We start from the raw sequence: 72,089 nt of genomic DNA on the forward strand, positions 1-72,089 counted from the left end.
AGTGAATGCTGAATTTTTTATGACAAATATGATCAAAATTTTGTCATCATTGGCAAGGTCACCAAAAAAGAGCAATGTCAAGGTCTTGAATCTCATTATAAATGACACTGGTTAAGTAACTTAATTTAGATTTCTATGTATTAATGCTATTAGTACAGTGTGAGTTTAATAGTGCACAAAATGTCAAATTTGACAATAAATATAGCTGCCATTCAACCATTATTGCCAATGTCAAAGTACCCTGCATATGTGGATGACTGTTTCTGACATTTGTGGCAGGCTTGGTTGAAATTGGTCTATCATCTCTGCTGTGTGCTATGCACTATAATTTTTGGCTCTTTGACCTTGAAGACAGAGGTCGAGGTCAAAGGTCAAGGTCTCAGAAAGACCATTATTGATAATATGGATAATGTAATACTCAAATTGGGTCACTATTAAACTTCAATAGTTTAAATAGCAGGCAAATTGTGAAGTTTTACAACACTTTAACTTATGCTATTTGACCTTGAGGATGCATTATAAAGCTTGTCATTGACTAAGAGGGGAAGGGACTCCCATAGAAATGTGTGTGGTTATGTGCCATCCAAATGGGTCACTTTTTCATGAAAAAAATTCCTAAACATGGGTCAACTTTTTGTCTTAAAGTTCCCTAAAGCGTAAAAAGAATGTGCATGGTTGCGATTACATTCAATTTTGAAATAGGTGAGGTAGGTATAGTGTCTAGTTCAGGTTTTCCATTGTTTTCCAAATGGTCTCTGTGTTGTTTATTTCTTCCCATCAGATGTACAGCCATCACAGATTGAAAGAATAGTTTTACATTGTCTTTTTAAGTTGATATCAATTTCGGCACCCACTATTTCTTGCGAGACTTCACGATTTTCGTGATTTCTTGAATACTTAAAAAAGTTTAGGGTTGGCGTGAAAAACTAGGTGGGGTCAGTAACTGGAACCTTTTTTAATTTGGCCTAATCACAACATAGGAAACATCCCATGGCATTACTTTGGACAAATCTTCACATCAACATAATAAAGGTAAATAATTGGAAGATTTCCCAAAGATGGGTCTGTTTGTGACTGGAAACCCCTAACAATTGATTGAGTAGATTGGTAGATGTTTTCAACTTGGGCTGCACACCTTTGTATGAAATACAGGGGAGTATACAATGATGGAGGGATGCATGCATGCACACACAAACAGACACATGGACATGTGCATTTGACCAAATACAGTAGGCCCCCCACCCCCTACTTCATCCCCGGGCTTCGTCCATTGGGGATAAATATTTGGGTTAAAATACCCATTGTCTTGAAGATGTCAACAAAGTTGGTCCTAACAAAATAATGATTATTACTTAAAATATGGCTCTACAGCTATTGACTAGCCCCTTGTAATAGCACTCCTACAAGAAATGTGGGAATTGAATACTAGCACTCGGTAATAAGCACTATTGCAAGAAATGTTGGAATTGAATCCAACTTTTATCAATTTTCAGAATGTTGAATTCTCCAACAGATTTCCTCCACAAATTCCTATATTGTTGAAAAAAGTTTTGCCCTTATAGCCAGATCTATATATATATGCCATGTGATGGAGTCAGTATTATCTCCTTTTCACTACTTGGCTGACTAATAATCTTTAAAATATAAAACAATAATAAATAGCAAGCATTTCACCGAAACTGCGGTGCACCTTTCACATGTACAGCATCATGTTTGTTCCAAAAGGTATCTTAATTATAATTATTCTCAATATGATGTGCACACTACATAACTATATGTCCTGTTTGTAAATGTACTGCTCCATAGTGAGATTGGGGATTACAATGCGAGATTTCCATCCAAGGGTATTGCCCAAGGCATTAAAAGGGGATAACTTAAGTCACTACTAATGGAAATAATGGCATTTTTGTATATAAACACTGCAATCTGAAGTCACTTCATGATATTTTACATCACTTATGTTATGCACAGTTGCCTAGAAATACATATTTGAAACTTTCTCCTTATTCACTGTTCATGTTAGCTCCTTGTTATGGGCAAGCATTGCCTTATGGGAGTCCGAGTAGACAGTACATGAAAATAATCAAAATGAGTCTATGTCTCTATAACATTTTGTAGGTACATGTGCAGTTGGGGTAATTTTTGGTGCATGCATGCTAATGCAGGGAGGTGTCCAGAGCACTCCATATGTGACTACTATACAAGTAATTGATAATTGGAGAACCCAAACTTGGTGTTCAGTCATACATGCATGTATATATACATGAAGTGATAGCTGAAAATAGTATGGATTTACCAGCATATTGCACATATAATTGTTCCATGTATATTATTTAATAAAAGGGTGATCACAGTTATAATTCAAACATATTTTACACAATTTCAAATAATCAAAATGCTATTTAAATGTTTTGTTAATTTAAACTAAAATTTACAAATTTAAAACTTGCACAAAATGTCATTCTTGGTGTATGTTTTTCTTTAAGATTAGATAAATATCTTATATCAATTCATGTAAATTACAGAGCTGATTCAAGTTTGTGTATTACAGATAACAAGATGTAAATATTTTAAATGGGAAAATTAGATATTTATTTCCCAAATATTTCATCTTTCAGCCAAGGAAAATATGAGTGACCTAAGGGGCCTTGCCATGAGTCTCAAGATGATCGGTGACAAAACTCTTGGTTCATGAGTATTTTCCTTTTGATTGAAGTAAAATATGGAAGAATGACATATTTATATCTCCTACAGTATAATTCATGAAAAATTGGCAAAATTAATGGTGATTTGAATTGTTTTGACTTGTATTTTTAGCACTTCATCCAGTGACATAGACACAGTTTGTCTAGAGAGAACGACCGGGTAGATCTACATTTTCTGTTTGAACACAATAACTTGGTTTGTGCATTGTCTATAAATACATGTAAATAAGATGCAATTGTACAAATAGCCATTGTTAATTATATGGATAGCCAAATGCATCCCTTGAAATAGGAATAATTAATTATTAAGTTGACTGACTCAAAGATCATTTTGCATCTTAAAATGTACAAAACATAAAGTGTATTTAGTACAAAACATAGACAAACACTAAAATGAAATTAGATACTCTCATTCTTCCTACCCACAAAAAAAAGATTAAGGTGATATTTTGTGGCGTTATTACTATGGTATAATAATTATTTTTAATTCAAGGGTATATCCTGATTGATCATAGCTTGTTAGTGGTACATAAAACAATTTATTCTCTTCCCTTTAGTGGTAATTACCACACTTCATTGTGAATGGTGGAATGTTAAAATACCAATTTTTCTGTCATTTGATCCCGAACAATAAAAAGTAGCTCTCTGTCATTAATTTATCTCCTGATTCAACAAGCATCAGAAATGGTACTTTGTATAGTGATGAATCTATCTGAAATATTCCCTCCACAAAGGCACCAGTTGCTGTGATTCAAACAAAGATTTGTAATTTGAGCTGAGGTAAATATTGTTTATTTCTTCCTATCAGATGTACAGCCGTTACACATTGGAAGCACAGTTTCATTATGTTTTTTTATATTTGATACAGTTTCTGCATCCACTATTTTTCATGAGACTTCACAGTTTTTGCGATTTTATTATTTTTTTCTGGAATACATAAAAAATATTTTGGGTCGACAGTGAAAAGCTAGGTGGAGGGTAGGTAAGTGGAACCAAACAATTATTTTTTTCATCTACAGTTGGTAGTTTAGATTGGATGTATTTACTTATTTGTTGTTGTTGTTGTTGTTGTTGTTGTTGTTGTGTGTGTATTGTATGTATTTGTAAATTTTGAGGATTCCAGATTTATTTTATCATATTGGATATACCCAGATAATATTTATTGTCAATAGTCAAATGTATTTATAGGGGTTGGACTAGATTAGTTGCTTGACAACTTTTTCCATTCCCCCTTTCCCACTACCTATAGACATTATATTTCTCTCTTAAATATATTTGTAATTTGTAATTACTATATATTGTTGGGAATAAATTATTATTATTATCATTATTAATGTGTGAATATAAATTTGTGAAAACACAAAATGTGAGAAAGCCCAAAGGGATCATGCAGGGTGGTATAGGTTTATCATTCATAGTTGAGTTCTGTTTGCATTCTCAAGATTGGTCTATCTTTAGGTAATTCCATACCAGGTAACATCAGTTTACCTACAGATATCCATCTTACTCTACCCATTTCCATTTTTTTTGAGGAATTGCACACAGTTATGTAGTTTTGGGTTGATAGTGCTTTTATCGTAACTCTGTGAACAAACATAAAAAAGAAGTGATTGTGGTATATACAAACGTGCATTCCACACATGTCAATAAATAATACAACCATTAACTCACCTTGCTAGAAGGTTGTATTGTACTTAGACTATCATCAATCCATTGGAAGAATTTTTTTGTCTCAGAATCCTCAAATGTTTGGAATTTGTTCTTCACTTCAAATTTGATAAGGAAAATGTGCTCAACTGTGTGGTTTTTAAAAAAATATTTCCCTGTTACTAGTAGTCTCTCAAGGGACTGATGTCAGTCAGTCATCAGCATTCAGATATTGACCTGATATGTGGTCAATAAGCAGAGAGAATGATACACAGGTCCACAAATTACTCTAGCCAATCAGATGAGAGTGTACCAAGACTAATTTGCATATATAGTAACCTTGGTTTATCTGGAGTATCATTTTTTTATCAGACAATCACAACACATTCACTGAAAACTGTTAAAACACCAACAATTATAGTGGTCATCATTATCCATAAGCAGTACAGAAACAGGTTGAAATCATGATTACCACGGGTGAGTTTTGGGTGTGGACCATAAAATCAATTTTATTTTATTTATTGTTTATATAGCTACAAAATACATTGATCCACAAGTGATGTGATATTGTTCACAGCGTACAATATTATGTTAGTATAAATAAATGTAAGTTAGATTTTCAACAACTGGACTGTAATTTAAATAAAATTAGGACAAAGTTTTGTTGAAAGATGAAAGTGCAGCCAAATTATGACAAAGACTTATCTTCTTTGTTTATGCTTTTATATAAAACACACACACACACACACACACACACACACACACACACACACACACACCCACACACACACACACACACACACACACACACACACACACACACACACAGCCAGACAGACACATATACATACATATACTATATTAAGAAAGAAAATTGAAAATTGTTAACATGGAAGCCCCAGAATCCTGAATGCTGAATCATGACTCATTAAAGGGGCACAAGCTGAATTTATGTTTTTGGGATGTATATTATATGTAATCAACAGTTCTAAGAATGTCATGTGGGGACCACACTGGGGAAGCATAGAAGCATGTATGGATGTATGTATGTATGTATGTATGTATGTATGTATGTATGTATGTATGTATGTATGTATGTGTGTGTGTATGTAAGTCCATATATCTTGATTTTGTTCATTCAGTATTTTCATTTTGTGACTGTTCCCATTTATAGTTGGTGAGAATTATAAATTGTCTACTATATTAAAGAAAGTTAAAGATTCTTTGAAATCAAAATTTATTGACATGTGGAAGAAAATCTGTGGCAAGTAACAACAAACTTCATGTTTATTCAAAAATTAAGTTAACTTTTCAACGTGAAAAACATTTATCTGTTGTTAGAAACACTTTTGATAGAATAGCTGTTACAAAATTAAGGATTTCAAACCATATATTGCCACTTGAAACTGGCCGTTACAAGAACATTGAAAGGAAACAGAGATTATGAACCTTGTGTAGTTCGAGTATTGGAGATGAATTTCACTGTGTATTACTGTGTAAAAATGAAAAAATTCAGAAGATAAGAGATTAATACTTGGACATTTTATTTAGTTTACAGTTGCAGTTACTTAAATTTGATAATCATTCTCTATTTAAGTACATTTTTTCATTTGTAGATGATACTATAGCAAGTGTCACAGCTAGATATCTCAGTGATATACTTAATATTTTCAAGACATTGTAAACATCAGTGTGTTTTTTTTGGTATATTTCCTTGCCAATGTCACTTCTTGTGTACACGGCTTAATAAATAGATAAAATAATAAAATAAATATGTGTGTGTGTACTTTTGATTTACTTTTCTTCTGAAAGTTTGTTGCATCCCATTATCAATTTGAAATGTAGAAAAATGTATGGGCCATTGACAAGACGTTCCACTGAACTATTTCCATGGTCCACATCAGATAACAATTGTATATTTCTTTTGTATCCGCATTTGGTATATTTGTATCATCATATGATCATATGTGAGTTCTTTGAAAGTGTAGCTTATTTTTATCATAAGTAAATTTAATTCATTCTGTTTGTTGATGTTCTTTTGCCCTACATTTATAGAAGGTAAACTTATTATCTCTACTATACACGATGAATACAATTGAAATGTGTATTTTCTACTTTGAAGAATAAGAAATAACCTACACTTGGTGGCGCCAAACACAGTGTACTGGTCAGAACAGAACGCCCGGTACCTGGGTGCAGCCGGCCTGTCTAAAATGAACTTTCTAAAGGGTCTCACATAAATTTTGGTGTCTTGGGGTGTCTGGTGAAATCTGCGCATGCGTAGCTTCACTCCCACAGTGCATCGAGCGAAATTTTGGACTAGGAAAGTGTCCTTCAATTTTATCGTTTTACCCGTATTACATTCCATATTTATGCCTAAATAGGTTTAGAGACAAAGAAGAGAGGTCTTTACTGTGAAATGTCTGATCAGAAAGACCGACCAGAGGATTCCGTTGGCGAATTATGGGCGTCGAATTGGGAACAACAATGCATAGAACAACTTGAAAGCGAAGCAAATTTTGATGAACGTTTGTCTGTCGATAGGGAAGAGTCCGCCCAAAAATTATGGCTTTCGTTTCAAAATTCAGCCACTGCTGTCGCTCAACTATATAAAGGTAACGTACTTTATTTCTTTTATTCAAAAATAGCTAAACCAAATAGTATTCTTCGTCTTTGCCTGTGATTTAATGTTCACTTCGACATGTTCATTCTCGGTACGTATAATTACACTTACGTCACGTTCGTCATCATATTTACAGATCGTGTATGTCAGCACTCCACTCCGGCAGTCTGGATATCTTTTCAAACTGCAGCCACGGCAGTGACTCAGCTTTACAAAGGTGAGTGTAGTTTACTTGACCTATTGCGACACTGTTGCATCTTTGCGTTGTACTGGGTATCCATCTGTTTTTTTATCGATCGATCGATCATCTGTTGACTTGGGAGGAACTCAAATAACAGCTGCTATTAGCGCTCTGCTCTGTTCGTTACTATAATGCCGGCTTCCGTAATATGTCGGTACCTCAATATTTTGATCATACTGACTCTTGAATCGAGTGTTTGGATAATTAAAATTGTTGGAAAATAATGATGGGCCGTGATAGAGAATGTCTTTTTAGCGAGATAAAATACGACGACACAACATTCAATGTCGCATTTCAGATCACAGACCCCAGACAAGAAGACAATACACCAGAAGGCCTATGTACTAAATAACTCGTCATGTTGATGCATTGTTAATGTTATGTCATCGTCAATGTACATAGTCTATTCAAATCTTATTTGATGAGAATCACAATTCCAAAAGCTTGACACCGCCGGGACAAAAGATTTTCAGGTCAATATCAATATTGTATTTCACAGAAATCCCTAACCCTGTTCTTGAATTTCATGATGTAGAACAAAGAGCAGGCTGCTGCCCAGGGCTTTTGTAGACTTGTGGATTCCACAAATGTTACCTTGGGTGAACAGTTACAACAAATGGATTTTATTGTACTATTCTTTTATAATTTCAGATTTAGTGGATTGGGAAATTATTATTGGTCAACTAATTGACAAAAAATGGAGTACATGTCATATTCACTCTAATAAGAGTTAGGAATTTTAGTCAATGAAACTGGAGACAGGTTAATAGATTTAAGACTGTTCCTAATTGAGATTTCCGTTTTGCAACAGATCAGGAACTGATTAAAATCATTTTCAATTAGAAATATTTTCAGATGTATTCTTTGGGCTTCCTTCAGGAAAGAAACCCAACCAGTACCAATACTAACATGAAGTCTATTTATTTTTTTAGACAAGTCACATATGATAAAATGCCGTCAATAGTTGACAATAATTCTATGAGTATCTTGATCATTTTTTTTTTGATAGATTGTATTGAATTACAAAGAAGAGGTATAGAGTTAGCTATTCAAACAGGGCATCAAAGAAGAACAAGAGACCTGGTAACATGGGCAAAGAAAAAAAGACGTCATATTCGTAGAGAAGATATGTTAGGATTCCTATGTGGAAAAAGTGTACCTCCAAGGTTAAGACCTACAGCTTTACAACGTAGTAGCTTGGACCGTTCTTCTCCTAGACACCCTAGCAGTGGTTTTGATCGTAGTTCTCCACGTCATGCCAGTCTATTCACCGATGGGCTGCTATCACCAGATAATGAAATGCAGCCATTTAGAGAGGCATTAGCTTTACAAGGTAAGATTTCCCTAGTCTTAATCAACAAAGTCACTTCACAAACATTTGTATAAAGAAATAAAATTGAAGGTTAGCGATAGCCATGTGTATTTTTACTATGTTTTAAAAAAAAAACCAAGTAAATGGTGTTTGCAGTGTTCCCTCTAATGAATGCCAACAATGATAAAAAGTGGGTTGTCTTGTGGGTCACCCCATAGTGAAGGATAAAAGATCAAATGCTAGTGGGTCACAGGACAACACAGTGTGAGTGACATGTCAGAGTGACTCGGAGGACCTGCAGGTTTTTAGATATCTTTTGAAAAATGAAAAGGTGGATGTCACATGCACAGATGGATTTTGAATACCCTGCATTATGTTATTGTTGTTTCATGTTCATAACTTATTGATTTGTTACTCTCATGGCCTACTGGAAATAGCATCTCTTAGGTGCTGAATAATACTTTGTAGTGTTTTTTTTCACACTTTTGAACATGTGTGTACATGATGCATCTATGAGGTGACAATTGTATATAATGACAGTACTTGTAGAATTCTACCCTGTTATCACCTGTATAGATTCTATACAGATATTGTATAGATTCTATACAGGTGATAACATTTTAGAATTTTACAAGTACATATATGGTAGAAGGTTTCTGTTTGTTAAAATAAAAAGAGACATGAAAAGTGGGTTAAATTGAATCATGTTGTTAAACCTGGTGACAAAGAATTTTAGGTCCAGAATTTTGGCTTAGGTCTGTTTAATTGTCTTATATACAAGACTGATCCTATTCAGAGTGCAGACATACTTACTAAAATGTTATGTGCTTGTACTGTTGTGCATGTAGTGTGTAAACAGCTTCACCTTTGTGTACAATTATCAATGGCTGACTTGTGCATGGATTTTTCTCCTAGCTGATTTAGTAGCCCCCCCTCTCCCCCCCCCCCCCCCAGTTAACCAGCTAAACCAGCTCAATGTGTAACACTTTTGTCAGAGCTCACTGTATGTGTGTTGTTCAGTTCAACCTAGCTCTGGATGTATATGCTATGAGGTTTGACACGATGGGTCCTCCCTATCTCTACCAATGAGACTGCGAACAGATTTCATTCACATGGACTTTGGGAATAGGAATAAAAACCACCCATACCCTTGCTACTGACTATATAAAATACAGAAATGAACTTTAAATCACTAAATTCAACCTACGTCTTGTCTATTCTGTCAATTCTTGTCTTACAGTCACTCTCGTCGCAAAACTTGCCGATGTGACAGCTGCTTAAACTGTACAAGGTTGTGTGCATGTGCAATATTGAGCTAATCTGTTTGCATGACTTACTGTTGTCCCTTTTGTGGTTTGAGTGAACGTTAGCAAAAAAATGGCAGAATATAAAAGATGTTGGTTGAATTTAGTGATTTAAAGTTGAATTTCTGTACTTTATGTAGTCATTACATTGGCAAGGATGTAAGTGGTTTTTATTCCCAAAATCTGTGTGAATGAAATCTGTTTGCAGTCTCATTGTTAGAGATAGGGAGGAACCACAGTAGAGAGGGAAGATGTGTTGAACCTTGTAGCATATACATCCAGAGTTCAACCCTACTGGACAACACATTTTTAGGGCCCCATGGGATGGGGGAGGTGGGGGGCACTGTTGGTGTTTCATTGTTGGGCTGTATAAACACAGTTCAATTCAATTGCACTGGACAAAACATTGGTGGTGATTATGTATAACTGTTGGGCTGTATGCATGCTGTTATGTTTGATTCACCCTATTGAACAAAACAAATTTTGGTGGCTGGAGGTGACTGGTTTCATCCTGCATTGATAGTGAATTACCTGGTTTGTCAGTTGGTCTGAACTTTGTTTATATGTACATATTGTATTAATTTTATTCAGTGGATTTCACAGATATGCAAACAATACCTTATAATTATTAATGGTAACACTGGTATAAGACTGTGAGCCCTGTATTGATGCCATTTGCCTTTATTTGGAGCATTTACAGTATAAAACTGTGTAAATGCTATGTGTTATGTGCTATATCATATGTAGATATCCTGAATGTCCTGCACATTTTCAGGAACTGAAATTCAGAATAGTTTTGTTTTTTAGCTGCCAACGAAACGGGCACTGCTCAGAAGGGGCTATTACATTGGGTTCCATTCATCTGTGCGTTCCCCCTCACATCTCTGGCATGCACCATCAGATTTCTTCCAAACCTAGTACAAGTGTTAACATGCTATTGTAGACATATCCACATGATCATCACTTTTTTTTAGTGATTGAATCGTTGTAAACACATACACACTAGTCTTTTTCAAGATCCATGAAATAGGGATTGTGCATCTGAGTCCCAACTGAATTTTTGTTACAGTTCATTGCTATATTTCTTAGGGTGACTCTATTTTTTTCTGTTTCTCATTGCCTGACTGACCCATATTTTCAGCTCTGACATCAAAATAAAAAAGATTATTTTCGCCTGCCTTTAATATTTTGCAGAACAGTATCCTTTCTGACAAGAATGAGCAAGTTTCTGGTGGCAATGATGATACTTTTTCACAAACAGAGCATTTCTTTCATGATGGAAGTGATTTGGGAGAGGGGGGGGGGGGACATGCCAGTTGTGTAGAGAAGCTGGGAAAGGGCTTGTTACCAGGAATCCAATAAAAAGAAGATAGAGAGGGGGAAAAGGAGAGGCAGAGAAACATAAACAAGATGATTTTTTATTTTTTACTTTTTTTAATCGACCAACTGACCCATAGTTGCTCAGAAAAAGTAATGAGAAACATTAAAAAAAAATAGGGTGACCCTAAGAAACATTTTTACATTAGAATAACTCAAGTGAATTTGCAAAGTCATCAGATGTATTCTATTTTTTCATATAAAGATGAAGAGTTATGCTTTCCCCATTATGTCTTTCAGCCATCACTGCTGACAGATGTCAAAGATTAAATGAAATAATATAGGTTGATTTAGAATGTGTTTTATGTGCTTATATTTGCAGGTTTAAATGGTGCAATGGCCAATATTAGTGTAGATAATAACTCTTCAGCATCCAGTGCTCAGGGCAATGTACACTTTGGAAGAAGACGCCATGGTGCTTTTAGTGACAGTCACATTAACCCAGTGATGAATCCAGAAGAACTGTTTAATATATCTGAATCTAGAAAAAGAAACTCTAACGTTGTATCAACAGATGTTCTGATGGAATCCCCACCTCATAAACGTAATCGAATTTTATAGTACCGATGATATCCAGTGTGTGATACTTGAATCATCTCAGTCTAGTGAGTAATAGTCAGGTATTACTCCTGTGGGATATTGTAATATATAGAGTAAACCAAGACTGCAAAGTAGGGGAATGGCCAGTTTGGATTAATATTACAGTAATGTGTTTGGTGTAACATTTCTTTCTTTCTTTTCTGATGCCAAATGGCAGATTTGGCATCAGTCACTGTGCTGCATCAATGTTCACTTGCACCAACTATCATAAGCTTCACAATAAAATATTTTGTTTCAGTTTATACTATGCTTGTTTCTTCTCTGCTATTGGAATGATGTGTTGTATGCCATGTCTTGATATACATACTGTCACTACTACTGATGAGTGGCATATGGTAATCATTGTGATACAGAGACTCTGAAAGCTGTGTGTGTGTGTGTGTGAGTGTAAACAACTTCAAAGTAAAAAGAACTGCCAGACTGGTTGCAATGATATTTGGTGGGTATAATTACCTTGGGTGTCTAGTTGGGAAATTGTTCAAATCAAAATGATCTTGCCATGGGTGTGTGATTTGGTCAAAAAATGTGATTTTTTGTCAAAAAACTAAAAAACTACTGGGCAGGTCAGTCTGAAATTTAATGGGAACATTCTAGGGTGTTTAGATTATGAATTGTTCATGACATGATGATCCCATCAGTGATAGGCAAATTAGGTTGAAAATGTGTCATTTTGGTCAGAAATCTATAATTCCAATATAATTCAGCAGATTGGGTTGAAATTTGGTTGGGAACATTCTTAGTGGTGTTTAGATTAATATTTGTTCATGACATGATGATTCCATCAGTAATGTGCAACTTAGGGCTAAAAATGTGTCTTTTTGGTAAAATATCTATAATTCCAAAACAACTGAGCAGTTTGGGCTGAAATTTAATGGGATGCATCTTGGCATGTGTAGATGGAGTCATGTTCACAAGGTGATGATCTCATCATTGATATGCAAATTAGGTCTAAAAATGTCAATTTTGGTCAAAAACTTGTATATTGAAACTGCATGGTGAAAGGGGTTGAAACTTGGTAGGGATGTTTCTGAAGGTGTTATTCTGCAGTTATTGTTGAAAACATTTTGACACAATTGGCCCTAGCAACCATGTACATGCCCTTAGCAACTGAAATGATGCATATTACAAAGATAAAGGATGGGTAGGTAAGTGAATACAGATTCAAAAAATGTATGCAAATATGCCAAGCAACAAGACCACGTCCATAGCAACAGCCAAATACAGTTGTGCTACACTGCCATTGAAACTATTTTCTAAGAAATTTGACTGACCAATAGTCGAATGCACATGCCATGTTTTACCCGGTCTATACTCCATGCCATAATGAAAGTTTGAGATACTTCTTGCTACCACTAGCCTAAACATGTAAACACAGCATGGAAAGTAAGCCATACCAGTCAGTGAAAACAAGGCTGTTTTTATTTCTAAGGATTAGCACACTGCAGATACTATAGAAAAAGCAACTCCAATATAAGTCTTGAACATGACATGCTGCTCTCATATATCTAACATCAAACAATTCGTGGGAGTATGACAAAAGTCAGACTCAATAGTGTATTGTTTTATCTGGGAGTTTGGTTTTAGTGATGGTAAAATTAACTTGGTAAGTTGCAAAATCTAGCCCTGTTTGGTATCGGATCATGAAATGTAACAGAAAGAGTAACTATGGTATACAGTATCTCATAAAATAGCTGCTACATGTATATGCTTACGAACAAGACAACCATGGTGCAAAATATATGTAAGCATTTCCTTTTAAGTTGTCTTTCAATCCATCCTCACCCCCGTTTATGTATAAACACATCCAACATATTCAATATAAACTTGTCGAAAAAGTCCACGTAGGTGTGAAACTAGTCAAAGATATGTCGTTTAATTGTATGCCCTTCCTAAAATTATTTAAAATCACTTTCTACAGCTAAGAAATTTTTCTTAAATACTAACAAAATAATGACCCAGGTGATATGACTCAATGTTGTGTTCCAGTCTGTTGAGGCTACTCTCCCTAAGGAAGATATATATCCTGTCAATTCCTCCATGGGTAGAAATCAAAATATGTTTCCATTATCGAGCAATGTTTTCACTATTTTGATATTAAGGTTTTTCATAAATTGAAAGATTTGTGTTGTGTGTATGCTCCTTGGGCAAAATTAAAATTAATTGTGAGTTTCCAATAACCCAACTAATTCTAGTCTAAGCTGCCAAAAAAGATGACCAATTCTTTGTCTTCTAAATCCTGACTTTCATGTGTGTCCCTATTCTTTCCCAAGATGTCTGCCCTGTACATATTTCATCAAACTATCACAGAGGGGTATTCATTCTGACTGATTTTTTGTTTGTTTTGGGTTGAAGCAATATTTTTCAAAAATAAAAACATAAACTCCCCACCTACCTAGCCTATTTTTGGAAGCCGCAATTATTTTTTTCATGGGCATAAAATTAATCTCAGATTCATAATCAGATTCACATTGGAGGACAATATGAGGCTAGTCAAATAGTCTCAAATCATGATAACTACAGAAAAAAGAAGTCAAACAAGAAATAATGTCCAGGCTACAGGACATGTTCCCCCTTCAAGCTCGCATGATTGGAAAGGGGATGTCTCAGCTTGCATGGGAAAAATTACCTGAAAATCAGAGATATAAGTTTGTTGCCAAGACATTTGTGAGAGGTCAAAGTTCAGCTGTTGTGTTTGTTGGTAGGCACACACTGTTCCAATGATGGAATCTGCATTGTACCTGTTTAAAAAGATTTCAGTTTTAAAAGTCTGTAGAAATAATATTTTATGATGGGTGAGAAGTGGGACATTTCCTGTAGTACCTATGGTATAATTTCTTGTTGAATGGCTTTCATTGGGTGCCATCATGATTTTCTGTATAAGAGGCAGAATCTGAGGCTCAATATGAGACTGGCCTCATTATCCTCCAATGTGAATCTGATTCTGACACTGCCTTACAAGAAAGCTTGCATGTGATTATATAGGGTTACACACTTGAGTGGAGTCTCTATGTATTGAAGTTTTTGAGTTATATATTACTATATATTTTATCTATTACTCCAAATATGGCTGCCATTCAGTAAAAAGTGATACAAGCATTAAGAGTACACCTTGGGTATATTTCTCTTATATTACCTGTGGACATGATTTGAAAAGAAATTGGCAACAAACTGTCGAAGGCCAATGAAAGCTTGTACCTGTGATACCAGGGTGGTAGACACTTGAATGGAGTCTATGTATTACAGTTTTTGAGTTATATTGTAAATATTGATTCTAAATTACATATCTGGCTGCCATTTGGTCAAATTTGCACATATAAAAAAAACACAAAGTGACGTGCATGTCCCATGACGTCACCTTTTGCCAGGTTAGAAATTGGATATTGCATGTCAGAGAAATGATGTTATAGACGGACAGACAGAGCACATTGTAATAGTCCTCTGAAGGGGGATATTGTGTCCCATGAGTGAAATGCCACACCTACATGGTTTCCGCTGTAACTTCAGGAGATTTACTCATTACAGTGATGTCATTGACTTGGTCATTAGTTCATTAGTATTGAGAAGCAATCAGATTGAAACAAGCCAGATCTAGTTGTTATTATATATATGTGTGTGTGTGTGTGTGTGTGCAGAATAAATTAATCCAAATATGAATCATGCAATACTGTTCTTTTTCAAAACACCAATACCAAAGAAATCAGGCTTACTTCACAGCCAATGTACATTTCTTCAACAGAAAATTATGTTTTCACCATAAATGTACGCATGTAGTCTGTCATGCATATTCTGTTTCTACTTTTCATACAATATGCTGCATTATTGTTACTACAGCAACAGAATATCAATAGGCAACATGAAAATGGGAGAATCATTATTACATGTAGCAGTATGTGTAATTATAACATACTTCCTCCATTTCAATGTGTGATATACATTGTCCATTTCTCATGGGTTGAAAATTTCCCTGTTGAACACTACGTGACAATGTCTATCATGCATTGAAACCAATCCTAATGACTGGTGACATCAAACATGCATGTTTTGATGGAGGTATGAAATGTTTTTCATAACGGACAAATCTACATGTAACGTCACTGGCTATAGATGGTGTAGACACAGTAGTCTTGCACTTTTTGAAAGACAACTTGCAACCCTAGCATCAGAAAAGGACTTGGACAAGAACAAATGTGGTAAATAAAAGGAGCAAGGTTTGCAGATTCTAGTATTACTTTTGGTAAAACTGTTGTTGTGCATTACTATCTCAGGAAATGTACTCATTACTGTACAATTTTTAGATATACAGTCCAGGATATGAATGTTACAAACACAGGTTGTGTTACTCCTGCAACAACATATCCAAGTTTCCCTTAAGCCTGTGTCACCCTAACATATTTTGAAACAAACTGTGGTGGGTTGACCATCAGAGCCCCCCCCCCCCCCCCCCCCCCCCAGTGAGTGGATGCATGTCGCCATAGTAACCAGTCAGCATGTGTATAGTGCAGTCATAGAGTTGGGATAAGGTTCAATTTTGCTATTAGGATGTCTGATAGTCAGTCCAAAGGGGGGATAAATGACCACAGCTCATGTTTCATCACAGACTGATTTCATATTAAAGGGACTTCACATTTTTAATTTCAATGAATTAAGTACATGTATCATCAACACCATGTATTTCATACAGCAATAGGGAGAGGGTCTGGACCAAATAATAATGATCTGTAAAAGTGAGGGCAAAGGGGGAAAAGTGAAAGCAATACATTGCCAGCCATCCAAGGTCATGCACTATACAATCATAGCCATCGTAAGCAACCTGTTGGCCTTATATAACGTGCACTCATCGCAAGAAATCTGTTGCCCTCAGATCGGTTTTTGAGAGTGCAGTCATATACAAAACCTAGATGAGGTGGGAGGTGGGGGGAGGATTTGACAAATTGAACACACAACCTTTGGAGTTTTTCTACTCTTTATTTCAAAGACTATGGAAAAGGAAGTCTGGAACATAAAAAAAGTCAACAAAAACTTTGCATTATGACAAGTAGACATCTTGGACTTCAGTATAAAGTCATCACATTATGACCACTTTATTTGTATCTTGGTCTTATGAAACAACACAACAGGAACATACTGAAGGCATCATTTTTTTCCTCTGAATACAACAAAAAGTTTTCACTGACATGATTATTAAACCTTATTTTCATTTATTTTTTTATCAAGAGACAAATATTTCATACATAAAGCATACACTGATACAACACTAAAGACTTCCTTCAAATGTAATAAACTATACAGAGACATTGGGAAAAAATTAAGTCAAGCTTTTAAAAATTGTGCACTTTAAAGTCAAAGCCACAAGAAGAACAACAGTGAAACTAAAACTCTCTTCTATGGTATTTATCTGGATCTATAAATGATGTCACGACGATACGATTATTAAACTTTCGTCCTGCCAAAGCATTCTGGGCCTTCTGACTTTCAAGAATGTTACTGAACTCAACAAAGATCTGAAATGAAAATAAAAACATTGTATTTAGTAAGTTATATAGTCACCAACAATTTAATCCAGTGTTTAAATATTTCATTGAAATAAGGCCTTTTAGGAAACTGAATAAATTTTACCATTCATTCATTCATTCATTCATTCATTCATTCATTCAAAAAATAAGGGCACCGTCACTCTTTCATTGAGAAGTGTATCAGACATGATACCCCCACATGGCAAGGGTATTAAAAGATTTGTTGTTGGTACTCATGTTAGTCCTTTGGCTCAATGAGTTATGAATGATGAAAGGAGTTTTGAAACAACAAATCTTATTCGCAAGAAAATGCACTTTGATGTTGTCAGTCGGTTTGTTAGTAACTAATGTAGTTTTAATTGCTCAATTGGTAGAGAAGTGACTGATGATATTTATTACGGAGTGTACACGTACACAGTGGTGTATCTTTCAGTGTTGGCAAATATTCATTTTATTTGAAATACACGTTAAATTCTATATGATATAAGATGTATTAAGATACTATCTGTATAATTTCTACTTCACAAAACTATGCATGAATCAATAGATAAGGGAACTAACCTTGCCACATCCTGGTACATCAACTCCATCAATAGGCCGAGGTATTTCAATACTGCGTACCATACCATACTTGCTACATTCCTGTCGTACATCTTCCACAATTTCTTCATACTCCTCCTCGTCCTGCAATTCATCTGGAGTCACCATGTTCATCAAACACAATACATCAGTTGCAGGACCTTCTGGTTGTGAGGAAAGGTTCAACCCTGGTACCTGGATATTGACAGCTGCTTGCATGGCCTGAACAAGATTGACAAAATGAGACCCTGGATTGCACACTATTGTCTGAATTAGTCATCTCTACCACCTTCTTATCTTTTACGCATTGCAGGTTGTCTTGAAAACTACACTTAAATAAAACATTGCAAAAATGTGAAAATCCACAATATGCTATTTTCAGTTGTTTCCAATGAACTGAGAAAGTGCATTTCCAACTATGTGAACACTACTATGTACATTGTATAAGTGAATCCTTACCAGACATTGTATTGATTCAATATAAGTATCAATAACCAAGAATGTGTGGCTCCATTACATGTAATATTTAATATGCATAAAATTGACAGTTTGCAGTCAAAAGTTCTCAGCTTATCAAATTATGTTGCATGTATAGATTAAATTTCAAATTCTCTTCAATATGTATACCTTGACTACCACCACTTCAGTAATCGACAACTGGCTGATTCAGTAAGAAACTATTTGTAATACTTACGGCAGCTTGTGTGGCATTCTTGGCACCAACACTAGCCCTTTGTACAATCAGCTTCTTGTCTCCTAGCTGCATACCATTCAGTCCAGCAATAGCCTGTACACATAAAGCATGGCAAATTTATTAACTTTGCAGATACTTGATACATGACTTTACACCATAAATATCAGTTGAAGGAAAGATGTACTTGATACACATACTCTTTAAATCACTGACAATTGAAGTAGGCTTTACATGATTTTGATTTTAAAGTATGCTCCCCAAATGCTTCAGGCATCTTCATCAGTATTCATGAACAGTGTTTACAATGTGACAAGGAAGACATCTTTATCAATGTTCCGGCCATGCACAGAAACTGGCTAATATCAGCAAGATGGTAGTATTTGTAATACATTTGACTTTTTGATAATGAACAGATGACATCTAGAAAAGTAACATTTATGATTACAACAGACTACTTATGCTAGGTCAAAATAGAACACAATTATGGACTTCTTCTGCAGTGTCTATGTACAGCACTCAGAGTAGGAGAGTCATGGGACAAGTTCATGATAAATGTCATAAGTAATCCCTTAGCTAGCCTGTCCACAGTGCTGGAGCTGTGGCTGCACTAACTGTCATCTACTGTGAGAGATAGCATAGTCACAGATCTCCATGAACTGGCTAGTTAACAAATCACTAACAGCTTTTATCCTGAACTTGCCTATGGTGTCGACCAAGAAGTGAAATCATTGTCATTTCTATGATACGTCTAAAGTGGTAAAATTCCACTTGCCTGATCCGTCATATTGTAGTCAATATATTCACAGAATGCATAGCCTTTAGATAACGATGTAGCACTGTCTTTTACCAAGTTGAATGCTTTTAACTCTCCAAAAGACGTCAACAGCTCTTTCACCTGCAATCAATGAAGAACAAATTTGAATCAGACATGGTGAACACACAAGAGTTGGAACTACCCCCTCAATATGGGCACTTGCTAATCCTACCAAGCATTAGTACATGTTTGAATAATTCATATCAGGTTCAAAAATTTAGTTTGGATTGATATGATGTTAAGTAGTCTGATTAAAATGTAGATTGTAATCAAAATTTTGAACTCGTCTTTTCAAGTTTTCATTTTTTTATATAGCTTATGAAGTGGATATTGTTACTTACTGCTACCATATTCAACACTTCTGTACAAGAGCTGTCGTAGTCAACAGCAGTGAAGCAGGATTTAACCTCCAGTACTAGAATGAAGATTTCTGCATACATGCATGGATACCACAATCACAGCATACCTGACACACCAAGGCACACATCCCATCACACCACACCACACCATACCATACTACTCAAAACATTTATTATAAGTTCTAACACCATGGTATAATACATGTAGCTGACAATACATTTATATCAGTTGTTGCCTTGAAGTACTGGTAATCACAATCAGAGTGGCCATGTAAGCAGAACCCGGTTTTGGACTTCCCACTAAAAATATGGAATGGAATTTGGAAAACTCTGAGAGCTACAAGATGTCCTTCCTTTCTGTTACAAGGGTTCTAACACCCTTGTCAAAAATATCGATAACATTTTATTTCAATATTTGCAGTTCGTGTTCTAACACTGTAGAAGTATTACTGTCAACTACCTTCCATCATGGTGTTTGAACTTATTATACCACTCTTACATTTAATGGTACATAACTGCCTCGTGTCAGACTTGGCCGTATCCTTAATTGTCTTTTGCTTTGTGATTTATTTTTTTTGATAGTGTGAAAGATTGTTCACTTTTAAAAGGTCATGAAGTGATGTAATTTCCATTTTGGACAACTACAACAATCAAGTCAATTTCTTGAGTGATGTGTAGTGTTTGTTAATCTATCTCTTTGAATACATCTTCCCAATAAAATGTAGCCTTCTAAGTACAGTGTACAGTGACATACTGCAAACCAAAACAACAAATAGGCAGTCTTACTTTCACATTCTTCCTATAAAGTCAGTTTTATGCTATCACATGGATATTTAACTCCAATATCCTGTGGTTCATCAACCTCCCTGTTTCATGGTATAATTGTAACAACTTTCATGAAATCTTGGGCTTTAAAATCTAACAGTACCATCTGGTACAGAACTCATTTAATCAAATGTTGGGATTCAGTCACCGTTTATAAATCTCAGCAAAATATATGAACTGCATCCATTGTTTTACTTGCCAGTTTTACAGTAAGAAGGGTGAAAGGAGAGTGTATAGCTGAATTGAAATCAGTCTATGCAATAGCCATGTATTGAATGCTTAAAATGATCAAAGGCATGTTTCTTGGGTTTAACCATGAAATTTAAAAGAAACTCAAATTCTTCACCTTTGACCCATCATTGTCATTATGATACTGTCACCAGAGGGCATACTTTATGGGGAAACGTATACCATAGATAAATTAAACAGCAGGCTCTAATCTGACAAGAGACTGGCCTAGTTAAGCTGTGCAGGTAAACAGTGGTGCCCCATAAAGCACATATGACTTCCAACAATCCATCACACGCTAACCACTAAGACTACCAACAAACCCGATCTAGAGTTTTCTGGGACAAGTCCTTGGCTGAATTGGCAGGGCTTCTAATAGCATCTGAATTGTGACCACCATTCATCATTCACTTAATCAGTGCATATTGTAACTTGCCTGATATCACCTTCATATGGTTGTAGAAGTGTGGTAGCACATTCACAACTTTTTTTAGGAACACTAGGTGGGATACTTATTATCCCGGACCCCTTAGCTAGGGAATAAAATGTGTGGAGAGAAGCAAAAGGAAAGGGAAAAAACAGAATGTCAGTATGGTTGGTTCATAAATTTTCCTACTTTTTTATTATTTTTAGTTTCCATGGAAGACAATTTTAGTGATTGAATTAAGACTTCCATACCGACTTTTGAGTTTATGATAAGATTTCTGACCCTGAAAGAAATCATTTTATGGCGAACAAACTTGCAGATGTCATGAAACATGCTCTGTTCTAATATTGATTTTGCTTTTGTGAAATTATCTGGAGTTTTCAAGATGCTAAACAAAATAAGGCAATTTGATGTAATTTTTTATGACGAGTGCCTTGAAGCTGAAATAAAGGTCCTAAAAAACAAACTATTCAGACCTAGAAATAAAAACACCTGAAAACAAGGGGGCAGAAAAATTGTGTGCTGAAACAAAAAATTTTGCTGTAGGAAAAGACCTCTTGCCATTGCACCTCATCTTTAAATACCTGAAATGGGGGGGGGATTGCTGAAAAGCAAGGCCATTTTTTTTTTATCCTATGACGCGATTACCAAGCCCTACCCATACACAACCTTCAACCGAGTTAAACTGAAAGACAACCAACACATCCACACATTCCTGTGAAGTAATACTACTTGTACTGATAGAAAAGCAAACGGCAACACTCTCCCTACCTGCAACATAAACACAGCTGATAGGTGTTATTCCAGGGGTTCTTCATGTTACCCTGCTGAATTCTGACTTACCTGATCTTCATTCAAGTAATTTGGCAGACCACCAATAAAAATTTTGTGAGCAGAGTCCGGTACAACTGTTGATACCACTCCTGTGAAGAAAAAAGGGTACCATTTTAGAACCTCAAAGTCATAAATCAATCAATTGTGTACTTGATTCACATGAAAATATAGACAAACTGAATATGCCGTTGTAGAAATCTGTTCCATTTCTGATAGTGTAAGGAGAACCTTGTACTCCTGTTTAAGAACTTGTATGGAGAAATTCAAGGTATACTTGTTATTACAGCCGGAGTCCATATCTTCAGTTTTAACCAGAGATGGCAAAAGGACTTGTGTTGTTACAACACTGCAACAAACCATAACTTATTTCAAACTCTGACAACATTTCAATCACAAGATATTTATGCAAGTAAAGCGTACCTGGTACATGGACACTTGGAGTTTCTGCCATTCCCGGTACAGGTTGATAGTCTTTTGGACGACGGATCTTGAGGGATTGTCCTTGAAATAGTATTCCATCAAATGCCATGGCTTGAGTGGTCTCGTCCACTGAACGGAACTAACAAAAATATCAAAGATATCACAATTTTGCACACTGAATATTTCAAATGAGTAGATTTGGCAATGTTTGACAACGAACCTGACAGGATGCTTTGCAAAATCTGATGATCTATTCATCATAAATAGTAATGGAAATAATTCAACAAATGACAATCGCTAGAATTATAAAGTTTTCATAGCAACAGGCAGTTCAACTTTCAAGAGAATATTAAACCTTTGATTGCTACTTGTACCATGTTGGCAAAAAGTGAATTCATCTCGGAGGTGGAGATATACTTACTTCAAGGAATGCAAAGTTTTTATTCAGATCTATCTGTACTGCCAAAACTGGGTTGCCTGGGGCCTGTGCTATGGCAAATTGTCGCATCTGAGTATTGAAGAAGTCCATCATGGCCTCCTGTATGATGACAGAAGAAAAGACTGCATGATTAGGGATTACATACTGCCATGTTTGTTAAGCTTTGCGTTTGAAAAAAGCCACTGGTTCTTGAGATATTGATGATAGGACAGAGTGAGACAGATGTGTAGCATCTCCCAGCTCCAACTTTCAGATCTAGAAGTGTTGTACATCAGCTAACATTAACAAGGATTTCAATTAAATAGACTTATGTATAGATAAAAACACAAGTGGAGTTATGCCGATTAGACACTTTATCCTAGAAAAGATGGTCTAGTTGGTATAAAAATAGACAACTACATAATGTTTACCTCTGTGACTCCAAACGGGATGTTTCCAACATACAACCGTCTTGCCTGTCTAGTCATTTGACTTCCAACAATAGGCATGTTTGAACTGGCAGCAGCTTGAGCCATTTGTGTCACTACAGCAGTAGCTGGTATTTGACCTGCAGCTGAAAAACATACCATCACGACTTTGTTAGGTAATGTCCCATGTATACCTGGATGAAAAGCACTATTTAATTGTTCATTTTCTACTAATGCTATGCGTGCATGTCTTTGAAGATAACAACAATAAGAAGGTTGTTCATGGAAATTTCCACTTTTCACAAAACTCATCTTAGAGAGGAATTCACATGTGGTGAATGGTTGATGAAAATCATGGTTTTCATGCGAAGACAAACTGATGCACTATTGTGAAGTCTCTGAACAAGAACTTAAAGTAACTTGTCACTCTCCTAATTCATTTGGAATGTTAAGTCACCAGTGAAAATCTGTCCAAATCAGATATGCTACCATGAAATTTATGTAACTGACATTTAAGAGATACTTCAAAATCTAAAAGTTTTCACCCCACCCCACCCCATTTTAGCTGTCAGTTTCATTTCTTGTATCTTCACTAAAGGCAAAATATGGACAAACAGTTATCATCAGAATTTTAGCATATCTTGGGGAACTGTGTGAGTGATAGTAAACAAGGAAACAAAAGTACACTTCACGGATGCAATCAAAACTTACAATGGAATCAATGTGTAGAAATATTTGTTTTCCAGGGCATCTAATGGATTTTATTAGTTGTATTGTCCAACCCTGGCATCTTATGTTCATATGATCACTTATTTTATTAGGCTGTGCGATCAATGTCCAGATATTTTAATTCTCAGTATAGTGGGAAGCTATATACACAGTAACATACTTATGAAATGGGAGAGCAGGAAGGAACAAATAATCCACAAATATATCATATATGGTGTAATATAACCCGATGATTCCAACTTTGTCAAAATATGAACCCTATGAATTTTCTGTACTAGCACATGGTAATCAAACAAGTCTGCTTTATAACATGAAAATAGACCGTTTTAAAGCGCATCTTGTATGAGCACTGTATATCTCATTGGCTTTAGGTGAATCAATGAATGATTGTATCAGAAAACTATACATTATCATAAAAAAGTATACAAAATAAATGATTGCTTCAAATATAAATGTGTGGATAAAAATGAAGACCCTGAATTATCTTTGGCAAAAAACAACAAAAAAACAATAACATAAAACCACAAACAGTATATAGGTTTAAAGCAGAAACTCTTCCAAATGCCTTTTGAAACACTTTACACTTTTGTTTTTAACCCCTCCCCCTCCACCCCCTGCCAAAAAAAAAAAAAAAAAATTGAAAACAAAACAAAAACAGCTTGTTAATAACACTTGAAGTAAATGAATGGATGACATAGGTTTAAATGTTTATGGCTCCAGTCATACTTACTTAGACTGTCGACAGTCGTCGTGCCTTTTTGATCTTAAATGAAAAATATAAAACCATGTTAATTTATGGGCACAGGGGTAATTGATTTGTGCCTTCTAATATTAGAATGCCATTGCAGATCACAGAGGCACGAACGACTGTTTGGAGCAGCTTACGTGGCAATACTATACATATCATTCCTTAAACATTGTCACAACTTTTGATTGCAAAATATACATACGTGCATGAGGACGAGACTTAGTCTACTAAGAATGAAATCTAGCAGTGTTTTTGTTCTGGTCAGAAACAACCTGACATGGCAAGGGCAAGATAGAATTCACATCCTATGCATTTCAAGTGTATACTCAAGAGCTAATTGTTTTGTTGACTTGGTAACACTGGTAAGTTTTCACAGACAGACTACTTTGCTAAAATGTCAAGAAAATTGCAAATATCCTGTTTTCATCAGGACATTGTTAAACTGCAATTGGTCATGGAATCCTTTTCATAGGTTAGGTACACTTAATTTCACAACCATACCATCAAGAGCAAGAACACTGCCAGGGGGTGAACTACTTCTAAACTTTATCTTATGTGCTTCAGGATAGCCATGCTTCTTGAACAAAAAGAGAACTTACTTTGCATTGCTTTGTAATTAATTGGCAACACGTGTTCAAATCCAGGGGGGGCAACATCCCAATACAGAAAGGGCTTCTTTCTTTTCCTACGAGGAGAGCGACTGTGTTGGGAAGGGAAAATATAATGTACATGAACATTATTTTGAGAAATGAATAGCCATATCATGTAAATCCACTATTAATAAGATTTTGAAGATGAGCAAAGATTTGTGGACAGGTATGTACATTATTAAAAATATCAAGCTATACGATATTTTGAAGTATGGAAGTATCAATATTTCTGGCAATAAAGATATCTTTCTGTGACTATCTCCTTTTTTTGATTTCTCTTATGAATATAGATATATGTATGTACTTAAGTGTTAACAATCAAGTGTTTGCAGCAATTATCAAACACAGGCAACATCATAATTCAAAAAGAAAAAGATATTCTGGATTTAAGTGCGTATTCTTCAAATTGACCAACAAGTTTGAGACACAAACCTTCTCCTTCGCCTATCTTTATCTCTGCTGCGACTACGACTACGTCGTCTTCTTTCTCTTTCTCTACTTCGGCTTCTACTTCTCCTTGCATTTCTCTCTCGACTACGACTTCTGCTCCTACTCCTGTGTCGTTCTCTACTCCGACTTCGCCTCCTCCTAGAGGGACGCTCTTTGTCTGAAAACAACCATTTCAAAATCAAATTGTCACATTTTGAGTCAATCTGTTTCCAGGTCATATGCAGCCCCAATGTACTGCTTTATTGACTGTTACAAGAAGTCACTTGAAGAAAATACACTATACTCAGTAACTACACATGACAACTGATAAAAATATACTTTGCACATTTTGTTGAGAATGGGGGTTACTAACAACGGACCATGTTGCAAAAACTGATCAATATATGGACACGGTATGGAAAACATACATAAATGTTCACCGGATATACGTTGACTCAATGTTGAGAAGCCATACAATTTACTAGTTTATCCCATGGTAAAGTTGTCTTGTTATTACGACACGTTATCAGTGTATCACTTTATTTATCACATTCTGAGCAAATCTCCAATAACTCTTTCGATTAACATGACAGGAAAGAAAGTAGCCTACGTAAGACAGGTAATCATAGCAATTTTTGGGTGTGTGTTGTAATGTCAGAAATGAGTACAAAAGAACTGCCGAACTAATCGAGTATGCATGTCTGCAAAATTTGTCAACTTCATCGAATAGGGGGCATTTAAAACTAAATAAAGCAACAGAAAAATACAATTCACACGTTTGTGAGATAAAAAGGCAAAACTATATTTTCAAATGAACATCTGAGGTCGGAAAACCAAATGCTGTAAAATGGTAAAGTTTGACTCCATGAAGCTTGTAGCACGCGGGAGAAGCTAAGTTATGACTTATGTTGTGTGGCTTGCACGACGCCATCGCTTTTTGTGTTCTAAAGAAACCCTAAAGGCATTCTTACATTTCTATTTTCAAAACAATTCCTGTTACCTAAGAATGACTGGAGAAATTAATGGCTATGTAGCAGACACTGAAAATAATACATTAATTTCTACATTCAACATAATGAGCATTTGCCTCGGAGAGCATCATTCTAGCTTCATTTGCATAGCCATTGCAATGCAACACATTTTTTACAGGCCAATTTTAGTTTTTCTGACTGAACTGACGGTAAAATTTCGTCCATAGAATATAATAACACCTAACAAGGTACCTCTCTCACCGTTTCTTTCCATCTCCTTTTAGCTTACACCATCTGGAGTCTTTCTGTAAATGCAAAGAATAAATGTGAAGAAACGACAAAAAAAGGCAGCGTGCAATATGGCTTCTCAGTTGAATTACCCACAATGATTTGCGACAGCAAGTATCCCATCATACCTTGCGAGTTAGCTGGCGAGCCGCTTCCGGTATGAAAGTAGGGCGAGCGGAAACAGCACATGTCAATGTCCAATTATTACACTACAGTATGGATCCTGGACAAAAAGAGCATTATATTGTGTCAGTGAATCTTGCAAGTTAAAATTGCCATAACTTATAAAATACTATTCATGTACAGCATTATGGTAAGTATATACTTCAGACATTTTAACCGAGAAGATCATTTGAAAAGCTCATTTGACAATGTCTGGCTTAAAGTTAAGTTACAAGTTACATGACAAGAATGTCTAGTCTGTCCCGTGTGTCCGGTATATAAGTTAGAGATGCACGTGCACGCTTTCGATATAACAAGATATGCGAGACAGTACACTATTGGGAAACTATTATAAATTGCAATATTTTGACACCTCCTAAATTACATAGTTTGACGATGTTTTAATTTTAAATGTTCTCTCATGTTCCGTGTATCTAGACAGCTCGTTTTTACCAATCCAAAATGATGTCATGCAGGTGCATGAGGTGCTTGTAAAGTTGTACGGTGTAAACAGGCATTCACTAAAATTAAGACCTTCTTTTGGAAAGGGTAGGAGAGTAGCATGGTGAAAAACACTGACCTAGTAGGGTCATGGAGAAACAGTAGTATGAATTGTGTAGCAAATGTCACACTTCAGAAAGAAATATATGTCCTTGACCCTGCGACATTCACAATCTGTAGACACAAGAAACAGAGAAAAACTGTCATTTCAGTTTCATATCTTTGGTACTGAACAGTATCATTGAATAAAAATATATCAGGTTAACCGTGCTGTTGTTGCCTGGGATATTGTCAAACTTCAAAATATGTGTCAGTAATTACACTTGTCAAATTTAAAAGTGTACACATTGTGTATCCTAGCCTGGGTGGATTCTCTGTTGAACATAATACTAAGTATATGTGCACAGTCTCTTCCCAAAAGAAGGTGTCACCTGACATATAAACAAAGGGGAATGCAAAAGATGAGCACAGTAGGCATGAAATACAGCAAATAAATAACTGGAGTCTTTTTATCATTTTGCAGGCTTCTGAAGATGAGTCTAATCTGAAAGCCTTAGAGGCTTTGATGACAGAGTTCTTTGCACCATCGACTACAAATGAAAGGAAACGAGAGATTGGTAAGTATAGGTAGTCAACCAAAGATTGTATTGTCTTGTCTTGTCTAACAAACTGTATTTAGTTGTTACATCTGACATTGTTTAAAAAGATGAAAATGTTGAATTATTGCAAACATACTCATAAATATGAAGCTCATTGAGTACGATATGAATAAGACAAGGTGTTTTTAATACAAATTCACACCACCCACTGCTTTCAGTTCATATTGTTACCCAGACTGTCAAATACAGTTAGTACATAGTACATACTTACTACTCTGAGGGGCACAGATTGTAATAATATACCTCATGGCTGTATCTTACAGTAAACTTGTAAGTATTAACAAATTATTACAAAATATTAATCACATTATATCAATGTTTTTGTTAGCAGGTGAAATCTACCCGAGTTCCCCTGTCATTTTAAAGGGATTTCCATCCAAAAGTATGGTACAATGTATTGGAAACTATGCCTGTTTTACAACATTCCCCCTTTCTGTTACTGGGGTTCCCCAACCTTTGTAAAAACTCTGAGTGTACCTTAGTAGTAAGTGACTGGTATCTTATATCTCATACTCTTGTATACAATTCATTCTTTTTACAGAGGAGCTACTGAATAATTTTAGTGCTCAGAGTGGAGCATGGCAGCACTGTTTTTATTTCCTGGCTCATACTGGCAATGAGTATGTTATGATGTATTGTTTGACAGTGTTTGAGGTAGGGAAAAGACAAAGTTAGAACGGAAGAGCTATCGTTGATTCGCCCATGTAATCATTCTATACACTACAGGTTTAAAACTTATGAATGGTTACATAATCAGAAACAACAATGGATCTTCCAGTCTAAGACAAAGTCTGGTAATCTGCTAAAAGTAAAAATAAATGATGTTTTCTTCTTATTGGCACATAGTTTGTAAGCAAGTGTCAGAAAACAAGGGAGTTGAGGGGAGGAGGTGTCATGAAAAGATGCTGAGGTGGAATAATTGAGTCACACCAGTGACATGATTAAAGGGGAACACCACCCTGGGAAATAAAGGCATATCATAAACTATGGATTCTTGAGAGTCATTGCATGATTTTACATCACCTACACACAAATACTTGCAATTTCAGAGAAACATCAAGCACTTGATTTTGTGTGTCTAGAGGGTATCTTTGCTGTAGGCCACATTGCATCACGGGAGCCAGCAGAAATGATTGTTCATTGTTGTCGGTGGCCTAGTGGTTAAACCACTTGCCTCTTACCACTGCGGTCGGGGTTCGAACCCCATTCAGGGTTCGATTAAATTTACCACGCTGTAAGTAAGAAGAGTGTCGTTCAGTTTGACTCTACCGAACAACGCAGGTTTTCCCTGGGTACTCCGGTTTCCTCCTGCATTAACACTGAACCCATGAGGGATGGCTCTCACTGGACTTCTTGGGAGACAAGTGTTTAAATGCTTAAAGAACTCTCCAGTATAAATAAAGATTATTATTATTATTATAATATTCATGACTCCTAAGTGCTTATTCCCTTCAGAGTAAGACATCTCTCAGTGATTCAGAGCATATGTCCTCTACAAGTTGTACAAAAGTGTCTCAAACTTAATCATAAAATTGATGTACAGGTTTCCTTGCTTCCTTAATGTAATGGGTGTGTGTATTTCATTTCATTTTTATCCGTCATGTTTGTCGTAAGAATCTTTGACAATGTAGTTAACATTGAAAATTTGGATATGATGGTATCATAACGGGTAACATCACAGAAATCTTATCATTTCCATTTCTTGCAGAATGTTATTAACAGAACCTGGATAGGAGTTCCAATGCAAGACAAGTTAGAAATCCGAAACAACTTGTCAAAGTTGCTTTTGTCTCATCATAAAACAGTACCTGCCTTTGTGAGGAATAAATTAGTGAAAGTACTGGTGGACATTGGAAGACTGGACTGGCCACATTATTATCCTGATTTCTTTACTGAAATATTTCATGTAAGTAGATTTAATCTGAGTTACTTAACTTACTGTATGTACTGCGGCTATTTACTCAATTGTCGTACATTTCAAGGTGAATGTCACTCTAGAAAATAATGATATTTTCATAAACTTTGGTTTCTTGAGAGTGAGTTCATGATTTCACATGATATATATTTTGCACGATTACCAAGAAACACTAATTGATTAACCTCCATTGTTCTATCAGGGATACACTGGTACTGCTTGGGACTTAGCATATATTATGTATATTTATTAGATGAACAATAAATAGTCATGACTATCTGAAGGTAATAGCAGGAGTCTTGAATGTCAGTGTTCATTTAATCCATATGCACGTCTTCCAAGTCACATGACACAACACTTGAGCACTACTAGAACAATCAGGGTGAAATAGAGTTTCAATTTGATGTTTCTTGAAAAACATGTGAAATTTGTATGATATGAAATCATGAAATGACTCTCCAGAACTCAAAGTTTACAAAAATACCTTTATTTTCTTGGGGGGCATTCTCTTTCAGCTTTGATACTTTTCTTACATTTTCGTATCTTGTTTGGACATTTCAGTTAATTCAACAACCAAGTACACAAGCGTTAGGTTTGATAGTATTACAGACAACGTCAGAAGAATTGGCTTGTCCAAGAGAAGACCTTAGTGTGGCCAGGAAAGAGGAGCTGCATTCTTTGTTGTTACAGCAAGTACCAACTATACTCAGTTTACTCACAGGTTGGTAACCATTGCCATGGTAACCTTTAAAGGCCCTTGATTCAATCCCAGGTTCTTGTATAGTGCTATCATATCAGTGAAGCCATGAGGATTACATAGCATTATTATTTTCTTTGTTCTGGACCAACTGTTCACCCATGATTTAACCCTAATGCATTAGGTTCTTCAACTTTCAATGTAAGCTGTGTACATACATATACATATACACTTCAAAGACATGTTTGTACATGTTATATGTTGTATTGGCAATGGGTTCAATGGCTGACAAATTTGTTAGTGTCAGTTATTTGTCAAATCATAACTTGTGTGGATCCAAATCCATTGGAAATCTCCTTGCCACACTAATATTAGAATGTAAGATGTGTTTATGCGACCAGTATGTCCTAATTGACTCTCTCTTCACATGAGTACTGTCTGATAGGACGGCTTAACATGTAATAGCTTAGAGACTCTGACTCTGATAGTCCTACAAATAACAAGACATTTGCAATGTTGAGTACATTACCATTACAATCAGGCAAAGTATCAAATTGTGTCAGTCAGATATATAAATTGTAATGGCTGTAGCATAGCTTTGATGTCATGTGTCTATATTTACATTAGTATGCATAGTTTGAAGAAAGGATAGTGAATTGTTTTCTTTTCACTTCCAAGTGAAGGATCTGGTAGAAACAGATGTTGACCACCATTACATTCAGAATATGTTAGAATGATTTTGTGAGAAAACAAATAGCTGTGTTTTGTATTTTCATTTCAAACTATGTTTTTGTCAACAATTGGATGACAGAACCATTACACATTTTGAGTGAGACTGATAAGGGTGTCCTTATTTCTTTGGGTTACATTTCAGGTACCCTTGAATCTGTATTAGATAAACACCGTCAGCTGGTAACAACTGCAACACCCCCACCCTCACCTACTCATGGAGACTCTGACTCTAATAGTCCTACAAGTCACAAGTCATTTGCAATGTTCAGTACATCGCCATTACAGTCAGGCAAGTATCAAGTTATGTCAGTTAAGTGTATGCCGTATGTCTGGCAAGTTAACATCCATAACAGGCTAGTTTATACCCAGACCAGTTTACACCATACATGTATATGGCCAGTTTAACCCTATATCAGGTTTGTTTACACTTGAATCAGGCCAGTTTACACCAATATCAGGCCAGTTTACCTCAGGTATCAGGTTTGTTTACACTCAAATCGGGCCAGTTTACACCCATAGCAGGTCAGTTTACAACCATATATGACCAGTTTACCAAATTCAGGCCAGTTTACCCCTGTATCAGGTTTGTTTACATTCGCATCAGACCAGTTTACACCAATATCAGGCCAGTTTACTCCCATATCACACTTGTTTACACTCATATCAGGCCAGTTTACCTCCACATCAAAGTACAAACCAGTCCAGTTTACACTTATGTCAGGCATTTCATTCTAAAACACGCTTTGTCTTTCCTATATGCTGTAACCAGGCATGTACTTGTACATGTATTTGTTGGCAGAGATGTTATTATTGGTTATTTAGTTCAACATTTATATGAAGATAATTTTTTTTCAGACACACCAACACATTCAGACACATATACACAGACAGACAGACAGACAGACAGACAGACAGACAGACAGCCACAGACAGACATACACAGAGTCACACAGACACACATGCACACACACACAAACTTTGTAGTAACATGACATATTTCAGTGAAGTTGTTACTATTCTAATCTTACCTTTTATCTGTGTAATTTTGATATAGGGAGTATACTTAACAGCATGTTTCAGTCAGGAAGCAGTAAAATGAACATGGCACCACTTCCTCCACTAGATCAAGATAGTGAACAACTGAGTGGCTTGGCACTGAACTGTTTAAATCATCTGTTTAGTTGGATTCCATTATCTACAAATATTACACCATCACTCCTGACAACAATATTTCAATTTGCAAGTTTTGGTTGCGATATCAATACGGTACAGAACAATCCAGCTTCGGCTAGCAGACGTTCTAGTTTTAGCAAAACGGGTAGTTCAACGTTAGGGGTGTTAGCTATGTGCTGTATCAATGAAATCATGTCTAAGAACTGTGTCCCAGCTGAATTTGAGGAGTTTCTGCTACGGATGTTTCAACAGACATTTCAATTACTACAGAGATTAACTAAGGATACAACAGCCCAGTCTGTTGGTAATAAACTAGCTGAATTAGATGAAAGGTAAGTACCAAGGTAGTTCTCTTTAGAGTTTGCCAACTCATATTTAAAGGGCCATGTTTCAATCCTTTGTTACTCATATCTTATAAGGATTACATGAGACCACTCTTTTCTAATGGACCAACTTTTTCTATAGTTCTGCTAAACAACTGGTTTTTTTTTCAAATCTTGATTTTAATCTTGATCTGAAGTGGACCTTTAAACTTTAAAGTCATGTGCACTGTAAAACCCTGAAGTATAGCATGTATATATTTAAAATGTTAAAATCTTGTTTATCATGTTTTTCTCCCTAGCTACGTTGAAAAGTTTACAGAATTTTTACGGTTATTTGTGAGTGTGCACTTGAGAAGATTTGAGGGAAATTCTCAGTTTCCTCTTTTAGAATTACTGGCTTTACTCTTCAAGTACACATTCAAACAGGTAGGTAGACTAGTGATTTCCACTTTAGCAGTCTCTTAATAGTTTGTTATTCAAACACATATCAAATCACTGAATTAACTGAAGGATAGATGGACTTGTACCTTGATCTTGCTTGTAGTCAGGTCCTTGATTTTGTTGGTTGAGGTTGAAAAGTCATATTACCTTCCTACCGAAGGGAGTGTATGGCATTCCTTTTAGGAAACAACAACAAAAAACTCTGGGTGCAGTCAGAATCATACAAACTAGGGAAGGGACTTTGTATCGTTACACTTATTTTATGTAGTACCATTTGTATCTCAATGCTCTGCACCTGCTATACCATTTTATCTCATGTTCGAGGGTCAAATCAGAACACTTATCCTCACATCATACCATAGATGTGGAGTGCTCTAATGTCTATACACACACCTAAAGTAATGCATGTGTAGTACATGGAACAAAAGTCATGGTGATAACTCAGAGCTTTAATGATTGTTATCTTTATGATGCACCGAGGTGATTTAATTCTATTTCAGGCAACATCAATTGAAATTGATTAATTACACAAGTATTCTGTTAGGTATCTGCAATACAGTGCAAGCACCATGGTTATAGCAATTCTACGTTGTTTATATAAGGGGCCTGACCTAACCGTTACTCCAAGCTTGTGTGTATGTATCAAGCTTTTTTTTTATTGACAGTTATTTTTGCATTAATTGACAGCCAACACATGAAGGTTTCTTTGCCTGTCTGGATATATGGACAGTGTTTATTGAGTATTTACTGAATGAAAACAGGTCAAGAACAACGGAGAAAGAAGACAGAATTAACAGGTAAGAATTCTGTGAAATGCAAATTTTTGTAAAAGTTTACTTTATGTGTAAGTATCTTTATAGATATGTAAGGTTTGGTATACATGACGTGAACACCTTGAAGGTTGTCAAGAACTAATGAAGCCATAAGTTACTCTGGTTTGAGAAGAACAGTTATGTAGTAATTTCAATTCTTTCTTTCTGCAAAATCTCATGTTCACCACTAGATGGCGCTGCTCTGAAAAAAATCATCACATGCACTACAGATTTAGACTGTCACCAGTCCCTTGAAGGTGTCATATTCTTCAAAATGTTTTGAGTTTGTTATTCATTTTAAGTTTTGTAAAAAGAAAATGTTTCTAAACTTTTTCTGTATTTTTCCCAGTTACTAATACTAGTAGTCTTATGTGTTCACCTGACTGTTTTTGCAGTCATTCACTCAGGTCATTATTTCACACAAAAGAACACACCTGTGCTTACATTTTTTTTATTCAAATAAAGAATGAAAAAAAATGCTTGGAGACTTGAGTAAGTCTATGACAGATTGTAAATCACTATCTTTCTACTCATCACATTATCTTGTGGTAAACACCAAGTTTATTTAGAATCTACTAGCCAAAAAGGTAGACTGATAGTGAACAGTGACAGTTATACCATAATCTAGAATCAAGTCATGTGTGGATTGTACTCTCACATTTCCCCTACCATGCCTGGCATTTCACTATCAACTTAGTTACAGCCAGAAAACAGGTGCAAATTTTTAGTGGGTTTTTAATTCTTCTCACTGAGATGATGTCAATAACATCACCATGTGATTAAAACAAACTGAGAGGGTTGTAGCTCTATGATGTAAACATGATTACTATATTCAATGTCGCTTTGAGCGATCATCTCATTTTAGGTTTTGAATATATGAACATTATAGCACAATGCCAGGCATGGTAAGGGAAAAGTAAGAGTAAAATCCCAACATGACTTGATTGTAAGCTATTTATACAAAACCTTTTTATTTTTACACTCCATAGGTACAAGGATGCACTGGTTAGTTTAATGAGTGAAATTCTACGGAAGTTACAATTCAGGTATAACCAATCACAGTTGGAAGAAATGGATGACGACACACTTGATGATGATGTAAGTGAACTCAAAACTGACAATTTTTGTCTCTCTTGGCAATGATAAAGTTGAAAGCAGTGTTTTTGTTCAGGGGTGGGAACCTTGGTAACAGAAAGGAGAGAAGGGGTAAAGTGGCACAGTTTGCCCAAACAGCCTACCATAATTTGTTGGGGGACCTTTGTAAAGTGATTGTGGAAATCTAGGTAGCTACACTAACTGGATGGCACAAGATATGAAGGAATAACATTTTATTCTGTATTATAAGAAACCATCATTCTTTATATACAAGATATTTAGGAGACAAAAAGTATAGTGATTTGTCATCGTTCTTAAATTTCAGTCAATGAAGCCTTTTTCTGGAAAACAGAAATACATATTTTGATTATGCCTAATTAAGAATAGATAACACTCATAGAGAACAGATGGGTCAAGAAAATAGTCTTGGAATAGTGACTAGACTTCCTTCTATAGCTCATCATACACAGAACAAATGAAAATTATATTCATCTTCTAGTCAGTTTGGCAAACAAGCCATATTTGTTTACTTTTTAGGGTTTGATGCCACAAGATATGAGGCTGTAGACCCGAAGATAACACACAGGGTATCTGGTATCATGAGGCTGTAGACCCTAAGATAGCACACAGGGTATCTGGTATCATGAGGCTGTAGACCCTAAGATAGCACACAGGGTATCTGGTATCATGAGGCTGTAGACCCTAAGATAGCACACAGGGTATCTGGTATCATGAGGCTGTAGACCCTAAGATAGCACACAGGGTATCTGGTATCATGAGGCTGTAGACCCTAAGATAGCACACAGGGTATCTGGTATCATGAGGCTGTAGACCCTAAGATAGCACACAGGGTATCTGGTATCATGAGGCTGTAGACCCTAAGATAGCACACAGGGTATCTGATATCATGAGGCTGTAGACCCTAAGATAGCACACAGGGTATCTAGTATCATGAGGCTGTAGACCCTAAGATAACACACAGGGTATCTGGTATCATGTTAAAATCATGAAATGATAAATAGATTTATTTTGTTTGATTGACAGTGTGAAACAGAGTGGCAGCATTTCTTAAGACAGTGTGTGGAGGTGATAGCAAGGGTAGCCGAACTCTTACCAAGTGAAGCATTCAGTTTGATGGTAAGTGATAGGTCATCTAAACTACATTTCTAGAGATGACACAAGCCAAATTGCTGACAATCATTTCATACCTTTACATTCTAGTTTGGAGTACAATTCTTAATACATTATCTACTAGTTTACTTTTATTACAGAAGTATAATCTAAAGCCACCGTGGTCACCTGTATGGAGAGTGTATGAAATAATACATTGACATAATAAAATTGATAAATTATTCACAAGCTAGCCTCTTCTTTTTATTCCACAGTATCCACCATTTCATGAATACTCGGATGTCTATTTAGGTCTTCAAATGCATGTTGTTGATGCTGTTGGTGGGGGTAAGTTATGACTGATATTGAGTAGTGGTCATAGAGGGCAGTATATTGGAGGGGTAAGTTATGACTGATATTGAGTAGTGGTCATAGAGGGCAGTATATTGGTGGGGGTAAGTTATGACTGATATTGAGTAGTGGTCATAGAGGGCAGTATATTGGAGGGGTAAGTTATGACTGACATTGAATAGTGGTCATAGAGGGCAGTATATTGGAGGGGGGTAAGTTATCACTGATATTGAGTAGTGGTCATAGAGGGCAGTATATTGGTGGGGGTAAGTTATGACTGATATTGAGTAGTGGTCATAGAGGGCAGTATATTGGTGGGGTAAGTTATGACTGACATTGAATAGTGGTCATAGAGGGCAGTATATTGGTGGGGGTAAATTATGACTGATATTGAGTAGTGGTCATAGAGGGCAGTATATTGGTGGGGGTAAGTTATGACTGATATTGAGTAGTGGTCATAGAGGGCAGTATATTGGAGGGGGGTAAGTTATGACTGATATTGAGTAGTGGTCATAGAGGGCAGTATATTGGTGGGGGTAAGTTATGACTGATATTGAGTAGTGGTCATAGAGGGCAGTATATTGGTGGGGGTAAGTTATGACTGATATTGAGTAATGGTCATAGAGGGCAGTATATTGGTGGGGGTAAATTATGACTGATATTGAGTAGTGGTCATAGAGGGCAGTATATTGGTGGGGGTAAGTTATGACTGATATTGAGTAGTGGTCATAGAGGGCAGTATATTGGAGGGGGGTAAGTTATGACTGACATTGAATAGTGGTCATAGAGGGCAGTATATTGGTGGGGGTAAGTTATGACTGATATTGAATAGTGGTCATAGAGGGCAGTATATTGGAGGGGGGTAAGTTATGACTGACATTGAGTAGTGGTCATAGAGGGCAGTATATTGGAGGGGGGTAAGTTATGACTGACATTGAATAGTGGTCATAGAGGGCAGTATATTGGTGGGGGTAAGTTATGACTGATATTGAATAGTGGTCATAGAGGGCAGTATATTGGAGGGGGGTAAGTTATGACTGACATTGAGTAGTGGTCATAGAGGGCAGTATAGTGGTGGGGGTAAGTTATGACTGATATTGAGTAGTGGTCATAGAGGGCAGTATATTGGAGGGGGGTAAGTTATGACTGACATTGAGTAGTGGTCATAGAGGGCAGTATATTGGTGGGGGTAAGTTATGACTGACTTTGAATAGTGGTCATAGAGGGCAGTATAGTGGTGGGGGGTAAGTTATGACTGATATTGAATAGTGGTCATAGAGGGCAGTATATTGGTGGGGGTAAGTTATGACTGACATTGAATAGTGGTCATAGAGGGCAGTATATTGGTGGGGGTAAGTTATGACTGATATTGAATAGTGGTCATAGAGGGCAGTATATTGGTGGGGGTAAGTTATGACTGACATTGAATAGTGGTCATAGAGGGCAGTATATTGGTGGGGGTAAGTTATGACTGACATTGAATAGTGGTCATAGAGGGCAGTATGTTGGTGGGGGGTAAGTTATGACTGATATTGAATAGTGGTCATAGAGGGCAGTATATTGGTGGGGGTAAGTTATGACTGATATTGAGTAGTGGTCATAGAGGGCAGTATATTGGAGGGGTAAGTTATGACTGACATTGAATAGTAGTCATAGAGGGCAGTATATTGGTGGGGGGTAAGTTATGACTGACATTGAGTAGTGGTCATAGAGGGCAGTATATTGGTGGGGTAAGTTATGACTGACATTGAATAGTGGTCACAGAGGGCAGTATATTGGTGGGGGTAAGTTATGACTGACATTGAATAGTGGTCATAGAGGGCAGTATATTGGTGGGGGTAAGTTATGACTGACATTAAATAGTGGTCATAGAGGGCAGTATATTGGTGGGGGTAAGTTATGACTGACATTGAATAGTGGTCATAGAGGGCAGTATATTGGTGGGGGGTAAGTTATGACTGACTTTGAATAGTGGTCATAGAGGGCAGTATAGTGGTGGGGTAAGTTATGACTGATATTGAGTAGTGGTCATAGAGGGCAGTATATTGGAGGGGGGTAAGTTATGACTGACATTGAGTAGTGGTCATAGAGGGCAGTATATTGGTGGGGGTAAGTTATGACTGATATTGAATAGTGGTCATAGAGGGCAGTATATTGGAGGGGGGTAAGTTATGACTGATATTGAATAGTGGTCATAGAGGGCAGTATATTGGTGGGGGTAAGTTATGACTGACTTTGAATAGTGGTCATAGAGGGCAGTATAGTGGTGGGGGGTAAGTTATGACTGATATTGAATAGTGGTCATAGAGGGCAGTATATTGGTGGGGGTAAATTATGACTGATATTGAATAGTGGTCATAGAGGGCAGTATATTGGTGGGGGTAAGTTATGACTGACATTGAATAGTGGTCATAGAGGGCAGTATATTGGTGGGGGTAAGTTATGACTGACATTGAATAGTGGTCATAGAGGGCAGTATGTTGGTGGGGGGTAAGTTATGACTGATATTGAATAGTGGTCATAGAGGGCAGTATATTGGTGGGGGTAAGTTATGACTGATATTGAGTAGTGGTCATAGAGGGCAGTATATTGGAGGGGTAAGTTATGACTGACATTGAATAGTAGTCATAGAGGGCAGTATATTGGTGGGGGGTAAGTTATGACTGACATTGAGTAGTGGTCATAGAGGGCAGTATATTGGTGGGGTAAGTTATGACTGACATTGAATAGTGGTCATAGAGGGCAGTATATTGGTGGGGGTAAGTTATGACTGACATTGAATAGTGGTCATAGAGGGCAGTATATTGGTGGGGGTAAGTTATGACTGACATTAAATAGTGGTCATAGAGGGCAGTATATTGGTGGGGGTAAGTTATGACTGACATTGAATAGTGGTCATAGAGGGCAGTATATTGGTGGGGGGTAAGTTATGACTGACTTTGAATAGTGGTCATAGAGGGCAGTATAGTGGTGGGGTAAGTTATGACTGATATTGAGTAGTGGTCATAGAGGGCAGTATATTGGAGGGGTAAGTTATGACTGACATTGAATAGTGGTCATAGAGGGCAGTATATTGGGGGGGTAAGTTATGACTGATTTTGAATAGTGGTCATAGAGGGCAGTATATTGGAGGGGGGTAAGTTATGACTGATATTGAATAGTGGTCATAGAGGGCAGTATATTGGTGGGGGTAAGTTATGACTGATATTGAGTAGTGGTCATAGAGGGCAGTATATTGGTGGGGGTAAGTTATGACTGACATTGAATAGTGGTCATAGAGGGCAGTATATTGGTGGGGTAAGTTATGACTGACATTGAATAGTGGTCATAGAGGGCAGTATATTGGTGGGGGGTAAGTTATGACTGACATTGAATAGTGGTCATAGAGGGCAGTATATTGGTGGGGGGTAAGTTATGACTGACATTGAATAGTGGTCATAGAGGGCAGTATATTGGTGGGGGGTAAGTTATGACTGACATTGAATAGTGGTCATAGAGGGCAGTATAGTGGTGGGGGGTAAGTTATGACTGATATTGAGTAGTGGTCATAGAGGGCAGTATAGTGGTGGGGGGTAAGTTATGACTGATATTGAGTAGTGGTCATAGAGGGCAGTATATTGGTTGGGGTAAGTTATGACTGACTTTGAATAGTGGTCATAGAGGGCAGTATATTGGTGGGGGTAAGTTATGACTGACTTTGAATAGTGGTCATAGAGGGCAGTATATTGGTGGGGTAAGTTATGACTGACTTTGAATAGTGGTCATAGAGGGCAGTATATTGGTGGGGTAAGTTATGACTGACATTGAATAGTGGTCATAGAGGGCAGTATATTGGAGGGGTAAGTTATCACTGATATTGGGTGGACTTGACTGACTTTCCTGTTATAAATATAAAACAGTATACACCAGTTCAGTTTTTTATGCTTGTTTTATACAGGGGTGGTGCTCACACATTCTGTCAGGTTACCCAAATGGCCCTGCCAATTTTGTTGGTTATGGCTGAAAGTTTATGTTTATGCTGAAAGTAAATCTCAAAATATTCCTACTTGATGCATTCTGGTTCAGGAATTGTCCAGACTCTATCTATATTGATATTTGATGTGATTAAAACAAACTACCCAAAGGACATAAACAACATTTCTTTGAAAAAAAAAAGAAAAATTATTAATATTGGTTCGTTAAAGAAAACTTAACTAAGAAAACATCGAGTATTTTAAATAAATGCTGATTTTTTTGTAAAACTTGGACTTGTCTCCCTTGAACTAAGTTATTAATATTGTTATAACTATATTTTGTTTGCTAAGGTAAAAGAATCAATATCACAGCTGAAAACGAGTGTCGTAGGTTGCATTGTACATTACGAGATTTGTCTTCCCTGCTGCAAGCATTGGGTCGTCATGCCGACCATTTCATAGCTGACAAGTTTGCAGACAGAATACAAGATGCCATGTCATTGGTTGACAGGTTAGTGATTTCACCCTTTCACATGCTAGTTTATTTGCATATGATTTGTATATTAAAGTTCATGCCCAGGTGAGCCGTTAGCATTGATACCTCTCCCATGATGTTACAATCTGCTTAGATTTGCCTTCAGTGTAGCTTCATTCAAAATAATGATTGTCAAATGAGCAGAGCCAAGCCTTCTTTCCTTCATTGTTAAAGATTCTTTGTAGAAAACTATTGGACAGGTACTTCAAGCATTACAATTTTTCAAATTTGTTCTACCGTTTCTTAACTTTTGAGTGAAAGCTAACATTAATTTACTTGAACACAGTAGTACATGACAGTAAACAGTGGTTGAATTGTGTCTGACAAAAGCAGACAAGTAACCCCCCCCCCCCCCATATAAACATTGGTTGATACCTCAGATAATAATGATGTGTATTTCACAATTTTTATCTTTGTAGGCTATGTCAAGTTGCTATCTATGGCTCCAACATGAAACTTTATGAAATGCAAACACCAATACCAACTGTACTAAGACCAGATTTCATTGAAGTGTAAGTTTATTCACCTTTTTGTTATTTGTATACCCCCTACTCCACTCCATCATCTAGGCTAGTGGACCCAGTATTAGAATGATGTTAGAATTGATCATGTATTCTCCAATTTATTATTGATATTTATTTCAAGACATAATCTGTCGACTTGTAGAACTGAATTCATACATACAGTTCTATAGCCCACACTGCCATTTGGTGTATAATACTAAATAGTTTGTTCATGATTTGAACCAAATTAAACCTCAGGAGTAGTCATTTACTCATTTACCAAGTTTTTTGTTATAAGTCTTTGTTGTCAGTATGATGCAATCAACCACCTTACAAGCCTTATCAACCACCTTACAAGCCTTATCAACCACCTTGCAATCCTTATCAACCACCTTACAAGCCTTATCAACCACCTTACAATCCTTATCAACCACCTTACAATCCTTATCAACCACCTTACAATCCTTATCAACCACCTTACAATCCTTATCAACCACCTTACAATCCTTATCAACCACCTTGCAATCCTTATCAACCACCTTACAATCCTTATCAACCACCTTGCAATCCTTATCAACCACCTTACAATCCTTATCAACCACCTTACAATCCTTATCAACCACCTTACAATCCTTATCAACCACCTTACAATCCTTATCAACCACCTTGCAATCCTTATCAACCACCTTCAACCACCTTACAATCCTTATCAACCACCTTGCAATCCTTATCAACCACCTTACAATCCTTATCAACCACCTTGCAATCCTTATCAACCACCTTACAATCCTTATCAACCACCTTGCAATCCTTATCAACCACCTTACAATCCTTATCAACCACCTTGCAATCCTTATCAACCACCATACAATCCTTATCAACCACCTTACAATCCTTATCAACCACCTTACAATTCTTATCAACCACCTTGCAATCCTTATCAACCACCTTGCAATCCTTATCAACCACCTTACAATCCTTATCAACCACCTTACAATCCTTATCAACCACCTTGCAATCCTTATCAACCACCTTACAATCCTTATCAACCACCTTACAATCCTTATCAACCACCTTACAATTCTTATCAACCACCTTGCAATCCTTATCAACCACCTTGCAATCCTTATCAACCACCTTGCAATCCTTATCAACCACCTTGCAATCCTTATCAACTTTATAATCGTGTAGAAAATGTTCATAAAGCAAAGATTTGCATTCTTTCATAAGAGCATAGGTGCTAGAGATAACTTGTCTTACTTTTGTATACTTGTTGTTGCAGACATGCCCAGGCACTGGCTGCACTCCAGGCTTTCAATCAGTGGATAGCTCAGTTTTATCTAGAGATACAAAGACAAGGAAAGGAGCAAGATCAATTTGTTACCATGGTTACCACAATGGTAGAAGCACTTACACAGCTTCTTGGCAAAGGGGTAAGTCAGGTAAAGAAATACAGAATCAAACTACTATATACAATTGGTAAAATTATTTAATTGACGCATACCTTCGTTGTTAGCTCCAGCTCACTTGTAATAAGGATTCAATAATGTACACTGTTTACAAGTATTCAGTGTAAATAGAGGATAATGTTATTATACCACACACAAGCTAAGGTTTATGTGTTTGAACACAATATGAAATATGAGTCCAAATGTGTAGAAGTGCTATTATTTTTCCAGATTTTCATCGCTTGACTACAATATGATGAAATACCTAACTATCAAAGCAAGATTGTTTTCTCACCCCATGTCCTTTCCCAATGTTGCAATGTAGCATATAAATGTTGAAAGTGCTTACCTAGAACTTGTTGGTTTATTTTGTAGGTCCCTGACAAAATAACCCTGTCAGCTGCACATCTCTTCCTATCCATAGCAACCAGTATACGACCAGCATTCCTCATTCAACTACCCAATGTACAGAAACTATTCAATGATGTCAGTGGTGGTTCACTCACAACTTTACCAACAGAGGTACGTCAAAAATTACTTTACCAACAGAGGTACGTCAAAAATTACTTTACCAACAGAGGTACGTCAAAAATTACTTTACCAACAGAGGTACGTCAAATGTTACTTTACCAACAGAGGTACGTCAAATAGTACTTTACCAACAGAGGTACGTCAAATAGTACTTTACCAACAGAGGTACGTCAAAAATTACTTTACCAACAGAGGTACGTCAAAAATTACTTTACCAACAGAGATACGTCAAATGTTACTTTACCAACAGAGGTACGTCAAAAATTACTTTACCAACAGAGGTACGTCAAAAATTACTTTACCAACAGAGGTACGTCAAATAGTACTTTACCAACAGAGGTACGTCAAAAATTACTTTACCAACAGAGGTACGTCAAATAGTACTTTACCAACAGAGGTACGTCAAATAGTACTTTACCAACAGAGGTACGTCAAAAATTACTTTACCAACAGAGGTACGTCAAAAATTACTTTGCCAACAGAGGTACGTCAAATATTACTTTACCAACAGAGGTACGTCAAATAGTACTTTATGAGTTGTACCTCGTGTATTGTAGAAAGTCTATACCAACAGAGATAACTCCTTAATAGTTGTACCTGACATGATATAGTAAACATTCTTTAATACACAACCAAATTACTTTTGTTCATGTCTACATTTTGACAACATGACTGTTATTTTCCTCATGACAAACTGACAACGATTACTGTTCACCACTAGATGGCAGTGTTGTGAATAAATCAAGTCAAAACCCCCTTCATCCCTGTCCATCACTGGGGAGGATTTCCGTATAAACTTGAAGTGTGAAAAATAATTTTCAGGTAGAGCTATAAAATAGTTGGTCATGATCAAAACAATAATCCTATGTAATCTTTATGACTCCAATGATAAGATAATAGGAATGTCAGAACCTGGGATTGAAACCCTGGCCTTTAAGTCTCCACTGATAGATAACAGGAATGTGAGAACCTGGTATTCAAACCCTGGCCTTTAGTTATTTGTCAATGTTATAATCTCTCAATTGTTTCACTGCATATAACACAAATATCTGTAAACATACATGAGGTATAAGGTATGTAGTTTAGGAAATAGATTACACATTGTATATTGATTTGTTTGTGTTGACAGATCCAGATGTTAGTATGTAGGGCACTATCCAACATTCTGATACTACCCTGGCCTAATATAGCAGAGGCAGACCAACAGTGGGGTCCTAGATCAGCCAATCATATGAATTATATCAAAAGATTGACAGATCAGTACAGGTCTATAAAGACAGCCCCTCATTTCAGTGAAGATAAACGATTGCAGGAACAAGGTAAAGTTGATATATTGTTATTGATTTAATGCTACAATGTTGCCAAAATGTCCTAGATTGACCAATCACCAGCTAATGATATGCTTATCTCATTCTGACATGATCCACAAAACAAATTACGTCAAAACTATTTTGAAAGAAAAATATGTGGTTGCATTTATATTGCAGCTGTATTTGATGCACTGAAATTATGTTATGTGTGAACTTGGTGTTAAGATGTGTAGATTACTGTACATATAGTATTAAGATGTAGAGTGAATTGATGTTCGGTTTAAAACTGTAAACTGTGAGTGTAAACCACCTTTTGCCTTCCAATAACTATTCTTAAGTATAAATTGAAACACTAAGACTAAGAAGACATTTTTATCTGTTGTCAGCCAAACCTTGCATAAAGAAGACCTTAGCCATTCTGATAGACCTGGTGGAATCAGTCAGTGGTGAAGTGACAAAGACCAAACAGATCTGTTACAGCTCCTTACAAGACTCCATTCAGTTTACTATATCAATATTTCCACTCTACATCAGGCAACCAGGTATGGAAGTGTCCTTGACTAATGTTCACAAATACTCTGTATCTGCTCCTGAGTGTGTGTGTGCCTACATGCATGCATGCGTGCATGTCTGAATGTGTGTGCATGTGCATGCATGCATGTATGCATGTGCGCGTGCATGCCTGTGTGCTTGTGTGATATGCAGATTCTTCATAATACCAGATCTGAACAAGTGTAAGTCATATAATTATTGCTTTATGTCACAGTTGTAAAAAATTAAACAGTTTCCAGAGGAAGTGTCCAAGCTTTCTAAATGTCTGTAGATTGATGAACTGTGAACCATATCAAATATGACTCTAAACCTGTATTGTATGCTTACTTGTTTCTTTCACATTTTTATTTCATCAGATGTTGTTGAAGAAATCTTGAGTTTTTTCCTGGCTGTGTTTCAGTCTCTGAGAGTTCAAATGGGTGTATCTTTTACAGAACAAGCCATACAGACATTTATGAATTTTTTCACAAGGTAAGAATTTTGTGAGGTCAAAAATGAATTGTTCAGTCAAAAAGCTCAGGTACAATTTTCAACTTTGTGTTTGGAACAAATTTGATACTATGGTTTACCAACACAGATGAATTTTCATTTGAATTCACACTCAGTTGCATACAGGTATACGATAATGTTATTAGCACTCATATTGTGAATATTTATACTTTTGCAAAGTTTTCTAAAAGTGAAATGTCTTTATTTTGTCATCCACAGAGAACAGCTAGCAGACACAATATTAAATGATGGAAGTACAGGATGCCGGATTGTGGAAAAGTAAGTACAGTGTGTCTTTTATGAAAACACTTAAGGGTATTAGTATTATGTAAAATGTTTAATAATTGCAGGATTTTGTGCTTGTGTATATGAATGTATAAATATGTGTGTATGTGTGTGATATTAATCCAGCAATTTGTACAAAATGTAATCTTTTGTTTTGTTTTGTAGTTTACTGTGTCTTTCATAAAAACAGATCAGTCAAGATTAGTGTATAAAATTTGTACTGAAATATATTACCAATCACCGTATAGGTGTATGTATGTACATATATGTGTGTGTGCATGTACGTACCGGTACATGTGTGTATATGTATATGTGTGTGTCATATGCTTGTGTATGTGATATTAATCCAATACTTTATAAGAAATGTTATCTTTTATTTTTTAGGTTCTTGAGAATTTTGCAGATTTTAGTTCAGGAGCCGGGTTCTGCCAGTAAAAGATTTCTACCCAGCATAATTACCCTGTGTATGGACCAAATCTATCCCATCATAGCAGAGGTAAGCATCAGCTGATATCAGGATAGTCTTGCTGCTAGACGTTCGGGCTTTCTTTCGATACTATAAGAGAATGAAGTTCGCAGTGAGGGCTTGCCCGAATCCTCGATAGCAATGTTCGGTCGTGTGTCGTATTTTATCGGAAGAACATCCGAGGTCTAGCAGATAGACTAATATCAGGACTCCTAGTCCTTGCAATAAAACAGTTGGGTTCTCCAAGAAATAAGCACAGTGATAAATTTATCATTCATAGCAGGAAGATTTATGTGAAGTGATGAGAGGGGTACAATTTGTCATATTAGTCACAAATATTGCACAGTTATAGTGGTAGTTATCTCATTCATATCAAGTGTATGCATAAATGCCATTCATATGAAGATATGCATAAATAATGCCATCCTTCTTTGCTTAAAACTAAACAGTGTTTCTACTAGGGTTTGTGAATGCCTGTAACAGAGGAGAGAAATGATGTGGTGTAAGCTTACAAGAGTTCAATGCCTTGTACCAAAATTTTGATGGGGAATCTCAGTAAAATAGTTTTTATGTATTTACCAAGAACATTGGAAACACTTGCCTTTTTGATTCTAAAGTTTGACTGCTTTATTTTGTTACAGCGTTCTTCACCAGACATCAAGTGTGTGTTGTTTGAATTACTACATTTATTACTACTGTATAATTGGAGGTATTTCTTCAGGACTTCAATACTTGATAGCCTTCAGTCTGGCAATGAAAACATGGAGAATCAACCACAGTTTATTGCCATCATGCAGGTAAGGATATCATAATGAAAACATGGAGAATCAGCCACAGTTTATTGCCATCATGCAGGTAAGGATATCATTGTAAACAACACCAAGATGTATCTTAAATCACAGATCAGTTTATTGTAAATTCTGTATGTTCAACATCATGTGGTATTTTTTATCTTTCCTGATGTCAGGAGATGTAAAATAGTGTTTGTTCATGCATATAAAGGGGAAAAGTGAACAAAGAGAAATTCTTGCTGCCACTGTTCTGCAGTTCAAGGCAGCTGGTCTGGTGAGAGAACATACCCCATCTTGCATGTTAAAATTGTATGACTTTTTACTGCAAATAGTATGATAGGTTTGAATCAATCTTACAATTGGCAAAATATCTGTTGGTATCTTGTTTTTTTCTGACTAATTATTCTAGATTAGGCATCCAGATGGTGTGTGTGTGTGTGTGCGTGTGCGTGTGTCTACAGGCCTTTGGGCAGTCATTCAATGATTCCTACAGCCAGATATTGCAATATGTAACTTTTCACGTCTTTGTTCTACAGGCCTTTGGACAGTCATTCCTACAGCCAGATATTGCAATATGTAACTTTTCGTGTCTTTGTTTTACAGGCCTTTGGACAGTCATTCCTACAGCCAGATATTGCAATATGTAACTTTTCACGTCTTTGTTCTACAGGCCTTTGGACAGTCATTCCTACAGCCAGATATTGCAATATGTAACTTTTCGTGTCTTTGTTCTACAGGCCTTTGGACAGTCATTCCTACAGCCAGATATTGCAATATTTAAGCAGAACCTGGAAGCTTTAGAAACTCTGAATGCTAAGTGGAAACTGTATTACAAGGTAAGCTACTTTGCTGGCTACCAGAAAGTGTAAACCTTTTGTAAGCTTGGAGTTGGCAAATACCTCTACATTACATTCCAGTATTTAGAGACTCTCTATATGTTAACTGTGCATTTTTGTACAAAAATGACTTTGTAATTAAGAACTTGTTTTTGAAGCTGAAATGTTATTAAAATTATGAGACTGTAGGTGTTCTATTCACTACTATTAATATTGACATGTTATTGGTCAAGTAAGGTGAGAGAGAGCGGGAGGGAGGGAGAGAGAGAGAGATGTGAAATTGATTCATAGTAACTTCAATTTGCATACAAGGGCACTAGCCGCATTCTATTTTCTCAAGGGCACTATTCATATGACACACTAGTTTTATCAGGGATTTGCTTTGACCGTAGAAAGAATGTAATGTTGTAAAACACCTTGCCAGGAGTTATAAAACACCTTGCCAGGCCTCATTCAGTTATAAAACACCTTGCCAGGCCTCATTCAGTTATAAAACACCTTGCCAGGCCTCATTCAGTTATAAACACCTTGCCAGGCCTTATTCGGGCACTAGTAGATGTCATATTACCCCTCTGCTTTTATATACCTGTAATTTCTCTCTGCTTTCAGCACAGGGAAGTAGGTGCTGCATATCCATGTACTAGCGCTCTCATAGCCAAGCAATGAATGACTATGTATAATATTACCTTTGTAAAGAAAATGAAACTCTTGTCTCCGTCCAACCGCAGAACATAGTTTCTTAAATTTTATTCTTTAAGTTTTCACCAGCCGTTTTATGTGTAATTTACCGATACAGTTTGTTTGCTTTTAATCAGGGCTTATTCCTCTATCAGAAAAATGTTTATAAATTTAATTTCTGTGAATACAGAAAATAAACATACAGGAACTTTTGATTAATTTTATGATAATGTAGCATACTATCCCCAGTAATTCACAGTGTAGATAGAAGTATAAATCAAAGATATGAGATATAACATTTTCAGAATGATGGCTTGATGTTGTAGTTCTATGTTCATATTACATCTGTTTGACTTTTATTTTCAGAAATTTTTTCGTGAGTTGATGCTGCTACAATTCTTGAACGTCCTTCTACAAGTACTAGTACATAAATCTCACGATTTGCTCCAAGAGGAAATCATGATTACTATTTACAATATGGCATCCGTTGACTTTGATGCTTTCTATAGCAACTTCCTTCATCAGTTCCTGTCATCGTGTGATAGTTTAAATGACAGTCAGAAAACTATCTTGGGATCAAACTTTAGCATTGACAAGGTAAATATGAAAGTGACATTGTTTAACTTCAAAGTTATTGCTGTCCAGAATGCCTGAAAGTGCCCCACTAGGTCGCCGTCCAGAGTGCCTGAAAGTGCCCCACTAGGTCGCAGTCCAGAGTGCCTGAAAGTGCCCGACTACTACGGACTAGGTCGCAGTCCAGAGTGCCTGAAAGTGCCCGACTACTACGGACTAGGTCGCAGTCCAGAGTGCCTGAAAGTGCCCCACTAGGTCGCAGTCCAGAGTGCCTGAAAGTGCCCGACTACTACGGACTAGGTCGCAGTCCAGAGTGCCTGAAAGCACCTGAATACTTTGTGCTTCTGATGCAGTACTTACCATCCATAAATAATATATATTTTTCAAATCCAAGTAATTGACAATAATAAAGAAAGATAGTTTTTATTTTATTTATTCATTCTCATTCAAAATCAATCTGGTGCTTCTGAAAATCAAAGGTTGACACGATGAGTTACATACTCACACAGTCACATGTAGCTTATACGGGGGAAATTACAATTACATTTTTACTAATACAGTTTGATTTTTACACCGCTGGAAAGGAAATTTAAAACTCAACAAAATGAACAAAACAATAGTCAATTTTGATCCAGTTTTATTGTATATTGTAAGTGAATTGTTATAAGTAATCCTCCTATTCAGTGGAAAGTTCCCAGTATATTGTTATGTAAATAAGCTGGACTGCAATAATAGTGGCGTAAATATACAGGAAACTACTATATGTGTTGGTATAATATTCCTGTTGATAGCTAGATTCAAAATGTTTGTTTTATATTTCAGGACTTACCTTCATTCACACAGAGTTTGAGACGGCTTGTGAATGATCTTAGGTACTACAGGATATGCAACTCAGCTCTACCTGAGGGCTCTGTCAAGTTGTGATGGTAATGTATACCAGGGGTAATACCCATGCCCAAAGGATTTCGGATGCGACACAAAAATCCAACTGATATCAGAGAATATTGCCCACATTACAACAATTTTGTTAAACTGAAATTCAGTTGCTGCCTCAGCACTGCACCTTGTTTTTAAAATTTGACTGAAATTCATCAAGGTGTGGCATGCTTGTTCCAAACACCTGTAACAATTGAGTGTAGTGCCCTCATCCAATTTCTATGGGAGAATGTGGCCAATCAGTGGAGCACCCTCATCCAATTTCTATGGGAGAATGTGGCCAATCAGTGGAGCACCCTCATCCAATTTCTATGGGAGAATGTGGCTAATCAATGGAGCACCCTCATCCAATTTCTATGGGAGAATGTGGCCAATCAGTGGAGCACCCTCATCCAATTTCTATTGGAGAATGTGGCTAATCAGCGTAGACACAGCGTATTGGTGAAATCCATCTCAGCTTTGGGGTGACACTGTGTGTATGGATTTGACAGAGAGAGAGTCAAGCAGCAGTCCTTGTTTTTAGATTGAAATTCAATGACAATGGAACATTCCAACTCGCAGAAATATTGCTGCAAGTAATAGTATACTCACAAACTCAAATGATTGTAGATGACAAGATACATTTTCTAAGTGACTCGTTAGTTTTTTCAGCTTGCTGGGTTTGATATGATGAGAACTGGATACTAGGCAATATAATGTGTATATTTCATGGATCTATTTGGTACTATTGTGCTGTAAGCTCTTGAAACATTGCACAGATATGTTAGTAAAGTGATGTAGAATCTATAGTTGTATAGTTTTATCAATATTCAACAATAATCATGTGAAAATGGTCAGAGATTTAATCAGTTTGTTTCTGCTTGTTGTCTATCTTGTACTTTGCAATGACATATAAAGAAAACAAAACTCTGAAATTCAATTTTTGTTTTGTAATGTACATAAGCTACATGCCTGAACAAATTGTTCTGGAATAAAGACAACTTGTATATTGTATGAAATGTCAAAACTGTAGTGTTTTATTTCTTGACTAATATCAACAATTTATTACATGAGGGGATAATTTCTTAGAATGCCATATTCACCATAAAACAGAAAATATTTACATGTTCTCAAGACTGTAGACAGAAGCAAAACATGATAGATTAATAGTCAATACCCTAATAATACCATTTCAAATCATAATATTAGGTTTATCACTTCCTGGAAAGCAAGTCTTTGTAGCTAAAACAAACCCATTTGTATTTATCACTTCCTGGAAAGCAAGTCTTTGTAGCTAAAACAAACCCATTCGTATGTATCACTACCTGGAAAGCAAGTCTCTGTTGCTAAAACCCATTTGTCACTCTTCATTTTTCAAAAATGTAATTATTTCTTTGATGAAAATGTTAAAGTCTTCACAATTCTTGACACCACCTATGATATGTCTTGGAAGTATGACATTGTCAATGTATCTGTTATCATGGAGTCAAGGAAACATGATACCTCTTGGATGTCTCAGGAAGATGTCACTTTTTTACATGACAAAGGAAGTTGTGCATATGGTAGTAAAACAATTTACACTGAAGTTATATGTGTTTGAACAGAAAGTATGGGATTTACTGCCTGGTTGCTTTATGTCATGATGACATGTGTATCTCTCATTAGTTCTACACTGCTCAAAATATGAGTCACGCTGACTCAACTGTTTTTTATGTATTCGAGAAAAATAATAAAATCACGAAATTGTGAAGTCTCGCAAGAAATAGTGGGTGTGGAAACTGACATCAACTAAAAAAGACAATATAAAACTATACTTCCAATCTGTAATGGCTGTATAGCTGATAGGAAGAAATAAACAACACAGAGACCATTTGGGGAAAAAATGGAAAACCTGAACTAGACACTCACACATGAAAAAAAATTACAATAAAATAAAAAAAAAAAATATACCTACCCCACCTATTTTAAAATTGAATGTAATCGGAACCACACAATTTTTTTTTTTTTTTTTTTTACGCCAAACAGGTTTGTGATAATTTTGTTGATGAATGTCAAAGTGGAAAGGATACAATGTTTGTACACTTGTTTCACTCATTGTAACATCCTCTATGAGGGACAGTAACTTTTCCTTGTTGCCAACTTTCCATGTCTTTGTCATCTCTGGAAATGCTTGTACCTTCAAATATAGACAAATAGAATAGTGCTGACATTTAAACAGTGCAGGCTTCTCATTATTAAAACTCATAACCAAAAATTTCAAATACATGTTGCAATGACATTGGCAAACCATCTCTCTGATTTCATACCTGGATTAATGTTAAACATATACTTGCGTTAAACCAATCAAATATGATTGACCTTCCATTTTATTGGTAAAATTTGACAACATAACTGATAAAAGTTTTATTTCTTAACTATAAGGTAAGAGACTATAAACTGTGATAAATGCAACACATTAGAATGACACCAGTCCCTTGGGGAGAATTTTTTGAAAGTTTCATATTCTTTAAATGATTTGAGTCTTATTAATTTTTAGTTTTGTAAAGGGAAATGTCTTCTTCTTTTTTTCTCAGTTACTAGTAGTCTCCCAAGGGCTTAGGTGTTCACTGTTTGCAATCACTTACTTAGGTCACTACACAAAACAACACATCTTGTTTAATTCATGCAAAGAGTGAAAAAAAGTCTTAGAGCAAGTCTAATGCAGCATGTTAATGAATAACCATGCAGAGTAAGTAAAGTATTTGAATAGCTCCCTAGTCTACAATGAATACTTGACTACTGATACCTATTGGCAATGGTCACTTTTAACTAAAAATATAACAAAGTTAAAGAAGGAAGATATTTTTTTGAACAACATATTGTGTGTCCTTTCATCATTTCTTACATATAGTTGACCTATGGAGAGTAAAAATGATGTTATCTACATTGTACATGAGTCTACTTACTGTGTGTAATAAATAAATGACAGATAGAGGCAAGACATTCCTGTGAATACACCAATCTAGTGTCAATTCCAGTAGTTTTCTATTCCAAGGTTGGTGAACTAAATGGTTATCTGAAATGACATTGACAGAAAAAGAGTAATACATCATATGATCTCAGCTGTGGCAATATTTTCTGTTTGTTATAAAACCCCATTTATTTACTGGCATTATTGACATACCTTACCTGCTAACACATTACACTGTATTACTATAACTTAGCTGCTGTATACAATTCTTTTGGTAGTCTGTGACATAAATGCTACAGACTGTATACAATATTCAAGAAATAGCTTGATTTTGATAATTAAACAAGGTCAAGGTTGAGGTCAAACGTCACTTTCTCACAAGAAAGCTTGCATGTGATTATATGGGGTTAGACTTGACTGGACTGTATGTATTAAAGTTTTCATGTTACAAAGTACTAATTGATACGTTACTCCAAATATGGCCGTCATTCAGTAACAAGTGATCTGAGAACTAAAAATATTTCTTGTGTATATTTTCTTCTCCTGTATTACCTGTGGACAAGATTTTAAAAGAAATTGGCAACAAATAGTAAGACAAAGTGTCTTTGACAGGCAAGAAGTGGTCGGTTTTGATAATTGACCCTGAAGGTCAAGGTCAGTCAAAGGTCAATGTCTTAAAAGATAACTTGTACCTGATAATAGGGAGGATGGGGTGACACTTGAATGGAATATTTTTTATATTATTTAACTAAAAAACTATAATATTATTATAGTTTTTGAGTTATATTGTAAATATAATTTAAATACAAATATGGCTGTCATTCAGTCAAATTTGCATCTGTCATACAACTAAAACATTGAGGGATCACAAACAACTGTGCCTATCATACACATTTTATGTTCACTTAAAGAACAATTTAGATAGATAAGAAACAGGTTTCCCACAGACCACTCAATACAAATATAAACAACATCATCCAACCCCTACTGATACACAGACACACACACACACACATATCATCCTTGGAACAAACAAGCTATGTACAACCGACATTCGTAATAATTGCCGATATTTGTAATGAACCGAAATTTGTAATAAAATTGCCAACATTTGTAATAAATTGTCGATATTTGTAATAAACTGACGACATTTGTAATAAATTCTGTGAACGACAATTGTAATAAAAATTGCTGATAGTTGTAATAAATGTCAAAGAAAAATGTGTAATAAACCTGCCGAAATTTGTAATAAAAAAAACGTTAAGGAGGTTCCTCTCTGGCTTTCAGAGAAATGGAGTTACTCATCCTTTAAGTTGAAAGGGAGATAAAATATCGTCATTACACATTACAGTGTTCCTAGAATCAATTTTGTCATTCTTAGGGCACTTGGCCCTCTGAGTCTTCATCAATCAATCAATCAATCAGTCTGTTGATCGATCAATCAACCGACCGAACGAGCGATATAGATCGATCGATCAATCAATCAATCAATCAATCAATCAATCAGTCAGTCAGTCAGTCAGTCAGTAAATCAATCAATCAATAAGTCAGTCAGTCAGTCAGTCAGTCAATAAGTCTACTTATCTTAGTACCTATCTTACTTACTTACTTACTTACTTATTAGTACCTATACCCAGTACATTCATATGCGGATTGATTGAAATATTAATAACTTGGTTAATTGTTCAATTAATTAGTATATTCATCATTTGTAATGAGTGTGATCTGTGGGAAGCCTGTTTCTTATCTAACTAAATTGTTCTTGGGAAACATAAAATATGTATGATAGGCACAGTCGTTTGGTGATTGGAACCCATAGTAATAGTTCCCCCTTCAGCGGAGTCCCATTTGGGAGACTAAAAAATGACATTCTTCCCATTTTTGGATAGTCTAGTACCTTAAAGTAAAAAAATGCTAAGACTGATTGCTTTGGTATTTGGTGAGGATTTGACTTAAAGATGTGGATGAGAAATTGTTCATATGAAAATAATCACATCATAGGTGCTTGATTTGGGTAAAAAAATGTGACTGATGTGTAAAACAGTCTGAGTCAATGTAGAATGTTATGATTAATATTGATGCCATAAAATCATTAAACATTTTTATGTGGTAATTCACACTTAGTTGTTTTTATATTACCAGCATGCATTGATCTCTACTATAGGGCAAGACTGCTTAGTGCAGCACTGTAACCGTAAAGTTGATAGGCAAGTGTCTGACTGCCTGTCTGTCAATCATTGCCCTGAGTACTGCACAGTGCCATTGATGCTATTTTTGTGTTATAGTCATGACAATTTTTTTACCACATTTTAGTGATAACAATACGTGCTATTCATTGAAATGTATAGTCGTGACATCGTCTAGAGTCGTGACAACTTTTATTTTAGTTATAACAATACATGGTATTCACTGAAGTGTATCGGCTCTATAGTCGTGACATTTTTTCCTATATTTTAGTTATAACAATACATGGTAGACAGTCATTTAACACCATGAGCACAGTGTGCCCTCTAATGATAGTCACCTCACAGTAAGCGATAGGGGAACATGTGCGTCACTAGAAATTGTGTGTCAGTGGTGCGTCAAATCTACTTAGAGGGCATACCGACCATGAATGAAACTACAAAAGAACTCATATTCATTGAAGCATATCGGCTGTAGTCGTGACAATGTTTCCCATATTCGCTAAGATGACAATACATGGTAGACAGCCACTATTAGTGAAATTGTAACGAATGAGATCTGTGAAAACACCTTTTGTTTGCCCACTATAAACAATTGGCTCAGTCCAAGTCTCAGTTCAAATGTTGCTGACTGTCAGTTCCTAGACAGGGCTTTCACAAAGTTATTCACTTTCACTATAGGTAAGTTTTTTAAATTTTAGTGCAGTCGTGTATGTATTTGTACAGATTAGTATTAAGGTTTTTTTGTGAGTCTCATATTTTTTCAGAGCTAAAAAAGTACAAATGCAATATAGAAAATGATATATCAGTGTCTGTTAAAAAGTAATAGTTTTAGCATGACGATGTACACAGCTTTTTACTTCAGTGTGTATATACTTTTTACAGATACTATTTCTGCAGTCATTACTTCTTTTTTTAAAATTCATTCTTAGGATTTCGATTCTAGGTATAACAACTATTCATTCTAAGGTGTTTGAGAGTGTACTTTGTCTATTCACAGATTGAAATCTTTCAGAATACATTCTGAGTTGTTGATTTAGGCTTATTAATTTAGTCTACTTGAAAGGAAGAACACAAAGAGTGGTTGTTTTCAGGTAAGATGTTTGTAATTTTCCAGATCTTCAAGGTTATAACTGTCACAAAATTTGGTTGTAATTGCATGATCCATAGATGTAGCAAGTTTTGTTGAATTTGGTGCAGCCATTATGCATATATAGCCCCACTTTTATTAATCATTAATTATGCAAATTATTATTAATTATGCAAGTCATGCCCACCAAAAACTAATTAGCCTGACAATGCCACATAGTAAATTGCAGAACATTTGCTTCTGTACTTTTTGGGATATCAGTGGAACAAATTTCTGCACAGACACACAGACAGACAGACAGACATCGCCACGACATTACCTCGCATACAGGAGCTAAAAATGGCTTATGTTGATAATCTACCCAGTAGATGGCGTTTGAGTTCACTGTTATACTAGAAAGTTTGAATGTGATCATATGCAGTATGCCCTCTAATGATAGCCAAATTTTGTTGATGTGAGTGAAAATGAGAAAACTGGGATTTCTTAATTGTGATACAGTAAGAGTAAGGAGAAAACCAAATCTTGGCATCATCACTAGAAATTGTTTGCAACAGTGGCTTAGAGGGCACACTGATCATATGGTTATAAACACTTGGATGAAATCTGTATGCACTGATGTTTTTGAGTTACACAGTAATATATATTTTACTACAAATTTGGCCACCAGTCAGTAAAAAGTTATACAAGAGCCAAAAGTAATGTATGTGTACCTTTTTTTTCTGTATTACATTTAGACATGATTTAAAACAAATTGGCCATATATATAAATACTACAAATGAGGCAAGAAATGGCTTGATTGATTTTGATAATTGACCCTGAAGGTCAAGGTCAATGGCTTAAAAGAAAGTTTGCCTGATAATATGGGTTAGACACTTGCATGGAGTCTTTAATTTATGTATTACAGTCTTTGAGTTTAATGCAGTAAATTTTTTCTTTAATTACAAATATGGCTGCCATCCAGTGAAATTTCCATTTCTTGTCAAAGGAAGTGAAGTGCTTATGTCCCATATCATATCATATGACACCTTTGTCCCAGGTTTGAATGAAATCGGACATTGCACATCAGAGATGATGTATTATGGATGGATGGACGGATGCATGCAAAGATGGATGGATGGATGCGATATGGCCCATTGTAATAATCCTCCTTCTGGGGACTAAGAACCATACAAGAATGGTGCCACTCATAAGATAACACTATGAAAACCTTGGATTAAAACTGTGCAGATATTCACCAATAATCACTATATAGAACTTATTTCAGAACTGAATATTTCATGTGTACATAATAAAGAAATATCTTACATTAGACACATGCATTTAGATAGCTTTTTTTCATTGATCTTGTTTTTAGCATGGATACACACATGTTAAATCTACTGTTGGTTTTGGTGATCAAAACATCCACAGCACAACCCACAATTAATGGCAACTATTTACATACCTGTCCACGTTCATGCCCAAATACTAAAGGGCCTGTTGGCCCTCCAGGTCAGCCTGGTGTGCCAGGTATTACTGGACCAGAAGGAAGACAAGGTAAGGACTGCCATATACCAGGTCCTACTAGTACATACATTAAATGTTTGAATGCAAAATTCTGAGCTATATCTATCATACATGATATACCCCTTATTAATTGGTAAATAAATTATACCAAACTATATGAATTTTATTATTTAAAACTTTTAATGTGAGATTTGCATAAATAATTTTTCAATAATTAGTCAGTATGTTCAAATTTTATATATTGTAGTTACAGATGTGCTTTGGTATCACAAATGTATGTATACAATTATAGAAATTGAAGCTTGCACTCTGTAGATATAGTCTAACTTCTGAAAATCGTTCATTAGCCGAATTAATTATTATCATTCTTAGGATGTTTACAAAACTCTAATCAGTTCTTGTTGTTACCATAAGGAATATGTGTACCAAGTTTCATTAGAATTGATGCAGGACTGGTTGTTTTTGAGATATCATGTCCACACACACACACACACACACACACACACACACACACACACACACACACAGACAGACAGACAGAAGCATAACTACATTCTCTTACAGGAGGTAAAACAGGGCAAACCCCCAGAGAATTTCTCTGACCAGTCCCCAATACCAACTTGTGTTGTCTGCATGAAGAGCTTTAACATGAACATTTCTTTTGTTAATGAAGCTATTCAGAGAAATGAATATCTTTGGTTGAGTCATAATTACAGCTAGGTGCATATGTATATAGTTTTCTACATATCCTTTCAAATATTTTCAAGAAAGTCAATTTAAGCATCTATAAAATTAATATCTTTATTCTACAAAAAATCCTTTATATTTGAACAGCCAAAAATGGGTATCACACACCTCATCAGTGCCAATCATCTACATACTCTTCAAAATTGTCAAAAATGTTTTCAGAAAGCCCTGTACAATGGTGAGATTTGTCTGACCAGGAAAATATTGTTTGAGACTAAAATCAGAGAGTTATGGATGAAATACTGTAAAGTGGAGCAGTCACTTGGTAATGATTCAAATCTTTGACTTAGTGTAAAAATTTCTTTGCCAGGCCAAACTGGTCGTATTGGTCAGACCGGAAATCCAGGTGAAAAGGGGGAAACTGGTCCTATTGGTCAGACTGGAAATCCAGGTGAAAAGGGGGAAACTGGTTTGACTGGCGGTGTTGGACTACAAGGTGTAATTAAGGTAGCATTCTCTGTAGCAAGACAGAATTATCTGTTTGGAACCAGTTCTGAACAAAATATCACCTACACTCTCAGCCTTTTACAAGAGAATGCCAATATTGATATCAATACTGGTGTGTTTACCTGTCAAGTACCTGGTATCTATTATTTCTCTTTTACATTCTATTCTTGGAGTGGTTACGGTATGTCGATTGTCTTGAAACTCAATGATGAAATCAAGTATGAAATCTACCAACAAGCACTATCAGGTGCTAGAATGCAATCTCAGAGTGGTATGCTACATCTAGATCAAGGTGATCAAGTCAAATTAGTGTTATGGGCAGGTACACATTATAGATTTAGCTACTATACTATTGAAGGTAATTATCATTACACCAACAACTTTAATGGTTATCTCATCTATCCTGATTAAAAGGACATATGGTCTGCAACATGTAACTGTTTTTCATCATTTCTGTTTCCACATAAAAGCTTTTAATACTTATATATCACTCTTCATTGCCACTTGTTTAGTGACTCGTAGTCACTGGCAAAACTTACATCATATTAACTGCTGTTATACTGTATTTTCATATTGTACGAATAAAATGACAGAATTTTATTCTTATACATAAGGGGCGAAATCAAAATCAAAAACATCATAATTATGCGTCGTAACAAGTAGTGATGAGTAGTGACTAGTAGAGATGATTCATTACGTGAAACAGGAGATAATGAGGTGTTCAAGTTTATGAATAACTGACAATAAATACTAAGTTCACCTTTCTTTGTTTCCCTTAAAGATGTCGTCTTGGTGCATAGATACAAATAATTAATGACTGCCGATACAATAGATAGTGATTCTCACCTTCCTTGTTTCCACTAATGACATCGTCTTTTATCGTAGTAGGTCATAATTTTCGATCGTCAAAGAAAACCATGCACTGCAGCCAGAAATGTACTGATGAAGTACATGTTCTAATATGAGTACACGTTCATGGGCGATATTCAAATGTACATGTATCATCAAAGACAATCGAATATGCAAGAAATCCAAGTTTCAATATTCAATAAGTCTTTTACAAACTTGCTACTAGAGAAATTACATCGATTCGGAGTGTGCGATTGACACATGGAAGGTATTTTACAGCATCATATTTACGAAGACGAGAGAATGTTCTAACACATGAATAAACAAACGTACCAAGCATTGACCTCGACAATTTATACTAAAATGTAATATTTATAAACTGTTGTGATGCTGGGAAATTGTCCTCCACAAAACGTATTTAATAAATCAGCTATACCACTGTTTTGACATCTCTGTTTAGCAGTGTTTCAAAGCTGTATTCATCGCCTTTGATTTTTTTTATGATTATTTATGAAAGCCGCCCCTTGGCACTTCATGTAAACATGTCTGACAACAATTTGAACAAATCAACCTTGTCGGCTTTCATTTTGTGATCACATACTTTCATTTTCACACCTTTGGTATGATCCTGGAAAATCCTGGAATTTCAAACCCTCCCTGGAAACCCCTGGAAATTTGCCAACATTCATGCAAATCCAGACAGTCAAACTATCATTCCACGCGATACTTTGCCCCACAGACTGTGCCTATGCGTAGAGTAGTTGAATGCATGGGTGCCACAATGTTTGTTTTGATCTTGCATATAATTCCAGTAATCATTTCAGTGACGTAATATTGTAACAGCCCCTGATTGTAAGCAAAATTATCGTAACGTTTCTTCCAATCTTAAAACACTTTCAGAGTGACTAAATGTTTAATATTTTATCATATTAGAAGTATCAGATTTAATCTTAGAAATATATACTCATGTTTCCTACTAAATATAGATTGAGAGCTTGCATCACATAAGTATACCAACTGGTTTTCTTCATTGTCACTCCAAAATATTCATTCAAGGGACCGAGAAATATTGCAGACAGTCTTATAATCAGTAATAGCATAAATATATTAATTAGAAAGTGTTTTTTTTTGTTATTACAAACTTCACATTTACTGATACAGTACAACTATTAAAACAGAAAGCATTTGCAAGAAGACTATAACATTTATACAGCTGGACACAGTACAACTGTCAGTGAAAAGAATTTTGTAAACTGAATTAGTATAAACAACCTCACAATCTTGCTGTGTTCATGAGCAGTACCAATCAAGTAAACCAACAACCACATCATGCCAAATGATCAGCTTTCATCATGAACATATATGTTTACAGTCTTATGATAAACTTTTCCTGCTTTAGCTGTATATAAATTTCAACTTACTTAGGGTTTTATCTTTCTTTGAATACACCAGTATGTGATGTAAACAAGTTACGGCACTGTGTTGAAGTACTTCATTGTCCTGAAATCAAAATATAATAATAGTTGATATAAAAAGGTCACTTTTCAATTAATTAAAAAAAATAGACAAGAAATACTCAGAAACCAGTTGAGAAATTGTCAGTTTTTATATTTCTTTGACTACACCAGTATGTGATACAGACATTATTACTGCACTGTGTTGAAGTACTTCAGTTTTTGTATTTCTTTGACTACACCAGTATGCAATACAGACATTATTACTGCACTGTGTTGAAGTACTTCAGTTTTTGTATTTCTTTGACTACACCAGTATGCAATACAGACATTATTACTGCACTGTGTTGAAGTACTTCAGTTTTTGTATTTCTTTGACTACACCAGTATGCAATACAGACATTATTACTACACTGTGTTGAAGTACTTCAGTTTTTGTATTTCTTTGACTACACCAGTATGCAATACAGACATTATTACTGCACTGTGTTGAAGTACTTCAGTTTTTGTGTTTCTTTGACTACACCAGTATGTGATACAGACATTATTACTGCACTGTGTTGAAGTACTTCAGTTTTTGTATTTCTTTGACTACACCAGTATGTGATACAGACATTATTACTGCACTGTGTTGAAGTACTTCAGTTTTTGTATTTCTTTGACTACACCAGTATGCAATACAGACATTATTACTGCACTGTGTTGAAGTACTTCAGTTTTTGTGTTTCTTTGACTACACCAGTATGTGATACAGACATTATTACTGCACTGTGTTGAAGTACTTCAGTTTTTATATTTCTTTGACTACACCAGTATGTGATACAGACATTATTACTGCACTGTGTTGAAGTACTTCAGTTTTTGTATTTCTTTGACTACACCAGTATGCAATACAGACATTATTACTGCACTGTGTTGAAGTACTTCAGTTTTTGTATTTCTTTGACTACACCAGTATGCAATACAGACATTATTACTGCACTGTGTTGAAGTACTTCAGTTTTTGTATTTCTTTGACTACACCAGTATGCAATACAGACATTATTACTGCACTGTGTTGAAGTACTTCAGTTTTTGTATTTCTTTGACTACACCAGTATGTGATACAGACATTATTACTGCACTGTGTTGAAGTACTTCAGTTTTTGTGTTTCTTTGACTACACCAGTATGTGATACAGACATTATTACTGCACTGTGTTGAAGTACTTCAGTTTTTGTGTTTCTTTGACTACACCAGTATGTGATACAGACATTATTACTGCACTGTGTTGAAGTACTTCAGTTTTTGTGTTTCTTTGACTACACCAGTATGCGATACAGACATTATTACTGCACTGTGTTGAAGTACTCCATTCTTCTGAAATGACATGACTATATAGAATGCCTTGGTCATTTTTCAATCAATTTTAAGAAATATGAAAAGTTATATACACAGCAATTGATCAAAACTGTAAATGTTTGTATCTGTTTGAATATACAAGTAACTTGAGTTAGTGATATAGAAATGTGAATTCACAAATTGTTTGAGTACTTCATATTCCTGATCTAGAAAGGTCACTTTTCAAAATAATATTTAGGCAATTAGACAAGAAATACTCAGACAGAGGAACCAAGCTGAATTGTATCACTATGAAATTTGTGTTTGTTTGAATACACTGTATGTGATATAGACATGCAATACTGCACTGAATTGACTTATTTCATTATTTTGAAATGATACATAGTAGTAGATACAGTGTGGTAATTTTTTTTAGTCATTTTAAGAATGTACTACCGTTATCATACCCTTTGCATAACTGTTTTTGATGTATTTGTGTAAGCAACGTTATCACTTCAAGTATTCTGTGTAGATCAAAGAATGGTTAATATTTATTGTGCATACAAATTTTACATTTGAACATACATTCATCAACTATACGTTTTATCTAGTTTATTCTTGTCATGTTTATGTAATATTGTGTTATATAGTATATATAAGAATTATTTTACTAATGACTGTTTTTGGTTTAATGTCTAAGAATTTTTCCTATTAAATTGTGTTATACAATATATGCAAGAATTATTTTTATTAACAACACTATGTTTTTTATTTATTATGTCTAAGAATTTTTGTTGATAAAATGTGCCATAAGTATATGCAAGAATTATTATTTACTAATTTTTGGTTTAATGTGTAAGAATTATTCCTAACATTTAATACTGGTAATAAAATCACATGGTAACAAAAGAGAAAGTTTTGAATGAATTGTGTTTACCTACCTGTATAACGATAGTATTCTGCACTAATATATAGAGTTGGTGTAGTTGTCTGGATGGAATAGCTAAGTTCCCATCCTCTACATTTAGAAGTGATCGGTGCATACCTCTATGCAAACTGACTAGGTGACAGCTGAACTCTGTTGACAGCATCACATCCCAAAAATACAATGCACTGGCTAAAATAAAAATAAAGTAGGCTTTACAATTTTATTTTGTATTATAATACTATAAAATGAAACTCATCAGAGCACTTTAAATGTGTAAGAAATTTCAGAGTGGTTGTGAAGACTAAGAAGTCATATTTACATGGATGGACACAATGATGAAGAAGTATAGTGCCACCAAGTGGCCATCTACTGAAATACTACAAATAAAAGTTTTACCTCTGTACATAGATCATCTATTGATCATATATCAGTTGTTTAGGGTGAAAGAACAAAATCTTTAATCTTTAAATATTCAACTAAACCTTCACTGACATCTGAAGCTGCACTCCCTATTTATGATGGTAAATAAATGCTCATCATGTACCAACTTTGTTTCTATTTCATTTTCAGGGCAATTTTGTGTTGTCTGTATGTGTCACAATGTGGTTTTTATACAGATGTGTAACTTTTGCGATAAGGGCTGTCGGTTTGGTAAACCACTTGCCTCTAACCCCTGAAGTTGGGGTTTGAGCCCTCTCTGGGTTAACAACAGTTTTTTGCCTACATTTTTAACACCATATGAGACATGTACCCTCACTGCACTTTTTAAAAAAATAAGAATTATACATTTCAGTATACTGATATGAAATACTTCAAGGGTGAAGTTACAAAAAAAAAAAAATAATTTAACAATTTACAAAAAGTTTCACATGCTGAGACTATAAAGAAATTATGAGGCAAGGACAATTTTCATAGAACTGCACAGATTTTGACATACTAGTAGTTGATAGCATTCCTTGGCCAAAACTAACAACACTCATTATACTTTGCAATAGCGCCCCCACAGGCCAAACTAGTTACAAGTACATGATTGATAATCACAATATTGTATTACTAAGTAATCATTGCACCCAGCCTACCTTGCACTACTGAGGAATTCTTTCCACTCACTAAGTTGACTAAATAATTGATGTTAAGGGATATTCTCTGTTCTGCCTACAATTAATAGATATAAACTTATAAATATTCTTTTTTCTGCTAATGTTCAAGTAACAGATACACTAGTACTGCAAGTTCTTTGTCTACCTATTAAAGGTAAAATGCACTTTCAACCATGTATACACTAAAACCGCTTTTTTTCACAGCCTGGAATTGGCTACTAATACAACTGGGCAGATAGCACACTGTCATATACTGAACACTGAAGTTGACAACGTCAAAGTGGGAAACACTGCAAATAATAGACTTGTAACATGCAGAAAAACTAGTTAATTTGTGAATAATAGGGAAATTCAGTTAATGCAGCAATTCTTCACAATTCTGAATATTAATCTGTCCCTATACATTTCTAAGTAGTGTGATCACTATTTAAAGTGAAGCTCTACATAAATGTAACTTAACACTGCAAACTTTCAATTTTCACTTTGAAATTGTTGTGAAACTTTGTGAACACTTACTTGTGTCTTGTGTTGGTGGAAAAGTTGAATCAACAAACTGATAGTGATTAAAGCTGTGCTCAAGTACACAGGTAAACAGATTAACTTAGCCCACTCTTCTAGTACTCTGAACAAGTAGTTATTGGACAACACCATGGATAACACTGTAAATAACAACAAGTACACAGGTAAACAGATTAACTTAGCCCACTCTTCCAGTACTCTGAACAAATAGTTATTGGACAACACCATGGATAACACTGTAAGTAACAACAAGTACACAGGTAAACAGATTAACTTAGCCCACTCTTCTAGTACTCTGAACAAGTAGTTATTGGACAACACCATGGCTAACACTGTAAGTAACAACAAGTACACAGGTAAACAAATTAACTTAGCCCACTCTTCCAGTACTCTGAACAAATAGTTATTGGACAGTACCATGGATAACACTGTAAATAACAATAACATTCATGTCTAACTAGCTAGAGACCCCCCAGACATGTGAATACCAGTATGGTATATTGAAGGTATCAAAACAAGTAGTTATTGGACAGCACCATGGATAACACTGTAAGTAACAACAAAAACATTCATGTCTAACTAGCTAGAGACCCCTAGACCAGTATGGGCATATTGAAGGTATTGAAACAAGTAGCTTTTGGACAGCATCATGGATAACATATTCATGTTAATACTAGAGTACCCTATGACATGTAAGTGCCAGTATGGCATGCTCAAGGTACCTGCATGATGGAATGCTTGCTGCTGTTCTTTGTGGTCATACCTGCAAGTAAAAGTGTAGCAGAAAACACAGCAAGTGTGAATTCTAATACCATAAATAACCACACTGCCACACACGCATCATGGGGTTAGCTGTTACTATAATATTATATTACACCCAGAAAACTGTTGCAAAGTTGACCATGCACCAATCTGATTAAAATCCAATGTAGATGTCGGCTAATCATTCATTTTATCTTCGTTATTTTGCCTGAATTGACCTTCGTGGTACATGTTTACGTTTTTATCCTGATCGCCTCCTCTACATCTGAACTGGCGCCCGACATCTACATCAGATTTTAATCAGATTGACCATGCACAAGCTACACGGGTAGATTGCCAATTAAGTTATGAGGTAAGTTATGGCTCCAAGCATGTGTTATGCTCACCTGGACTGTCAGTCTCACCTACTGCTTGGACCAGTATCAGATTTAAGTAGTTCAAAGCATGGAACTGAACTTCAGTCCCAAACTGGGCATCAGATTTGAAGAGTTTACAGACTGAAAATAAAACATTTTATGATATTATTAGGATTACACATTATAGATTAGCAAATGATTGTCCAGCTGGTCCCTAACTATAATACCAATATTTTGGTAAACCTGTTCTGATCAAAATTCAAGCCAAAAATATAGCTCTTCTGAGTCCTGCCACACAACTCATTTAACACAATTTGTTCATTATAAATCAAAACTCATAATATGTTAAAATTCAGTGATGTGAGCATGGATGATGTACAAATCCTATAGTGGCATTCATTTTGATTTTTGTGAACCCATGGCTTTTAGTTAGGAAGGCCCATTACAACAATGTAATAACACAGCATTGATATATACAGCCAACCAGACTCTCTATTCAGTGCATAGACAGCTATGATTATAGCACTTTTTGACTGTCTAATTATCAGTGGGTAAATGATTTGATGTCATTCTGATACTAAAACTGATGTAGTTTGGTGAACACTGGATAATTGCAAGTCTTAGATCACTCTGCACTGCTAATACCTTGATTAAAGGAGAACACTATATCTATGTTACACTTATCAATCAATCAATCAATCAATCAATCAATCAATCAATCAAATTTCTATAGCACCAATTTCCAGAGCAATGTTTTGTTCAGTAGAGCTGAATGGCTAAAACACACCATATGCTTTGGTGAACAAATAAGTCTTCAGTTTTGTTTTGAAACAATCCAGGCGAATGTCAAGTGGCAAAGAGTTCCATAGTTTGGGGGCAACATATGAGAATGAACGACCTTCATAGGTGACTTGTCTGTAATTTGTTGTTGTAAGCAGATTCTTGTTTGTAGAACGTAGAGTGCAACACACCGTGTGTATGGCTGGAGAAGATCACAAATGCACTCTGGAGTTATGCCATGAAGAGCTTTATATGTTAACAGTAAAATTTTGTAAATCAATCCTGAAACAAACTGCTGATGAGAACTGAAGAAATGTGTTCAAATTTCTTGGTATGAGAGATGATCCATACCTCGTATTTTGAGCATATTGTGATAGGTTTATGGTGATAATAATGCATTACTGTAGTAATATGGCTGACAAACAGAATACATACTAACACTACTTACCATGATACAACAATTTCATATTGATAGAATTTGATGTTAATGGCCCTGTACATTTACGATTTATTTCACACACAAGTGGAAGCAGTAACTTTATGTGGTCTGTTGGGTAAAGAAAGCATGTGATGATTAGCGAGTAGAAATGAAAAAAGATGTGAAAGTCTAATTTTAAAGTGTATTATTATCATTTGAAAGAAATACCCAAGCCTTCAACAAATATCAAATATAAATATGAAATTATATTGCACTCAAATCATGAGTGATTTCTTTTTGAACAATTCCATATTTGACATTTGGAAATAAAGGATTTTAAACTTTTATTTCAAATTTCAAACCCCTTTATTGATTTAAGCCTCATATTATGTCATCATACAGTGTTAGAGTGGAAAACATTGTCTTCAAGATGTCTCTGAGAAATGTAAATGTTAATTTTATGATGACAAATATATCAAACTTACCCTCATCTGATTTGGGGTAAAGAATTACTTTCTGTACAATTTCACTTAACCTTTCATTCATCATACTCAGCAACTCAGACGTAACAGTAGTTACTGACAGAAAGTCTCGTAGTAAGGCAGTGATAATTTCACCTATATCAGCAGATGTACTACCCAAAATCTCCTGATGAAGAAATTAAATGACAAAAACACAACAGTTATTTCCGTTCCGTCATAATGCACTTTTCACATTACTTTCATCCTCTCACTCTTAACACTTAAATAAGATCCTGTGGCTTGACTTGTCTGAAATGTTCCTGTTTTAACATCTTTACATTCAACATTTATGGTGTGGATGAATTTCTATAAAATTACATTACTTAGTATGGCCCCTATACTTCACTAACAATTTATCAATCCTAAGGATCTATTGTAGAATTGTTACTATGAACTGATCCATACAAGCCAATGGATGTATTGTATAGTTTGTACTATGAACTGATCCATACAAGCCAATGGATGTATTGTACAGTTTGTACCATGAACTGATCCATACAAGCCAATGGATGTATTGTACAGTTTGTACCATGAACTGATCCATACAAGCCAATGGATGTATTGTACAGTTTGTACCATTCTTCTCACCTTAGAATGCATGGAAATAAAACGAACACAGTTTATAACTATCATGTTTAAACTTCAGGTATTCAGTGAATATCACTTTCATGAAATCAATATTTCATGAAAAAGATGTAGTTTCCCCCACAAATACTCCTCCCCTTTGCTGTTTGCCTTGATAAAATCAAGAAATATATCTCTAATAAATGTCTTTCAGAAATTGTATTTATTGATAGTCAGCTGATCAAATGGCCACCTAGTAGTCAGCTGTAACTATGGAATTTGTCATTCCTTTGAAAACCCAATGCTGTCTACAAAATTGACCTGATTTGTGCATTGTGTGTAACCTTTGTAATTCATTGCATTTATTAGTTTGTTTGTCTCTAAATTGATATCTTACCAGCATAACTTGTAGACAAGTTGGATTTGATGCAAGCATTTCCTTTAGTAATGAGTAATCTAAATCATTTCTATCTTTCATTGATTTTAACCATAGTTCCACCTGTAATGATAAAGTCACACAAAGCTATATTAGGTATGCAACATTTAGGGATGGGTCATAAGATTGTAATAATTATAGTTTTACAACTTCATTTGAATGTTTGGCAGTGCCACGAGGTACATCCAGTAGTCCAATGTTTGATGTTAATACTTACTTTGACAATCTTTACAGGTCAAATGTAGATATTCAGATCTGCAAAACAGTTGTCTTACAAATGTACAGAAATTGTTGATCCAGATAATCCTATTTAATCTATAACACTAATGCAAGAATCTGGGATTGAAACCCTGGCCTCTAACTGACAAGGACAACACAGTTTATAGTAATTTTGCTGATCTGGAAATTACTGCTGTCTTGCCATCATCAATGTATTTACCCTTTTCAATAATGGTAAATTGAGAATGTTTAAAATAAGCATTTCTCTAGACAGACAGTATAAAAGAAATGTTTCAGACCATGTCATATTGTCGTCATCAAAATAATGACTTCAATCACAATAAAATTATATACAAGACTGGTATGTTATTGACTGGAGTGAAGAAATGTTAAACATCATTATCAGTTTTCTTGTGACACTTTGAGTACTGATTGGAGTAGAGAAACACCTGTCCATCACTTACCAGTTTTCTTGTGACACTTTCAGTACTGATTGGAGTAGAGAAACACCTGTCCATCACTTACCAGTTTTCTTGTGACATTTTGAGTACTGATTGGAGTAGAGAAACACCTATCCATCACTTGCCAGTTTTCTTGTGACACTTTGAGTACTGATTGGAGTAGAGAAACACCTGTCCATCACTTACCAGTTTTCTTGTGACACTTTGAGTTCTGATTGGAGTAGAGAAACACCTGTCCATCACTTACCAGTTTTCTTATGACACTTTCAGTTCTGATTGGAGTAGAGAAACACCTGTCCATCACTTACCAGTTTTCTTATGACACTTTGAGTACTGATTAGAGTAGAGAAACACCTGTCCATTACTTACCAGTTTTCTTATGACACTTTCAGTTCTGATTGGAGTAGAGAAACACCTGTCCATCACTTACCAGTTTTCTTATGACACTTTCAGTTCTGATTGGAGTAGAGAAACACCTGTCCATCACTTACCAGTTTTCTTATGACACTTTCAGTTCTGATTGGAGTAGAGAAACACCTGTCCATCACTTACCAGTTTTCTTATGACACTTTCAGTTCTGATTGGAGTAGAGAAACACCTGTCCATTACTTACCAGTTTTCTTATGACACTTTCAGTTCTGATTGGAGTAGAGAAACACCTGTCCATCACTTACCAGTTTTCTTATGACACTTTCAGTTCTGATTGGAGTAGAGAAACACCTGTCCATCACTTACCAGTTTTCTTATGACACTTTCAGTTCTGATTGGAGTAGAGAAACACCTGTCCATCACTTACCAGTTTTCTTGTGACACTTTGAGTACTGATTAGAGTAGAGAAACACCTGTCCATTACTTACCAGTTTTCTTGTGACACTTTGAGTTCTGATTGGAGTAGAGAAACACCTGTCCATCACTTACCAGTTTTCTTGTGACACTTTCAGTTCTGATTGGAGTAGAGAAACACCTGTCCATCACTTACCAGTTTTCTTGTGACACTTTGAGTACTGATTGGAGTAGAGAAACACCTGTCCATCACTTACCAGTTTTCTTGTGACACTTTGAGTACTGATTGGAGTAGAGAAACACCACTGCAGCATTGCTGGATGGTGAGTATATATACTATCAATGTTCTGTAATCTGTTTAATCCTTGAATAAGTAGAGCACAGCCTACACAATAGAAATACATGTGTATCGATATTTTATTCAGCTTTCTTTTATGTCAATATTGCTGTTAAAAAAGTTATATTCTTGATTAGAAATTCAGTTATTTATCAAGTTTGTATTTTTATTTTTAAAACAGCTTTTACTAGTCAGTGTTTGTATCTCATTGATTGCTTTCCTGCAGCACTGGTGAAATATTAAATACTCTAGATCTTTGTTGGTATATTTAATAAATTGAATTGACTATAATCATGGTAGAATAAACATATATCAGTCAATTAATTGACCATGAAATGTAAAATTTACAGAAAAGTGAA

The 72,089-nt window shown here is 35.6% G+C and overlaps 3 protein-coding genes across 6 annotated transcripts; 2 read left to right on the forward strand and 1 right to left on the reverse strand.

Annotated features, from left to right (window-relative positions):
* Positions 1–6,641: 6,641 nt before the first annotated feature.
* On the forward strand, positions 6,642–12,023 carry LOC144435601 (HUWE1-associated protein modifying stress responses-like). The gene is made up of 4 exons (XM_078124188.1): positions 6,642–6,967; positions 7,112–7,192; positions 8,226–8,549; positions 11,532–12,023. The coding sequence occupies exons 1-4, from the start codon at positions 6,772–6,774 to the stop codon at positions 11,768–11,770; spliced, it is 840 nt and encodes a 279-aa protein (XP_077980314.1). The 5' UTR covers positions 6,642–6,771; the 3' UTR covers positions 11,771–12,023.
* Positions 12,024–16,775: 4,752 nt separating this feature from the next.
* LOC144434780 (splicing factor U2AF 50 kDa subunit-like) lies at positions 16,776–27,256 on the reverse strand. Of its 3 annotated transcripts, none has more exons than XM_078123275.1 (12): positions 27,128–27,256; positions 25,908–26,082; positions 25,425–25,525; positions 24,808–24,840; positions 23,352–23,494; positions 22,924–23,040; positions 22,503–22,641; positions 22,092–22,171; positions 19,368–19,490; positions 18,596–18,688; positions 17,884–18,123; positions 16,776–17,310 (listed from the first exon to the last, which is right to left on the reverse strand). In XM_078123275.1, exons 1-12 carry the CDS (start codon positions 27,147–27,149, stop codon positions 17,179–17,181), a joined length of 1,398 nt encoding a protein of 465 aa, XP_077979401.1. In that variant the 5' UTR covers positions 27,150–27,256; the 3' UTR covers positions 16,776–17,178. The 3 variants fall into 3 exon arrangements, with proteins under 3 accessions (XP_077979401.1, XP_077979403.1, XP_077979402.1); XM_078123276.1 differs by having other exon boundaries at positions 16,777–17,310; positions 27,137–27,256; XM_078123277.1 differs by lacking the exon at positions 24,808–24,840.
* Positions 27,257–27,338: 82 nt separating this feature from the next.
* LOC144434909 (exportin-6-like) lies at positions 27,339–51,991 on the forward strand. Of its 2 annotated transcripts, none has more exons than XM_078123430.1 (25): positions 27,339–27,476; positions 28,350–28,443; positions 29,027–29,139; positions 30,194–30,391; positions 30,962–31,121; positions 31,972–32,122; positions 32,888–33,334; positions 33,625–33,751; positions 34,454–34,563; positions 35,568–35,676; positions 36,718–36,810; positions 37,059–37,131; positions 41,439–41,598; positions 42,042–42,134; positions 43,408–43,567; positions 43,949–44,095; positions 45,234–45,423; positions 45,801–45,956; positions 46,323–46,437; positions 46,675–46,734; positions 47,125–47,236; positions 47,848–48,003; positions 48,735–48,833; positions 49,878–50,108; positions 50,907–51,991. In XM_078123430.1, the coding sequence occupies exons 1-25, from the start codon at positions 27,462–27,464 to the stop codon at positions 51,006–51,008; spliced, it is 3,471 nt and encodes a 1,156-aa protein (XP_077979556.1). In that variant the 5' UTR covers positions 27,339–27,461; the 3' UTR covers positions 51,009–51,991. The 2 variants fall into 2 exon arrangements, with proteins under 2 accessions (XP_077979556.1, XP_077979557.1); XM_078123431.1 differs by having other exon boundaries at positions 43,408–43,558.
* Positions 51,992–72,089: the final 20,098 nt, after the last annotated feature.

The sequence above is a fragment of the Glandiceps talaboti genome, chromosome 5 (genome assembly GCF_964340395.1).
Source record: "Glandiceps talaboti chromosome 5, keGlaTala1.1, whole genome shotgun sequence".
Taxonomy (NCBI): Eukaryota; Metazoa; Hemichordata; class Enteropneusta; family Spengelidae; genus Glandiceps; species Glandiceps talaboti.

What these genes read in the sequence shown, in the direction of transcription:
- LOC144435601 (XM_078124188.1), top strand. Translation starts at nt 6,772, where the DNA reads ATGTCTGATCAGAAAGACCGACCAGAGGATTCCGTTGGCGAATTATGG. An exon ending in TGTCGCTCAACTATATAAAG is followed by an intron (nt 6,968 to 7,111) that starts GTAACGTACTTT and finishes TCATATTTACAG; the next exon opens with ATCGTGTATGTCAGCACTCC. An exon ending in AGAGGCATTAGCTTTACAAG is followed by an intron (nt 8,550 to 11,531) that starts GTAAGATTTCCC and finishes TTATATTTGCAG; the next exon opens with GTTTAAATGGTGCAATGGCC.
- LOC144434780 (XM_078123275.1), bottom strand. Translation starts at nt 27,149, where the DNA reads ATGGAAAGAAACGGTGAGAGAG. An exon ending in ACTACAATATGACGGATCAG is followed by an intron (nt 18,689 to 19,367) that starts GCAAGTGGAATT and finishes TTATGTGTACAG; the next exon opens with GCTATTGCTGGACTGAATGG. An exon ending in ATGTACCAGGATGTGGCAAG is followed by an intron (nt 17,311 to 17,883) that starts GTTAGTTCCCTT and finishes TTTTCATTTCAG; the next exon opens with ATCTTTGTTGAGTTCAGTAA.
- LOC144434909 (XM_078123430.1), top strand. An exon ending in TTGGCAAAGGGGTAAGTCAG is followed by an intron (nt 43,568 to 43,948) that starts GTAAAGAAATAC and finishes TTTATTTTGTAG; the next exon opens with GTCCCTGACAAAATAACCCT. An exon ending in TTTATGAATTTTTTCACAAG is followed by an intron (nt 46,438 to 46,674) that starts GTAAGAATTTTG and finishes TGTCATCCACAG; the next exon opens with AGAACAGCTAGCAGACACAA.